This window comes from Quercus robur, chromosome 10, assembly GCF_932294415.1.
Source record: "Quercus robur chromosome 10, dhQueRobu3.1, whole genome shotgun sequence".
NCBI lineage: Eukaryota > Viridiplantae > Streptophyta > Magnoliopsida > Fagales > Fagaceae > Quercus > Quercus robur.
This window is the reverse complement of record NC_065543.1, coordinates 37,201,574-37,273,662: the sequence shown is the minus strand read 5'-3', so window position 1 is coordinate 37,273,662 and position 72,089 is coordinate 37,201,574. Positions and strand designations below refer to the sequence as shown.

At 37.9% G+C, this 72,089-nt stretch overlaps 3 protein-coding genes across 5 annotated transcripts; 2 read left to right on the top strand and 1 right to left on the bottom strand.

Moving 5' to 3' along the window:
• Positions 1-33: 33 nt before the first annotated feature.
• LOC126704438 (rhamnogalacturonan I rhamnosyltransferase 1-like) lies at positions 34-4,615 on the top strand. Of its 3 annotated transcripts, none has more exons than XM_050403458.1 (9): positions 34-329; positions 528-923; positions 1,630-1,697; positions 1,822-1,910; positions 2,044-2,209; positions 2,552-2,841; positions 2,947-3,151; positions 3,256-3,413; positions 3,896-4,615. In XM_050403458.1, the coding sequence occupies exons 2-9, from the start codon at positions 566-568 to the stop codon at positions 4,146-4,148; spliced, it is 1,587 nt and encodes a 528-aa protein (XP_050259415.1). In that variant the 5' UTR covers positions 34-329; positions 528-565; the 3' UTR covers positions 4,149-4,615. The 3 variants fall into 3 exon arrangements, with proteins under 3 accessions (XP_050259415.1, XP_050259413.1, XP_050259412.1); XM_050403456.1 differs by having other exon boundaries at positions 34-427; XM_050403455.1 differs by having other exon boundaries at positions 34-437.
• A 31,041-nt stretch (positions 4,616-35,656) lies between these two features.
• On the top strand, positions 35,657-36,247 carry LOC126704111 (uncharacterized). Its single transcript, XM_050403144.1, has one exon. It carries the CDS (start codon positions 35,657-35,659, stop codon positions 36,245-36,247), a length of 591 nt encoding a protein of 196 aa, XP_050259101.1.
• Positions 36,248-44,115: 7,868 nt separating this feature from the next.
• On the bottom strand, positions 44,116-47,001 carry LOC126703020 (receptor-like protein kinase FERONIA). Its single transcript, XM_050401911.1, has one exon. The coding sequence runs from the start codon at positions 46,945-46,947 to the stop codon at positions 44,317-44,319; it is 2,631 nt and encodes an 876-aa protein (XP_050257868.1). The 5' UTR covers positions 46,948-47,001; the 3' UTR covers positions 44,116-44,316.
• Positions 47,002-72,089: the final 25,088 nt, after the last annotated feature.

Genomic DNA, 72,089 nt, shown 5'->3' with positions numbered 1-72,089 from the left:
CCCCACAAATTATATAAATTTATAATTCATCGACTCCTTCATCCTTCTCTGTCTGTTTCTCTCTCTCCCTCTCTTTCTCTCTCTAACCTCCCCCTATATATTTATACTCGCGCTGGTGTACTCGCTCCGGCGAATCGGGCCAAAAATCTCGCCGGCGAATACACCGGATCTTTGAAGATCTTCAAATTCACAATCTCCCATTGCCGTTTCGGTACCATAATCTGCCTATAAATACGAAGATCTTATTCGCTACTTATTTTTCCTTTTCAATTGGCTGCTTCTTCTTCTCGAATTGGGAAAAAAATCGGTGATGAAGATCGATAAGCCTTGTGAGTATAATGCACGTGGAGAATTATAGCATTCCTTTTTAGGGTTCTAGAAATCGGTGAAAAGAATCTATAAAACAATGGTGGTGGTGATAATTCTGGTCAGTTTGGGTGAGCTGCTTTATAGTTAGATTTATATATTTTTATTTTATTTTATTTATATATTATACAAAATTCATTTTTGTTTTGTGAAAAATTTAGGGTTTGAATTTTGATTGCATGGGGGAAAGTGAAGCGAGATGTGTAGGATAGAGAGGAAAAGCTGTGAATTTGAGAACAACAATAAGAGAGAGATGGGGTTGAAGGCAATGGGAGGGGTTGAGAAGCTGAGGAGTTCAATGTCGGTGTCGATGTCGAGGTCGAGAATGAAGCTATGGATGATACGCGCCACGACGTCTGTTTTGCTCTGGACTTGTATTGTTCAGTTGACGGCGTTAGGGGATTTGTGGGGTCCTAGGGTTTTGAAGGGTTGGCCCTCTTGTTTTTTGCAGGACTCTTCTTCTTCTTCTTCTTCTTCTTCTTCTTCCTCCGTCTCCTCCGCCGTTAACAACGCCGTTACCGTTCCGTCTGTTCCGCCGCGAGTTCTTCCACCCAAAAGTGAGTTCTTTCTTTGCTTTTGTGTTTGATTGAATTTAGTGGGTATTTTAAATTAATTGAAGTAAAAGACTTAGTCTTATTTGGAATTAGTATACGGGTTTGAGTTTTACTTTATTTTTTTTCGATATTGAAAATGATTGGTGGAGGTTGTTTGATTACAATGGCTTTTGTTTGTTTAATCGACGGTTTTAATTTTTTGGATAAGACTAATGTAATAAAATGGTGGATTGTCTGGAAATTTTCGAAATTTAAGGTAGAGAAAGACATGGGGAGTTTTCAAAAGCTTTTGTCTCTATCGTTTTCTGGGTATTTTGAATATTGGGAAAAAAATTGAATTCATGAGTTAAAAAAAAGGACACTTCAGTTAAGGAAGTAACGAGACTATGACTTTGGATAGAATAGAATGGAGAAAAAGAATGCATGTGGCCGACTCTCACTAATCTGTCGAGGATTTATGATTGACCCCAAAAATTTTGGGACAAAGGTTTTTGTTGTTGTATCTCTGGTTGTGTTCCTAGTAAGTGTCATTGTGGTGACTTCTAAGTTAGCTAATATTCGGAATTACAGGAGTGTTTACAGATGTGTTCATTTCAGTCCTTGGCATGCGTCGATTTTCTTAGGTCCTCTTTAGTTCTTTATAATATATAGTTTTTTCTTTAATTGGTGAATATAACATTCGAGCTGAAATTTATCGTTTATCATATAGGGGTTTATAAGAACAATGGTTATCTGATGGTCTCATGCAACGGAGGACTCAATCAAATGAGAGCAGCGGTGAGTTGTTAGTGAAGCACACCTTCATTTGCATATAACCGTATTTTGGGTGATATGGGTACCTAATATGTGAAATGGAAAGGTGTACATATAGTGATCAGTCTTATATTTTCTATGTTTACAGATTTGTGACATGGTTGCTATTGCAAGATATTTAAACGTCACCCTTATAGTACCTGAGTTGGATAAAGCCTCCTTTTGGGCCGATCCCAGGTGTGTAAACTTTTCTCTCTTGTCGTATCTGAAGCTAATGAATGTTTCCAAGTTCTAAAAGGATCTATAACTTTTCTCCAGCTGGATTTTATTTCTTACATTGCAAGTGCATGTTTGTGGATTAATTTTGCAGTGAGTTCCAAGACATATTTGACGTGGATCATTTCATTACATCCTTGAGAGATGAGGTTCGAATATTGAAAGAATTGCCTCCTAGGCTCAAGAGGAAAATGGAACTAGGGAAAGTTTATTCCATGCCCCCAATCAGTTGGTCTGACATATCTTACTATCATAATCAGGTTAGTTTATATTTTTAGTCAAGAAAACAATAAAAACAAAAACCAGAACATTGCAAGTTGCAACACTCACCAGATCTTTGAAAAAGCCCCTTCAATAACAGGCTTGGATTTCCGATCATTTAACTTGATTTTCTTATTCTCATGAAGCTCTAGATATCCTCTTTTTCTTTTTCTTTTTTTAATTATTTTTTTGCTTGGTATGATTTGAATCTAGAATTTATTCCAATCCTTAGCAACAATTCTTTAATTTATATTATCATACTTGTCCAGTAATGATCGTTTTCATTTGTTGAGACTCCTATTTGCAAAGTAATTGTTATTGTTTTTGTATGTGTTGTATAGATTCTTCCTCTGATATGGAAGCACAAAGTTGTACATCTGAATAGAACTGATGCTCGACTTGCCAATAATGGTCAACCTTTGGAGCTTCAGAAGCTGCGCTGCAGAGTAAATTTTAGTGCTCTGAGATTTACTTCTCAGATAGAGGAGTTGGGTAGAAGGGTTATCAATCTTTTAAGGCAAAATGGCCCTTTCCTAGTACTTCATCTTAGATATGAAATGGACATGTTGGCATTTTCTGGCTGCACTCAAGGTTGCAACAATGAGGAGGTGGAGGAGTTGACTAAAATGAGGTGAGCCATTCATATTTCTTAAAACAAGCTATTGGCGTCACACATTCTGACTTGAAAATTAAGTTTTATCGTCAGTCCATCTCATATTTAATATACATTTTTCAGGTATGCTTATCCATGGTGGAAAGAAAAAATAATAAATTCTGACTTGAAAAGGAAAGATGGTTTGTGCCCTTTGACACCTGAGGAAACTGCTCTGACACTGAGGGCACTGGACATTGATCCTAGTATCCAGATTTATATAGCAGCTGGTGAGATATATGGTGGAGAAAGGAGAATGGCAAGTCTTGCAAAGGCTTACCCAAAATTGGTGAGTAGTTGCAATGAAAGCTGAGGTGGATCCCTGGAATTTTTGGTGCTCAGTCATTGTTTGTGTTCTTGTCTTTACTAATTAGCCTTGGGTTTTTAATACAGGTCAGGAAGGAGACCCTATTGGAATCATCTGACCTTAGGTTTTTCCAGAATCACTCATCCCAGATGGCTGCATTAGATTATCTGGTGTCACTGGAGAGTGATATTTTTGTTCCCACATATGATGGAAACATGGCCAAAGTTGTTGAAGGCCATCGGAGGTATTGTTCTGCTGAGAATTCAGTTCTCTTTTGTTTGTATGAAATGTTATACTGTAATTGCTTAACCAATTTAGGGTTATTTACAAACAGCGCCCCCCACCCCCCGTCTCTCTCTCTCTCCATAACTGAATATTGAATTCCAACCTCCACTGGTTTTGACATCACAATTTTTGTTTTCTCAGAGACTATATATTTTGTGTATGACCCTGAAAGTAGGATACTTGTTTGACTGTGAAAAGATTTCCAATCTTGCACTTATTTATTTGATCGGAGGTTGTTGATTGTTAGTTGATTGATAATTTAGTTGCATGATTGTTACATCAATAGAAAAATGCTTTTGATGTGGTGTCATTATGTCATGGCCTGTGCTTTTTGATATATACTTTTTGAGATATCACCGTCAGTATTCTATGCCCTAATTTGTTTTAATGTTGTCTATACATTTCCTCTCATCTGAAACATCTGTTTTTTCAATGCTTCAGATTTCTTGGGTTCAAGAAGACGATTCTGTTGGATAGAAGACTGCTGGTCAGTTTGATAGACCAGTACAATAGTGGATCACTGAGTTGGGATGAGTTCTCATCAGCAGTGAAGGATTCTCATGCAGAACGCATGGGAAACCCAGTGAAAAGGTTGGTGATCCCAGACAGGCCTAAAGAAGAGGATTATTTTTATGCCAACCCACAAGAGTGTTTGCAGCCATTAGACGAATCATTGTCATTGAGTAGTACGTGATCTATATGTTAGGAGATTGCGACATTCATCAGTGTTCTCCTACAGTGCTAGCCTTTCAGCCATGGATCTGTAGATAGGTTTCTACAGAAGTACAGTGATAATGAAGGATTTTGTTTTGAAGAGGAGATGGTGAAGATTATTGGGAGTGGTAAAACTACAAGAAGGCCTGAGAGGATCTATGGAAGCAGCCGGGGAAACAATATTGTCTTTTACATATGCCAATAATCATCCAATTCATGTATAGAAGCTACCTTGTCATTTACAGGGTGAGAGCAGATTGATCTGCATTGTACACCGGGGGGATGCAAATATAGATTTGGTTTACGCAAAGATGTAGATTCATGGAAGGTTAATCCCTTATCCTTCCATTTTGCATTTTTTGTTTCGTTCGGATCAGCCATGGTCTTCTGATTTCCTCTCAGCATATATAACATTATAATTTTATCAGTTTACACAGATTATTGCCACTCTCCTATTGCATGGTGGTCCTATTCCATGGAATCATAGGCTGCGGTGTTTATGTACTTCTTACAAGTTACTACATTAATTTTATATGCTCGGGAAATGTTCAACACCTCTAGTTAAATACATACATATACATACATATATATATATATATATATATATATATATATCCTATTGCATGGTGGTCCTATTCCGTGGAATCAAAGGCTGCGGTGTTTACGTACTTCTTACAAGTTACTACATTAATTTTATATGCTCGGGAAATGTTCAACACCTCAAGTTAAATATATATATATATATATATATATAGATGAATAGGCTCTTATCATTATATTTGAGTGGCTTTAATTAGTTGGGTTGTTGTATTCATCCACTTTCATTAAACTTTGTTGGGTTGTAGAGGAAGTGTGATTTTCTCTTTAGAGAAGCTAGGCATCATGAAAATTGCGTCTGATAATGACAAGGCAACCAAAACAGCCAGTCAAACATGATCATCAGGACCACTCTGAAAATTTTGGATTATTAATAATTCCTTTGCTGTCATTCATGGTAGGTATTGAATCATCTGGTGGCTACAGTTTTTAATCCTTTTTGAACCGGAAGAAGCAATCTATAAGTGCTAATATATAATGTGGAAATTTTGTGGATAGTACACCAAAAAAAGAAATTTTGTGGATATATATATATATATATATATTTGTTTGTATTATGCACGTTTGCAGACCATATGAACTAAATTATTTAATCAAACAACTATGTATGATTTTTATTACTAGTTTAATGAAAGAGAAGGGGAATGTAGAACTTTCTATATTTTAAAGAGGGACAAAATAGAATGGAAATACACAAGGAGATTCGTTGTGGATGTGAAATGATTGGGTGTGGTCCTTTACATGATTAGCTCAGCTGGCAACTTTGGCATTTGGTTTTCCTACTTAGCTTTCTATGTTTTTCCCTAAGGCTCAAGGCACAGTAAGTTCGTGTTGGGATATGCATTAGCTTCCATTTGTGTCAACGACAACACCTATTGAAAATGAAAATGTCCCACCTGGGTTAATTTGATAGCAAAGTTTTTATTCTAAGATACTTGGAGCTTTATTACGGTGATTGATGATGATGATAAAGATGCTTTAATGAAGGATTATAGGAAAAAAGACCGACAATGCTTTCTCCTCCGAGAGAGGCATTGAATGAAGTAAATTGATTCATTTGATGCTTTACTAATAACGTGTAATCATTGGAAAATACAGTGGAGTTTCCTTAATAAAAGTTTTTTGTCCCAAAAATTTAGTATATTTTAGGTGTCAAACACCCTTTAGAATCTGTCTGGTAGTGCGTGTGGAGTTAGTATGGGTGTATTCATTTCTTAAAGTAATTTACAAATTAGTTTCTGAAAATCTGACAAAGTAGGCTTAAAAAACAATATTGCAACATATCATCTCGAAAAATCATAGTGCATTTGTGCCTAGAAGATTGATTACAAATAATCCTAGTTGAATGCCTGTGCATTGTACAGTTTTTATCAAGAACTTATAAAATATATAATTTATTTGAGAAACGATAACTTAATAAAATATTATTCCATAAAAGAAAAAAGCAGAAGAAGAAGAAGAAAGGTGAATGTATAATTTCAGAATTATCTTCAAATGCAAGAATTAGCCGCTTCAAACGCCTTGTATGCCACAAATTTTTCTAATATATTTTTCTAAGCCATGCTAATATATAATAATATATTATCCCAACTATATACAGAATTCCATTTTTGGCTATTAAACAAAACAATTTTTTTAAGAAAAGGCAACTAAAAACTAAAAAACTGAAACAAAAGTAAAGAAGAGAAATACATACATGTAACAGTGATATATAAGGTAGGTAAAAATGACCAATTCTTTTGTTTTCAAAGAGAGAGAGAGAGAGAGAGAGAAAGGGCAAATAAGTTTGATATGATTGCAAATTCAACCTAATATTTTTTTAAAAAAATGTATACAATAAATTGGTCAAGAGAGAGAGGGAAAAATAAGTTTGATATGATTGCAAATTCAACCAAATATTTTAAAATGGACAAAATTTAAATACAATACTGTTGATGATCATTTTGGGAAGCCCAATAGAAAGAAAAAGCCCAGCAACTTGGGCAGAAAAGAGTTAGTAAGTGAATAGAAAAATCATTAAGCTCAAGCGGCAGAAATAATGGATCGTGGGCTCATGAAATAAACAAATGGGCCTTGAGGAAGCAGATGGGCCTAAAGGAGCCCAGAAAGAGAGAAGTAGCAAACCCATAGGCAGTATGTGATATAGAAAAGTGAGAATGGGCCACAGTAGGCCCGAAGTAATGAAAGTAAAGAAAGTAAGGGGTTGATGGAAAATCCATGAGCCTCAAGGATGAATGATAAAGTAATTGGGTTAAGGAATCCCAAAGGAGTTAGTAAAAGCCCATGAGAATACAAGACTAGAAAGGGCTGAGGATGCTCAAGGAAAGTAAATGGGCTAAGGATGCCCAAAAGGAAAATGGGACATAGGACCCCCAAGCAACGTAACCAAAAAGCTCAAATGACTATACTGAGTCATTGAGAGAAGAATAACCAACAAGCCCAAAGAGGCCCAGCAGGCTTGGGTTAAATAACCCACAACAGGAATGACAGAGCAATACGACAGGAAATGTAAAGACTGCAGAAAAGAGCAAGAGAATGGGCTGAAGAAGGAAAAGCCCACAATCAAGCAAAAGTCCAGCCCCCGAAGGGAGCGGGCCCTAAAGAATGAGAGGCCAGAAAATGGCTCAAGCCATAAGAAGCCAAGGATGGGCGGTAGAATGTGCATACAAGCCTCCAGACCACGACAGACGCATGAACAACAGGTAGATTTTGGATATATATGGAAGTGAAGCATGCGTAAGGCCCAAATATCACCAGCATGTACCCAACCAATACAGGAGGTGGTGAGGTCATGAGTCAGAGGTAAGAGAGCATGGTCTAGCGGTGGGGAGAGGGAAAAACCTATTTTGGGGTTCTTGCTCAAGCTCTTTTGGGGGAAATGTCCTGCTAGGATGACATACCACCCAAAAGAAGTAAGGATAAGATGAGACCACTAGGTGCATGCCATGAGGGATAGGAAGAGAGAGAGCATCCACATCATAGCAGATAAGAGTGTCATGGTAAGCAAACAAACAAAATAGTCTTCTTTATCTGGTGACACGGTCAACATAGGTAAGTGGTGGTGGCTGAGCGACTGGCAAATCAGTAAGTGGTCGACAAAGACACCCAGACTAGACAAAGGTTGTTAAAGGCTAAAATGGTAAAATTCGGTCACGGTAGACATTATATAAAGGACCCTTATCGTGCACAGTGAGAGAGAGGGGGGGGGGGGGAGGATCACAATCAAGGTAATAGTAATCTCTAGGAAAAAATTATAACATAGGAGTGAGCACTGAGAAAGGAAGAGAGGAAAACAAAGGAAAAATAGAGAGTAGGTTGTCTCTCTCCCTTTAAAGCCCTGCTCTCTATCAAAGACAACGAATCCTCATTGGACATAAACCATCCAGGCCCATTCCCTTAAAGTAATCAATTTCTTTCCCTGGGGAGATTATTCACATTGAGGAAGTGATTTCCCTTCTTGGTGTCAGCTCTGTAACATTACTCGGCATGATAGATTGATTTTTCCCTCTTTGATTCAAACAAGCATATTATTATTATTCCCCATTTATTTCTTTACTTTTGTGTACGGGGTGTTTTTGTCACTCCCTTCTATCCATTTTGTCTAGTATTTCTTATGTTATCTTTATTATATTTGCCTACTATAACTTCCTCGTAGCGGCTTTGCCTGCCATGGGCATGTGATCAAAGTCTGGCAAACGGGGTGTAGTTCATGCACAAGCTAGACCAAGGTGGGTTGCAATTGGATCGGTCCCAACTCCCTTATCTAGAAAACTTGGGCTTAGTGCGACAGGAGGCAGCCCAGTCCAATATTACAAAAAGGCCCACTACAAATACCTTAGATGTTCCTCTTAATATTCAGTCATGTGACTACTTAATTAAAAAATACACTTCCATCTTATGAGCTAAAATCCACATGGCAGAAGTATAATGTGAATTGGTCAATACCTAAGTACTGTACCTAAGTTTTCTCATTTAAAGAAAATGTATACAATAAATTGGTCAATAGTATAATGTGAATTGAGAGTGTTGGGATGTGACATTTTACCTTCCTTTTAGAATGATCCTATCTATTATTTTAAGTTATGCATCAACTTCATAATTATTTATTGTAGGGCCGGGGAGCTTATGATCCGGCCCACGCTCTATCCGGGCTCAGGGCCCGTGCCGAGGAGGTAGTGTGCCGAGGACGAGTGATCAAAGGCCGAGGGGTTAAGGGGAACAGCTGAGAACGACCCTATCCTCAGCACTCCAAGACTTCGATGAGAAGAGCAACGTCTTAGTGAAGGATATCCCCAAATAGTCCCCTGAAGGGGATGTGAGTGGAATAGGGCCCACGTGGAGGTACGGTGCAAAATAGGTTCCAGGAAAATAAGTCCCCTCCGCATTAAATGCGCTAGCTAGCGTCCTGATCATGTTAATGAGAAAAGACGCTTGGACGGTGTAATTTCAATCCTTGCAACTAACAGAAAGTAAGAGGGGACAGCTGATGGGACAGGTACAGAAGTAAGCACTTGCCTGACCAACAAGTGGAGGGCTAAGATCAACCAAGAAGGACTATATAATGTAAAGGTTAGTGCACCAAGAAGAGGCTGGGAAAAATGGCTAAAAACTAGAGCCTCCCAGCCTGCCTCCAGGAGAAAGACTCCTAAGGCGAAAACGACTTAATTAGGTATGAACACCATGAGAAACCCGCCGTCTGGTGACTGAGGCCTAGCCTTTCAAACCCACGCTCTACAAATGATATTGTTTGGGCCTTTTTACGTGCGAACCCAACACTGTTATGGTTCGTTACAAATCGTGTCCTTACATTTATAATTTAAAAAGATTTTTTTTTTGTTTTTTTTTTTTGCTAAAAGCCTTATATTTCAACTTGACAACGAAGACATCTAAGATTCAAATTCTCCACCCCAATTATCAATGTGTGTGTATATATATATATATGTGGGTTTGGCTTACCTACAGTACTTTTTTAAACTAGAATCTCTTTTTGTTTTAATTAGAGACTATCACATTACCCGCTAACTAAATAAAAGGTAGAGATTAAAACTCACTATTACTTGGCATTGTATATTTAAAACAAAAGGACATGTGAAGTTAAAATCTTTATCACTTAACAAACATGTCGGCTATTCCAATAAAAAAAAACATGTCGGCTATTTTTCATAACATTTTGAAAGAGATTTTTGTTTCTTCTGAATGTTGAATTGTACCCTTAACTTCCACCCACTTTAATTGTTGGAACCACAATGATAGTTCAAAAAATAAAGCCACTTTGATTTTAGACTACATCATATATTTTACACAATTGTTGTATAGATTTATTTTAGTATATGAAAAGATTAATAAAAAAATTTGCACAAACCAGAATAGCTAGTATTTTTCCGAGGCCAACTTCATCTGTACCTTCAATCCATGGCCATCATTGTGAGCACTGATAGATTCCTTGCATCACAACCTATGGTGTAGTAATAGAATTGAAATTTCTTTTAATGCGAAAAGTAATGAAAAGTTAGGTAGGACTGTAGGAGTGTGGTATTTGACATAAGGATAATAAAACTGGTGGTTCTATCGAAAAAGAAAAGAAAAGAGAAGAAGTACATTTAAAAAAAAAAATTTAATTAACCGTAATAGATTTGTAATATTAATTAGATATACTCACGGCATTTGTTCATTCATGCTTATCAACTTATCAACCCCTCGGAGAGTTTTGTTTTGTTTTTTATTTGGGGATTAGTTATATTTTTGCTTTTACGTTTTACAAGCTTTATCTTGGTTTATTTATTTATTTTACTGGCAGCAATATTTATCTTTCCCCCTTTCTTTTTAAATGAAGCTGAACAACCATTAAAATTTTTCCTATACGTAAAAAAAAATGATAAGGCCTAAAAACATTTAAGCTTTGTTTTCTTTATTTTTGAGAATCAATAAAAACATTTAGAAAGATTAGTGCTATCAATAATAATAATAATAATATTATTATTATTATTATTATTATTATTATTACTGAGAAAGCAAAAAGAATAACTATAATTAAAATTTTAGCATTACCCATATTTTCTTTGTTAATGACAATCTATTAATTCTGTCAAGCCACTAGAGTTGAATGCCAAAGTTTTTTGGAAAATTACTCTAAAAATATCAAGGCATATGGATATAAGATAAACAAAGAGAAGATAAATATATACTTCAATTATGAGTGATGGACAATCACTTTTACATTGACTTATTAATTATCGGCGATCACATTAGAATAGTAGCAAAATTGTGTTTTTAGACTTTCTCATAAAAGGAGTTGCAAAACAAGTTTTTTTTTTTTTTTCAAAATATAACCATAACCACTTGAAGGCAAAACTAAGTTTATATATATATATATATATATTAAGAAACTTGAAGGAATATAACTATTTTAAATCCTTAAATTTGTTAAGTTTATGTAAGTTTCATAGCAATTCTTTTTGGCCTTTCCGTCAATATATTTTAAATATCTCTAATGAAATAATGACATGACTAAGCAAAAAATTGACACATCATTGATGATTTGTTAGGAATTAAGACCGATCGATTTAATATTAAGAACAAATGATCTTTTAAACCCGAGAGACTAAAATTGATTATTAACTAAAGTTGAAAAAGGAACAGAATACTTTGACATAATCCAAATTTTTGGTGGTATAAGTAATGGATAGATGACAGGAAAAAACATGAAGGACCGTTTTCACTTTGAAAAGTATTACTTGGCTTTCATTTGGACAAGAAAGGATCCAAAGCATCGAGTCTCTAGATGTTGCCTGGTTCGATAATACCAATGTTTTAAAGTTGGTGAAACATTAATAAATGGTGAGTTCATACAGCCCTTTTAAAAACTCGTGGAGATCCCAATATTTTTTTTTTCTATTTTTAAATGATATTTTCTCGTTTACTATGTTAGATTGTTCATCTTGAATGATCCAAGAACCACGTAGGATTAAGTAGAGAGGACTGTGATACTCAGAATATTTACTACTTACTAACACTCAATTTAGTAGTAGAATAGGATTAATAATTATCAAACATTGCTTTCTCACTACATCACAATCGGTGAAAAGGTGTTTTTACTAGCCACGTTCAAAGATTAAAAAAGGGAAGCAAAGCTACTTTAAAAATTTAAGAAGAAGAAAAAGCCACTTTAAACAAGAATTAGGTGAAAAATGTCAAAACAGAGACATAAATGCTTGAGTTCTAAGCAAATAGTATTTGATAATAACCCATTTGACAAGTCTTTGTTCTCGACGGCCGGTAAGAACCATAAAGAAAGAAATGGATGTGAGTGTGACACTAAGCAAAATCAATTTTAGCAACAAAAAAAAGAAAGAAAGAAAAAAGTCAAAATTAAGACCTTAGTTTACTTTAAGATTATGATTTTTTTTCCTCTTGGGTTTAGTAACAAGACTGAGACTCCCAAGTTAATCAAATGAGGAACATACTGTAGTTGAGCAAATAATGGTTGAAGATGATATCAAAATTTTACACTTGATCCAATGTATTTCATTTTTTTTGATGGAACACATGATCCAATGTGATTCATGATTTAAATATTATGGGGTTATTGTTTAGTGTACCACCAAAAGAGTTCATTGGTTATGTGGGGTAACTTTGAAATCTTAAAATTAGAATATGTTATTCTCCTAAAGGCTAAAGATCAAGTAAAATCTAATGTGGCAATTTTTTTTTCGTCGTTTCTGATGCTCAAGGAACATCAGGGGCCTATCAAAAAAGGAACATCAGGGGGAACCAGCCGCCTGTTAAGGCTGGGTATCTAGTAAATATTTCTAAATTAGCCACACAAAAAAAAAAAAAATGAAAATCAGGGTGAGAGGATCCAAAGTATGTTTGTGAAAGAAATATAGTTCATATGGGCCCAAAAAAGAAAAGAAAAAAAGAGAGTGGGTGCCCACATGGAGATCTAGAACAAATATTCTGTAATTCCAACTCAGAGAGAGAGAGAACAAAGGCAGTAAATATTGAGAAAACCCCACATTCGAGAGTTTTTGCAAAGTTCTTTTTAATTTAAAAATTTCCCAAAAAATAAACAGCTTTTTGATATTTCTTTCCAAATTCCCGAAATCACATTTTGATCTGATAAATATGTGTTTTTATCCCAATCGGCAAGGCCAAAAGACTTTTAAAATGATAATAAATTCTTACAATCATCATTATCATGAAACCGACATAAAAAACTTAAATCCTATTGTATTTATAACTAAATAAATAAATAAGAAAAACCTTTTTTTTTTTCTAGGAAGTACTAAAATAAGAAAGTCACACATTTCACAAACTTCCTATTACAAACCATTTATAAACTTAAATTTTCATTAATTCTTCTATCAAATCATAGTACAAACTAACTGTTAATCTCCCTTTCCACTCTTCCAATAAACTCACAAGAATCAAATTTATGGATTGAAATTAGGTGCACTTGATGCAATACTTATTAATGGCTGAAATTGAAAGTTGAGAAAAACAACTTTCAATTTCAACCAATTAAATAAAAAAGTTAAAAAAAAAAAGAAGTAAGAGTAAAAAAGTGAAAAAGGTGAAAATATTTTGGAGCGTGGAGGTTAACTTTTTTAAGGGCGTGTTCTCTATGTTTATGTTTGTATAGTACCAAAAGCTAGATTAAATTTAAAAAAAAAAAAAATTGTAAGGAAAGTAATTTAGGATAGCATGAAAATCCAAAAGGCTCTAAATACTGACTTTATTATATGGATAAAATTGTTATTTTATATGTAAATGGTTGTTGGCATGTGAAGAGGAAGAAAATCGTAATTGTCCATCCTATAGTTGGTTACAATGGACATTAAATGAGTCTCTCATAATGACTTGGGAAACAACTAACATGCTAGACAAATTCAAACATAACCGACAGAACAACGAGCAAAAGATAATTGAAATCTCTAACATCCCACCATTTATGGTCAACAGATTCAAAATCATATAGAGAGGCATTCATTCCCATTAATGAAGACAAAGACCTATAAAAGAGAGAGGAGAAAGGAAAGGTACGTCACTCAAATACTAAATTACACTAGCCAATATTGATTCTCTGAAAAATTGAGCCTTTTCCTTTTGATTAGATCATTGGAGGCCTTTTGGCCTGCACCACACCGGTCTATTCCTTATTTCATTTTTTTTTTTTTTTTTTTCATTTCATATAATGAGGGGGTGAAGGTAATTAGCCTACTGGTAGTTTTAGTAAAAGTGATGTGAATAAATATTGTTTATTTTATAGGGTAAATTGTAAATTACATCTCTAAAATTTTAGGGTATTTGGATTTTACACGCGAAAGTTTCAGAATTTAAATTTATTTCTTGAAGTTTGGAGATGCTTTAATTTTATACCCTAATGTTTCAAAATTTAGATTTTATCCTCTAAAGTTTAGGAGTCTTTAGAAATGAAATATGTTATATGTTCACTGAACTTTAATAAGAATTTTAGTTGAAAAGAGACTTCGAGTACCAATTGTGGTGTTAAATATTAATATACTTATATACCTTTTACAACAGATGGTGGTCTAATCGCTCTACCGTTAGACTACTTTACATGCTCAATTTGTATTGAGATTAGTGGCTTGTGACAAATCCACTCCTGAACTCTGCAGTGCTTCTGTCAGATAATTTAACATCCTGTTCAGTACCAAATATCCCTTCATGTTAGAAAATTTTAATCAATATACTGCTTCAAAGTAGGGCTCTCAATATGATGTTCACAAATTACTACTGGGCAAAATTTCCTTCTACTGACTAATGGAGAATGAACTGAAAGCTATTTCTACAACGTAGATCACATAATTTAATCAAAATTTTTTAAAAATCAACAATGCTTTTACAAGGGGAGGAGTGTCATTTAAATAATGACATCTTCAATCAACAAGAGGTTGGATTTTGGTGCAATGACTAGTGCTTTTTGCCCAAGCAATGAGTCATAGTTCAAGTTTGGGAATTAACCTCTCCAGAAATTAGTCTTATGTACTGGGTACAACCTTTTCTTAGATTGTATATATGCTAAAAGGTTTATTCCTATGCTTCCATTCAACCATTCGTATCTATATGCATGAGGTTCCCAATTATCAAAAGAAGAATTAGGCCAAAAATAATGATACATTCTGGTAAAATAAGATTTCCATAAAAAAGAAGCAAATGAAAGACTTAAATAATAATTCCAACTCCTGACTTGACGTGGAAATGAGTTCAAAACTCATGCTTAAGTGGCCTAGGAGTAGTCAAAGCTGATGAGGGCTTGTACAAAATGGGGAATCAGCATCTCCAACCATCTTAACAAAGCTATTATAGCTATAACACATATATACAAATTTATAACAAGGCGCCAATTGTGAACAGTGTGAGTTGCTTCTTCCCGAATATGGCAGAACTGCTGAGTGAGCTGAAGGCAAGCAAGCCTAGGGACATTATTAAGAAGGATATGGTCCGGTGCAAATGTTATCTATGATATATTACATCAAATAATTGGAGTCCAGATGTAACCTAGCAGGGTAATGGTCATTTAAAGATCATGCCACAAAAAGTGTCAAAACTTTTGCATCACCAAAGTGCCTAATCTGGCAGTTCCAAGTGTCGCAATAGTGTGTACATTTGATGTTATCCTGTAAATTCACAGTTTGTCTAAGAACGTGTGGTTTTCCTTAAAGTCAAGAGACCCAAGTAATCGTGTAAATTACACAGTTGATATGCTAATGGTACCACCTTCAACAGTCATGTTCTATTCTTTCGGCTTGTCACTAGTTGTGTCGCCATCAGTAGGACATGATCTCAGCTGATATAACTGTGGTTGAGGATGAGATGAAATGTTTTCTGCATCAGATGCCAGTTTAGGTGGAAGTTGAGGTACTGACTTATTGGTGATTACAGGGTGGTTATCCATCTGTTTAAAGGTAGTAGCAGTACTTATGTCAGATTCTACTGGGTTCTGTGCACTCCCATCAATGGTTCCAGAGACATATTTTTCTCATCAAACTTCCCAGGAGCAGATATACTATTTACACCTTGAGATTGACCAACATAACTCTCTGCAGGTCTGTGATTGTTTCTTTGTTTCAAACTATTAGGTTGCAGCAATGGTATGGATCTGATGCAGCACAAGAAGATTGAAAGGAAAATTGAGAAAAATAAACAGAACCAAAAAAAGAAAAAAGAATAGACCTAGCTAGGAATAACTACCTAGCCAAAAAGCTAGGAATCGATACCTAGATAACTAGGAAATAGGAATCAACACCAAGACATTGGAAAATTCCAACGACAAATTTTATTCTTCAATCATATGTGTTCATAAAAAATCAATCAAATCCCTTAAAACCTCAAAATAAAATTCAAATCCCATAATTTAAATCAGTAACAATATGCCGTCTGCACCAACTTTCTCGAGGTGGGAGAGACTCGACCTCATCTAATATAGCTTTTGGTAGTACTCTAGCAAGTCAGAGTCCAGCTACTGATATTTGTTTTTTGGTATTCCATGTGCTGTAGAAAACTGGTTGAGTTAACACTTTGAACTGTCTAAAAGTAAAGCACTCGAGCCTAACATGTGTTGAATTTGTAATAAGATCTATAGGCTTCATAGATTTGTAAGCAATTTTCAGATAGATACATGCCTATGGATCCATTGACAAAACTGTTGGGTGTAAACTGTATTGAGGGGGAATGTATTCTTTGTTTGATACCTCTTCAAACTCTTCTAGGCTTATTGGGTTTGAGTTTCTTTGGCCGCCTCTCTAGGTCGTGATAACACACACTTAACTTCACTCATGTTATATGTCTCAACTTCTTTAGTTGTGTCAACATTGATGTTCATTGTTATTCATTCAACAGGATTTTCTAAATCTTACAGTTTACATGACTTGAATAGTCTAAACTATCCCCTAGATCAGCTGTATCTCAATTGAAATGGGCTTGATAGCTTTGCTTAGGAGGTAGTGTACCCTCAACGTCAACATTATCACCTCCCATGCATGTGGGAAGCTTGACGTGGTATGCCACAGATTATCCAACTGGGGGAAGCATCTACAAATCTACTTCTATCAATTGTGCACTATCCTAGTACTTTTGTTCAAACCTTTCGCACAGGTGTTGAAAGGCTTTCATCTGATTTTGTAGGGTTTGTTTAGTGGTAGACTAGGTCTATAAACTAGACACTGTGCAAATGCTTGCAAAGGGTATTCAAAATATGGATGCAATTGAGATAAGAAAATCAACTAGACTCTTCGCAAAATAAATTTTCAAGACACTATGATTTGGCTTAAATTCAAATATCAGTTACCCAAATATATGATCATCATATGCGTGTAAAATAGGCATGCTTGAAAATGCACAAATTTCCACGTCCACGGCTAATGCTTGAAAAATATATATTTTTGGTAATAGTTTTTTTTTTTTTTGATAATATATATTTTTAGTAATAGTGAATAATGCTTTAGATTAAAGCGTAATAAGTCTATTACAAACAAAGCCCTTCACGTCCATGGCTAGACCATCCTCCACCACAAGCCGTGGGTTAACAAAATACATAATATTATATGACAACGAAATTCTATAGTTAGCAAGAACATCAGCACCATATATATATATATATATATATATATGTGTGTGTGTTTCTATATGCATATTCATTTTGTTTAATTTATTTGTCTCTTTAGTTTACTAGAAGTTATTGGTAATCTAGAGACTAGAGTTAATTTCATATACGAGTGTACAGTTTTAGAATTATCATTATTTATGTATTTTTATACACACATATATGTTTGTGTTTATATATGTAAGTATTGATTTGTTCATTTTTATGTTTATGAACATAAAATTTAAAATAAACATATTTTAGGTTTCAAAAAAAAAAAAATCAACATATTCTATAAGCCTAAATATTAGCATAAGTAAATTAACTTAATATATTAGCTTAAATGACAAATTTTTAATTTTTTTAATTTTATTTTTATTGTACCTAGAAACATTTAAAATATTCTCATAATTACTAGTACAAGTAAGTATAACTCAATATTTTACAGGTACATTTTGGAGGAGTATCATTAACGTTTTAACATATTTTTCCATTACTATATTCCTTGAATTTGTAGTTAGGCATGACAGGACTCCGGCCGCGGATTTTAAGGTCAATGCGGCGTCTTCAGTTACTGGCACTGCTGGCCCTCACCATCCCAAATTTCATAAAAGGTAAGTTAAAATTATCTCTTGATTTTTTATTTAACCGTCTTGTCTTAAGTACAATGGTTATGAGGACAGTTAATAGTATTTGATTATTAGTCCAATAATTATTAATTTTCACTGGCTTTTCTTCTGTGTTGCGGTGGGAAATGGAGAAATTGTGACATGCAATCTTATGACTCGTGTGTTCGATTGTGCCTTGGCTCATGGTTTCAGGATAACGCCCATTCCAAGGAAAAAGCTATGTATTTTTTGAATGAAAGATGTGGCTTATTGCAAGACTCATTTGGGTGCGTTCTATGACCCTTTTAGGGCCTATTTGAATACATCTTATTTTATTGAAAATTGAAAACATTATAACAAATAATTTTAAACACCAGCTAATTAAGGGTCATTTTTTTTTTCACCCTAACGCTTGTCTTCGAGAAGAGAAGCCCACGCCCACCAGAGAAATCCACAGATGAAGACAACCCAGTTCGACGCCGGTGGTGGCTCCAGTTGGCGTGGTGGTCGGTGTCCATATGTCTATCACACACACAAAGAGGAGGAGATATCTAAAACAAAAATCAAACCCAGAAAACTCAAGGATTTAAACCACAAATCAAAACTTAGATCAATCTAAATATCAAAAGATTCAAAACCCATTATAGACCCATTGAAGATCTGACCTGGGTGGCAGCAAAAACAGAGGTGCTTGAAGATAAAAAGCTGAAATGGTGGTGGGTTTTGTGTTGTGGGTGAGGATGGAAATCTTAGATCTGACTTGAAGGGGGTAGAAATCTCAAGTTTTGTATATATATAAGCAAATCGGTGCGGTTCAGTGTTCATCGGAATCCAAAAACCTTTGCCGACAACCGTATCGGCCGACTTCGGTGCTTAAAAATTGCTGCCGACCACCGTGCCAAACACTTGCGGTGGAGGTTTGAGGTGGGCGGATCAGTTCGGCTTTGGCTGGTTTCGTCGGTGGTGGGCGGTGCCTGTACAACCTTAAAAAGAACCCAGTCTGACGCGGCGAAGAGCTCATATGTGATCCTCTGCTGTTTTGGTTCCGCATTGAAGAAAAAAGCTAGTGTTTTTTCTTCTTAAGTCTTGGCGTTTAACGCGTTGTACTGTAGCGTGGGTCCTAGCGTTAATAAAATGCAAATGCTGAACGTAGGAGAAAAACGTTAATCCAAACAGTCACATACACACACACTTTTTATTGGTTTTATTTACTTTCTTCATTAATCTATTGATTTTGCCTTTCAATTACAGTTTACGATATATATTATTACAACCCGAAAAAGAATGAATTGCAAAACTGTCTCAATCTCCAGAGCTAGTAGCTTAGAGAGCTGTTGCTCCAAAATTGTGCAAAATAAAAATGAAGGGTCAAGGTACATACATAGTGTCATATTAATATTAACTTTATCAAGGTATTTTATTTATTTTTTAAACTTTACTGAGACTTACTTAATTGATACTATAATATATATATATATATATATTCATGATTTGATCAGGGACGGACCTAGTAGGGGACCCAAGGGGGCCTGGGCCCCCCTTGGCCCAAGAAAAAGAAAAGAAAATTTAGTTATATATAATACTTTAAGCCTAGCCAACCCTTATCGGGCCTCCCCACCCCAACCCTGACCGGCCCCCCCAAGCCCAACCCAATTTTTTAAAAAAAAACCCATTAACACTTTTAACCCTAGAAACCGATTCAGATAAAATAATAATAAAAAAAAAGTGAGAGAAAGAGAGAGAAAGTCAAGAGAGACAGAAAGTTAGAGACCAAGAGAGAGTGATTGGAGTGGAGAGATTGAGAGAGAGTACTGAGTACTGACTGGAGTCAACCACGGCGCCACACAGACCGTCAACCTTGCACGACGTTGCCACAGGCCACCATCACGCCGCCTAGCCTTAGCCGCCACAGACCCACGTCGTTGCCATTACCCTTAGCGCCTCTAGCAGCTTGATCTACCCAACTGTCTCCGTCAGCTGCAGCCTCTAACCTCCATCCCAAAATTCCAATCTGCCCTTTCAAGTGGTTTTTCTCTCTTTAAACTTCAAAACCTAACATAACATTGATATAATGTTTGTGTTGTGAATCTATGATTGACTGATTGTGTTGTTGTTATTGGTTTTGTTTTTTTGTTTTTTTTGTTTTGTTTTTTTTTTGTTTTTTTTGCAATTGATTAGTGGGAGAGTCTGAGTTGAGAAAGTGAGATGTGAGTTGTGATTTATATATAGCTTTTGCTAAAGTATTTAACTGTGAGTTGTGATTTATAAAGTGATAATATATAAAGCATTTGATTGTTTGACACTTTGACTATTTGTTGGTAGTGGGGCAATATTGGGAATAGGCAATAGAGATAAAGAAAAAGGAGATAAAAGGACCATATAATGCATTATAAATTAGTAGTGGGGGTACAGGTGTGTTTGGGGCAATGGGTGACAAAGATAAAGCTTTTGCTAAAGTATTTAACTGTGAGTTGTGATTTATAAAGTGATAATATATAATGCATTTGATTGTTTGACACTTTGACTATTTGTTGGTAGTGGGGCAATATTGGGAATAGGCAATAGAGATAAAGAAAAAGGAGATAAAGGACCATATAATGCATTATAAATTAGTAGTGGGGTACAGATGTGTTTGGGGCAATGGGTGACAAAGATAAAGAGACAGAATGACAAAGATAAAAAAAAAAAACAAAGATAAAGAAACAAAATGAAATAAATAATATATATATATATATATGTGACACAAATTTATCAAAATAAAATTATCAATGTTTGATTAGTCCTTTGTGAGATAATAAATATAATTTTTATTTTATTTGTAGATCATGAGAAAATTAACTACAATATTTGATTTTTTTTTTTCAAAAGAAAAGATTTAAATTCAACATATATGGATGCAGTTGTGAATTTTTTTGATTTTTTTTTTTCGCTTATCTTCGGCCCCCCTAGCTTTAAATCCTGGGTTCTTCCCTGGATCTGATATATATGATGCATAGTGTGTAAAATGAAAATGGGTACTATGTAGAATTCACCAATCTAAACTTTATTAAATTTAGGAGAAGATAAAGAAAAATGATTATGGTCACATCCTTTCTTGTGCGAGCAATTTTCATTCAGCAATTGCATTATTTTCCATTTTGTTCTTTTCATGGTGTATTATGTAGGCCTTATTTCTTTAAAGTGTATTTTTGATAAGTAATTTGTTAATGTTTAGACCCCTGGAAAACACAGTTTGTTTAACCTAATTTAATAGTAAAGTTGTTACTTAAGTCAATTATGCAGATCTACGTTAAACAATCATCACAAGAAATAAATATAGTGAAAAAGTAAATAACACAAAATGTGATGACTAGAAAAACTAATGAAACAATTTGTTTCAAAGTGAAAATTTGGGGGAAACCTTCCCAAGATAACAATCCACTATATCAAGTTGAGATTTACAATTTAAGAATACCAATTCGTAGTAAATCTAACACAGTTATCAAATTGGGCTCTGACTCCACAGACTTCTTTGATCTAGATCTTATTCACATGAACCACCTGTTCATGCTTTGATCTTCAATATGCTTGATAGCTAAAGGCTTGATAGCAACTTTACTCCATTGGTACTAGCAATATGGATTTGATCTCCAGTAGGTGCTTGTAGAGTTAGAAGGTTATAGAACCTCACAAATCTTACAAAAGTAACTCTCAAGATTGAAAAACGTGTATTAGAGTTTCCCTTTTGGACTCAAACCCTAGATGTTTCACGAGCTGTTGGGCTTGATTTAAAATCTGCAAAATCGCAATTTGATCGATCGAGACTTCTCTTCAATCGGTTGAGCTCTTCAGTTTTTGAATTCTTTTTTCTGCAGTTTGTACGTTCTTGAATCTTGACTCATCTTGAGCAATGTCTAAAACACTTCTAAGACACTAAGATCTTAAATTAGACATGATTTTGTTCTCGGTTTGCCAACATACAATAAATTTAGAACCTAAACATTTAAGACTAAATATTTAAAACCTAACATAATTGATATATTAATAATCTTCTCATTAGTATTCCATATTGAATTTTATGAGTTTTATAAACCTTCCACGTATTTCTTCACCTGTTTATAGTGTTGATCTCCGCGAGAGATTGTGTGCCTTCTTTGTTGCATTTTCTCTCCCCAAGCCTTTCAGCTCATGTTGCAGTACTTGTTATTGCTACAACAAACTTCCAAAGGGATTTTGCTCTCTCGAACATCAAGTAATTTATTATTTTCTCTTATTTTTTCTCCATACTGACTGCCATGTTTGCTTCTCTTTGTGATCTCTAACCACTATCTTATTGTTCAGTCCTGAAAAAGGGGTTGATGAAAAAGAGATGTTCCAGTGCTAGATTCAAAATAAGTGTCTTGCATTTCTTGCAGACGTGCAAATTAGAAAAGGTATAATTTTTATGTAGCAAAGCCTAGTAACTTGATGAACTCAAGTTCATAGAATCTGTTGTCTATATTGGTAGCTTTGTAGAATAATATTAGATGTTTACTACAGTTTCCTTATTTTTTGTCATAATTCAAGGGAAGTATTGTGCATTAAGTACAACTTTTTTTTTTTTTTTTTGCTCAAAAACTACCATTTATGGAAAATATATTTCCTACACGACCGAGTTAGAAGAGCATGTAGATGCCACTAACACCAAACATGATTTTTGAAGGAAATTCTCTGATATTTACATGACAATTACCTAGAAATTGATTCCAGATAAGAAGGTTACGTGTCCGAACCCGACACTCAACAACTCCTTTTGATGAAGATAAGTATGATAAAAATTGGATGACTACGAAGTCATCATTTGTCGTTGGCCAGAATATAAATGTCCGTTGGAGAAGGTATGTCCAAATATGGTTCTTCATCACTAGGTCTTAAGTTTTAGAACTAGAGATCCATTTGCTTTTTCCCCTTAATTGTTGAACTCTAAACATGAGGTTGCATATATGTGTTTTGGAATTTGTATATTAGGCTATAGCAGATATTGAGAAGGCAATTCTTTAAGCTTTGGACAAGCAATATGATGATGTATTAACACCACTAAAGGACAATATGACTTTGAAAATGTATGGCCTCAAATATGTCCAGAAATTTGCCAAACGAAGTGACACCTATGTTGCCCCAGATGAGGTTACTTTGCATTTTTAGTTTGAATAGCTATAGTATGTTTCTTTTTGTATGGGAATTAATTATACCATATATTAATTTTAATTTCAATTAGGAAGTCTTTTGAATTCCATGATAAGAATGCTAAATGTGCTGTAGCAAAAAATAGAAACACACCTGAGATCATTGGGTGATGGAGACATTACTAGAGAAAATTGTTTTAGAGAAATCGAGTACAATGCTAAACAGTGTGAGTACCCATTGGAAGAACTCATAAAATCTCTTGTACAAAATGTTAAACAATGATTCTAACATATTAGTTTACTAAAAAGTGTATGGTTATCTAAGATATAAGTTCGATAAATCAATAACCTATGCAACGTGAAACTGAAGTGATTGATATTAACCACAAGCGGTAGCACAACGGATGGGGACCATATCATATGAAGCTTAGTTCACTATTTCAATACTTTAAGGCCAAAAACTCTTTCATCTAAAAATTAAAGTGATTTTTTTTTTTTGGGTGAAAAGCGGGAGGTTTTATTTAATAAACTGAGTTCATACAACACCTACAACTGTGCTGGGGTTACAAAGCCGAGATTCCCCCAGGCCAGTCAAGTCCCTCACATATGAAACATAAACAAAAGTGGGACATTCCCTATATACAGTCATCCTATTTCGGAGATGGGTCCCCCGCTTAGCTAGAGCATCTGCACAACCATTTGCCTCACAGTACACGTGTTGCATGTGCACTTCCCATTCCTGCTCCAAAAGGTTCCTGCAATCACAGATCAAGGGCAAAATATTAGTGGGATAATTTAAATTTGAAATTGTTAGCCAATTTAGGACCACTTTGGAGTCTAGTTCCAGATGAAGACTCTTTACTCCCATATTCCAAGCCATTGCCAGTCCTTGTCTAACTGCCTCCAACTCAACCATATTGTTCGTTGCGAGGCCCACATGCATTGAGAATCCTGCAATCCATTGGCCTTGGTGATCTCGAAGAACACCCCCAGCTCCGGCCAATCCTGGGTTATCTAGGGCACTACCATCAGTGTTGAGTTTAACAAAGGGGGAGGGGGGGGGGGGGGCTTGCCAACTGATAATCTTAGGAATCAGGTCCAAGGGTTGCTTGGTGGTACTGGCGAGGAAATGAAATTCGATCGCCGCTTGAACCGAGGAATAGACTAGGCTCTGTTGGGATCGGGATTTGTTTGTAAATATTCTTTCATTCCTTGCTAACCAGAGTTTCCAACAGGTGAAGGGAAAATAAACCTGCCAAGGGGGTTGGTGGGGTAGGGGGGTCCTAACCACCGTAGCATTATATCTCAGCCAGTCTTGAAGCCGCAACTGGAAGAAAGACAGGGGCAGGATACTTGGGGATTGGTGCCATACCTCTTTTGCCCAAGGGCAGTCCCGGAGAATGTGTATAGTCGTTTCAGGAGAGTGGCATCTGGGACAGCAGGTATTCATATTTGAACGACCAAAGGAGAGGTATGTTTTGGTGGGGAGACGGTCCCGCATAGCCTTCCACAGAAAGATTTGGATCTTTTTAGGACAAGGGGCTATCCAGATCCATTGCCAAAGGGCTTTGTTCCAAGGGACTTGGTGTCGCTGAAAAAGGAATTTAGACGCGGATTTGACGGAACACGTGCCCTTGTTGTGGGGCCATAGAAAAGAGTCAGTAAGGCTAGCAAAGCGGGCCATCAGAATGCCTTGAATAAAGTCATGGAGTTGGGTAGGGAGGGGGAGATTTAGAGAGTCGAAAGACCACTCTTGGTTTGACCAAAGAGAGTTGACACGGAGGTCGTCCTCCTGGGATAGGAGAGGTCCCTCAATATAGTTCCGCAGGGATCCGTTAGGAAGCCAATGGTCTTTCCAAACTCGTATAGACCTTCCATCTCCTATAATCCATCTCATGCCTTCAAGAAGAAGTTCGGCTCCAATGGAGATGGCAGTCCAAATGTGAGAGCCTCTTGAAGTTCGGGGACTGGTATACATAGTAGCATGAGGAAAATATTTTGCTTTTAGGACCCTGGCCCAGAGCACCGTGGTATTGGAATAGAGTCGCCAGGCCTGATTCATGAGGATAACTTTGTTTCTATGCCGGGTAGAGGACATACCCAATCCTCCAGCCTCTTTGGGGAGCGTGACAAAAAATTAAAGTGATTGGTAGCTCTTAGCTTAGAATATTTGAAAGACAACCAACTTTTTAGGAATAAATTATTCTAACAACTTGAAAATACGTAGGTTTCATAGATAATATTATGAACAAAATTTAGTTACAAAATTTGTTGTAGCATAAAACTACAATCTTACTCAAAAAATTTTCATTGGAGGTGAATTTCGACAAATCAACCATTGAATTACATCTTCTTTTTATATTCTTCATGCTTGCAAAATTTCTAGAAAATTAAAGATCAATAGTTATATCATCAATAAATTGTTTAAATTGTAAATTTTTGTAGTTTAAAATTATGCATAAAATATAAGCTTACAGATCATATTGTAAATAATATTCGATTGACACAAAATTTGATATGTGTATTAAGAACGTAAAAAACATGCAATTCAACGGTTAGATTTTCAAAATATAAAGTAATGTTTATTTTACTGAATAAGGTTATAACCTAAGACTACAACCAATTTTGTAACTAAATTTTATCCTAATATTATTGTTTTGGTCATGAGGCACCTTCATTTTTTGACAATTCATGACCTTTAGTTGTGTTTGCTTCTGGAATACATATTTACTGAACACTCATTTTGGTTTACTATCTACTTGTTTGATTTCTTGTTAATTAATGGTGATCTTATGATCATACAGGACTTAATACACTTAATCAACCTATATGGCTAACTAATGGACATCAGAACAAACTTGCCAAATTATTGGTTTGGCCATATCTTTTGATCAAAACAATTTGGGACCTATGACACTGACTTCACATCACCAATTGAAACTAAAACAAAAGCTTCATTAGGGAGAGAATTACCAAATATTCACTAGCAAGGTTTGGCTTGTAAAAATCATAGGCACGAGCCATATAAGTCCCTCTAACTCTGCTTTCGAAAGTAATAGGAGCATCAGGTCCTATTAGAATGGCAATAGCCGCTACTCAACCCAATTGACCCAGTTGAAGCTCACCCATAGCTAGCATACATTAGTTGAGTCATTGACTTCAATGTAAGTATTTCCATGTTTCTGTACATTCCAAGTAAGGAGCAGTCAATTAAAATCTTTAAGTGCATCAACACATATTTGGCAGCTAATATAAATGCAACAACAAAACTCAAAACAATAGAAGATACATCTTTATGGGCAGTGTCCTACACAGCCATATTAAGTGCATCCCTTTTCAGAAGATCCAAATGTCCCTTATAGAGAAATAGTTTGCAAATCGCCATTGAATGTCTTTGCATTTCTCTCATGAACTTCACACCAGATTTTTTCACTGCATATTTAATCAACCTCAAAGCTTGCATAAAATTAAAGAATAATTGGTTTATGATTTTTTATAAATTATATTTTCAAGTGACAATCTGCCAAACACATCCATCTAATTCCACTTATCCAACTAACATTCACAATCTAAGCCAAATAATTACGTCAAAAGCTAAGTGTCCTGTATTAGATTATTAGAGCTATTTATGTCAAATCAATTTCCATTCTCAAATAAAAGACAAAGCATTGTCTAATTCCTAGTCTTATAATATTGAAATCAAGTTAGAGCATATACATAGCATTCTGTATGCAAACTTCAACCAAATCACAAAGATAAATCAAGTTAGAGTATATACAAAACATTTTACTTATTAGTGAAGTATTTCATTTTTCCTATAAATAAAAATAAATCATTAAACAAACTTTTTTTTTTCCAAAACATAGATAACAAATACTCACAGCTCTGGTTATATTGTTTGAGAGCTTCTCAAAATTATCAAAGGAAATAGAAACTCAACCACAAAATCTGGATTGTTCTCATTTTGCAGCAATTTTTGAAGTTGTTCATCTCTAGCTACCATAGGTAGGTAGGCAGATTGTTGTAACACATAGGCTTTGTCCATTTCTGCTACCCTTTCTTCTACCAAAATTCCAGATTTGTCCAGTAAATTTGTTTACTCGGCTGCCTATTTTCAATTGATTTAATGGTGGTTAGGATGTTGATCAGTGTTCCACTTGGTTCCTAAAGTTCCATATAGGTTCTAAAGTAAAAGCTATGTAAGCGGAGAATTAATTTTTTAATATACTTTGGGATTGACCAATAGTGTGGTTGTGTGCTCATAGTGAAAGTCCTCATACGCAGAATCCCAGGCACTATTATAGAGATTCTTTTTATCATTTTGCCAAATAAAGAGTAATCTCCCAGTAATTGAATAACAAAAAATGATATTTCGAAAACCCAAATTTTGAACTCAATGAATTAAATTTGAAATTTTCACTTTAAATTGCCATAATTTAAAGCACAACTACCATTCAAATTCAATAGCCAAATGAGTCATTTGAAACAAAGCCCAATAGTTGTAAACTGTAGAAATCAAAAGGACTACAATATGATTAGAGCACCTCACCTGTGTGAACTGGGGGGCTGGAGCTCGATGCATTGGTGACTTAGGCTGAGTTCTTGTGATGGCTATGGCGGGTGAAGGTAAGGTAGCTACACATCCAAAAAACTAACCCAAACCCATCAAGAAGCAGCAGAGGCGTGGAGGTTCCAGTACCGATCCGACAGAGGCATGGAGGTTCAGTTCTAAGAAGTGGCGGACAACGTTTATCATGCAATGGTGCTTTTTTTTTTTTTTTTTTTTTTTTAATTTGGGGATTTATCTGAGTAGTTCTTGTATGTGCTGTTGTGTATTTAGTATTTGTAAAGAGGATGACGTGGCACTTGATGATTGGATGGCGTAAAACCTCACTTTTACGCCAAGACCGGATAAAAGAGTAATGAATTGCAAAGAGTAGAACACACACACACTCTCTCTCTCTAGTCTCTCCCTCATGGCACCATATTGTCTTTTAAAAACAGTGTTCCCCAAAATCAAATCCCATTTACAAACACCATAGACAAATACCCAATGTTGATACACAATGTTGAATATGCTAGTATGGATGCGGAAGCGAAAGCATAAAGTATAGAATACAATAACACATGAGGGTTACATGGTTTAGCCTAACGGCCTACATCTACGGAGGAAATCCTAAAGGGTTACATCAATAATATATTATAGTGTAATACAAATTATGTGTTACAATGAATCATAACATGTGTATACATAGTAAACTAAACTCTAGACTAATAGACTTGTAGTACAAGTAGGAGATTTAGCTTGCACATAAAGTAGAATTAGGCTTGGGCCTATGCTAATGGGCTAATATATCTCTAACACCCTCTCTCAAACTCAAGATGGAAGCTTGATGAAATCTTGAGATTTGATAAGGTTGAGAAAATCCTTTGAATGAAGTTTGGCTCTATGACGGTAGTTTGAGGAAGGCAATGGTCTTACAGTGTTAATGCGACTTCTAACGGTGGCATGACTATATCGGAGAGTTTTGACGGCAGCAGTAGGAAGCCAAAGAAGATGAACGCAACGAAAAAACACCGAAGAAGATAAAGATTACTCTTAAATATACCGTAAAGACAGAAAACTATAGCCACAAGAAGGTGGCTTTGATACCATGTTAAAAGAAGGTAGCTTTGATACCATGTTAAATATTAGTATTGATATACAATGTTGAATATGCTAGTATGGATGTGGAAGCGAAAGCATAAAGTATAGAATATAATAACATACGAGCGCCTACATCCACAGAGGAAACCCTAAAGGGCTACATCATAATATATTATAGTGTAGTACAAATTTTGTGTTACAATGAATCATAACATGTGTATATATAGTAGACTAAACCCTAGACTAATAGACTTCTAGTACAAGTAGGAGACTTGGCTTGCACACAAATTAGAATTAAATTTGGGTCTATGCTAATGGGCTAATATATTTCTAACAATCACAAAACCTAAATCAAAACCAATCCAACCCAAATACCTTAATTAAAACCAATCCCACCAAAATAACCAATTTTTTTTTTTTGGTTAAGAAATAACCAAAATTAAACCATACTTAACTTAACACCCAAATTTAAAAAATAAAAACACAAAAACTCTACCTATAACGATTTCTGCAATTTGACTGTGCCAGGACGCCAAAAGTGGGTAGCAGGTATATGCCTGACTATGGGTAGCGGCCTAGTAGGCAATCTAACAACTTTTTTGTTCTTGTTTTTGTTGACCACTAGGATTTGTAGTCTCAGAGAACACTGTAGAAAGGGAAAATTCCCGACCTATCACAAGCTGACACGTCACATTATCAAGTCCACAAAATACAGTCAATTACAGAGCACCATGTATTGCTGCTAGGTTTTGCTATCACTATTCAGAAGCCAATAGAAATTTGCCAAGTATCATGCAAGAACCAAGCACGCATCAGCGCACGTGTAAGCGATGACTCAAGCAACCTCGCACGTGTAAGCGATGACTTAAGCGGACCAATCAAGCTGTGACATGTGTCACCAATCAAGCTCCGCCACGTATCGCTCACCCACCCCAAAACTCCTATAAATAGAAGCCTTCCTGAAACATTTAGGAGGACCAGAATTCAGAAGGAAAAAAGCTCTGTGAAGATCAAGCCCCAAAGCCTTCAAGAACTTCAAGAACTTCAACCCCAAAATCGAAGAACATTCGAAGCAGAATCATCCAGATCATCTGCCTAGATCCTAAAGTTCACGGGAATCAAGCCAAAAGTGTCCGAAAACATCAACAACTCACAAATCATCGAAGCTCAACGGATTCAAGCCTCTAAAGCTCCGAAGAACTTCCACCACAAACCTTCGAAGACGAAGAACGCACGAAGAACACGAAGAACAAAGAATTTCTAAACAAGCTCATAGCCAGATATTCATTGTAATTCTGTTTCAGTAATCTTCGATCCATCCCTCAACCAAATTGAAGGATATTTTGTGTTCAAGTCAAAGCCACATTATCATAAATCCAATCAATAAGTTTTGCAAGGAGATCGAATCAGAGGATCACTCTTTTGTAATTCCAGATAATTGTACCACGCAATCATCAATACAAATTTGCATTTGTGAAACTATTTTACTTGTTTGATTTATTTCAAACTAGAAATTTAGTCGCTTACAAATTCTGGCACGCCCGGTGGGACGTCTCTGCCTCTCATCTCTTCCTCCTTCAAAAGAAAAGAAATTCGACATCATTTTGCTACTAGCTTCAATGGCCTCTAGCAAGAATGTCCGAAAGTCAGTAGTTGATGATTCCAGCGTTGATGAGTATGTCGGCCCAATCACTCGCAGTCGGTCCAAAGCTCTTGATCGACTCCAACCTCAACCAACCCAAGAAAGCCAACCTCCTGCTGTCACCTCTCTGGACTTTCTTGCAAATAGGAAAGCTACCACTAAAGATTCATCTGCCTCGAAAGATTTGGAGACCAGTAATGAATCATCCCCAACAAAGACCTTTTCTATCAACTCTTCACCCGTGATGAGAAACTTAAGGAGTGAAGTACCATTGACTCATCCTGTTTCATCATTTTCCCCGTCATCTATAGAGGTCATGCCAGTAATGATGACTAACACCTCTACCATGGAAGAAAAGATGGCTGAAATGGAACAAAGGTCATCCTTCTCATAAAGGCACTTGAAGAAAAGGATGTCAAAATTGCAACCCTAATGAATAAGCTGGAGGTACAAGATTCGGGTGAATCAAGTCTTGGTCCTGAGCAGCCACCTGGCTTTACCTTCAAAGGAGAAAACGCCAAGGGTGATAAAGGAAAAGGAGGTGAAGGCACTTCTCAACATGGACATTCCACCTCAATGGCCTCAATATCTGTCCAACAACTGCAGGATATAATTACAAATACCATTCGAGCACAATATGGAGGTTCTTCCACAAGTTCTCTCATATATTCCAAACCCTATACAAAGTGCATTGATAACATGAGAATGCCAAATGGGTATCAACCTCCCAAGTTCTTGCAATTCGATGGCAAAGGAAACCCTAAGCAACACATTGCTCACTTTGTAGAAACCTGCGAGAATGCAGGGACTCAAGAAGGCCTCTTTGTAAAGCAGTTTGTCCGTTCACTAAAGGGGAATGCCTTTGATTGGTATACAGACTTAGAGCCTGAATCAATCGATAGCTGGGAACAACTTGAAAAGGAGTTTCTCAACCGATTCTACAGCACACGACGCACAGTAAGCATGATGGAGCTTACCAATACTAAACAGTGGAAGGATGAGCCCGTCGTTGATTATATCAATCGGTGGCGTTCTTTGAGTCTAGACTGCAAGGATAGACTTACTGAAATATCTGCTATAGAGATGTGCATCCAAGGCATGCATTGGGGACTTCTTTATATCCTTCAAGGAGTAAAACCTCGAACATTTGAAGAGTTGGCAACTCGTGTGCATGACATGGAATTAAGTATTTCCAGCCATGGAAATACGAAACCTCCAGTACCTGAAGAAAGGAAAGAAAGACGGGAAACAAGGAAAAATGACAGGAATGCAAAAAGTAATATCAAAGACTCAATGAATGTCAATCCTGCCCCAATCAAAATTTCAACAAAAAATGTGAAGGCCAATGAAAAGAGGCCTGAAGGAGGTCAACAACGTGAGACGCATCGGTCATCACTTAAGGAATGGGAACAAAAGGTCTATCCTTTCCTAGACGCCGATATGCCTGAAATGCTAGAACAACTGCTCAAGTTGAAATTAATTGAATTGCCAGAATGCAAACGACCGGAAGAGATGAGAAAAGTTGATGACCCGAACTATTGTAGGTATCATCGCATCATAAGTCATCCAATCCAAAAATGCTTTGTTCTTAAAGAACTCATCATGAAGCTAGCCAAGGAAAGGAAAATCGACTTGGATTTTAATGATGTTGCTCAGTCAAACCTGGTCACATTTTCTTGTGGGTTACCTAGTTCCCTGTCTCCAAATACTAAGCAAGGGGCAAATACCATGCTCATCCATTTTGGTTCTCTAGAACCGATCCAAGTTCAGCTCTCACAAAAAGCACCTCATTATAATTCAAACGATGATAAAAGGTCAACGACGGATGAGGAAGAAGGTTGGACAATGGTTGTTCGCAAGAGATGGAAGAAGAAACGAGCATTCCCTCTTCATTTGATCACCCAAGAGTCCAAAAGAGCACAAAACCAGATTCAGCCTTGGTAAAAAAGAATGAGTGATAAGAGGCAAAGGAGACTGGGAACAAAAGTATATGAAGATTCAGCACAAACCCGAAAATCTTGAAAGCTCATCACATTGGAAGAATTCTTCCCCAGAAAATTCTTTCAAAATGACTCAGCCGAGGCCGTCCACACAGTTTCTCGTTGCGAAATCCAGAACGAAAAGGAGAACGTTGACCATGATGATCCAAAAGAGACCTTGTCATCTTTGGAGGAACTCCAATCTCAGGTCGATGAAGTTGAACCCTTGCAATCCTCCACATCACCAAAAGAAGTGCTCACCCGAGCTCTTGAGGAGCCAGAGATATACGCCCCTCATACCAATACGCTTCAACAAACACAGGGATGTTATGCATGCTCTCCAGATTTGACTTTCACTGATGAGGATCTATTGTTAGGCTCTAAGCCCCACAATCGCCCACTCTATGTCTCTGGTTATGCTCGTAAACAAAGGATCGAGCGTATCCTTGTTGATGGAGGTTCAGCCGTTAACATACTTCCAAAAATGACCATGAAACGACTGGGTTTTACTATGGAAGAATTATCACACAGTCGTTTGGTCATCCAAGGTTTTAATCAAGGAGGACAACGTGCAATCGGCCTAATCCACCTAGAATTATCCATTGGAGAATTGAAAAGCAACGTCTTGTTCCACGTCATTGACGCTAAGACGACCTACAACATGTTGTTAGGACGTCCTTGGATCCATGAAAATGGAATAGTGGCATCGACCTTGCATCAATGCTTCAAGTTCTTTCAAAATGGAATAAAAAAGGTCGAGGCCGATTTAAGGCCGATTTAAAGCCTTTTGCAGAAACCGAAGCTCATTTTGCTGATGCAAAATTTTATGCAAAAGAAGACATTTCTAGCGAGGTTCTTCCAGTTGAGATCCCGTCTATGAAAGGTAAACAAGATGAAAAGGAGCATGTTAAATTCATCGCCAAAAAGGACATCTCTTCCCCAAAGAAAGGTCCAGAACCATTCCTCTGGTATATACCATTATCACATCGCAAGAATGGACAATCACCATTCGCGGAATGCCTTCAACCTACAAAAGACAGGGGGAGACCTGCAAAGCTCACGATGGAGGATGTAGCCATATTGAAAGAAAATCATGTCATGCCTTTAACTTCATCCACAAATCCTTTGCCCTCGAAGCCGTTAAATGGATTCGTGAGGTCTTCGCAAAGTCCGATAGAGCATGGTATTCTACCAAGTGAGCGGACGAAAGAATGGTTCGACCCAAAGGCATATAGGCTGTTAGCCAAAGCAGGCTACGATTTCTCAAAACAAGAAGACTTAGGGAAGCTAATTCCAGAAGCCACCGGAGAAAAGATGCATGGCCTTAGCAAAACACAAAGGAAAATGCGGCTTGAAGGGCATAAAATTCCTATCCCAAAGACCGGATTAGGTTATACTCCCGAACAACCAGCTCAGATATGGATCAAGAAAAGAAGCGATCCTTCGAGTTCTCAATACATAACGGTGGAGGTCGGCGAAAGTTCAAATCAAAGAAAAGACCATTCTTCACCCCATGTCTCAGTGTTTGATCACATCGAGGCCTCGTCATCACGAATCACAGTGTTCGACAGGTTAAATACAACTTGTTTAACACCAAATCGGGACACTCTTGCTTGTAAATCAGTCTTTGATCGACTGGGGGCAACGAAAAGGCCTATTGATAGTCATTCTCAAAGTTCAATAAACTTTGACGTTCAAGGGGAGAAGAAAGCCAATGATGAGATCCGCAGTAGCATTCCTTCACGCATGAAACATAACTTTACCTTGGAGATCAACACTGAAGGATCGCTCAAAGTCAAAAGACGAACGATTGTACATACAAGTCAGTCACCCGTCCATGATGAGGAAATTGAAGAGGTATCATCCTCATTTCATATTACAATAGAAGAGGGTACACTGTCAGATGCTGAAGCAACCAATGAAGAGGTCAATGAAGCTCCTCCAGCCTTGGAAGATGGAGGACAAGCTACAGTTGATGAACTTAAAGAGATCAATTTAGGAACTGTTGAAGAACCTCGGCCAACTTTCATCAGTGCGCTTCTTACCCCTGAAGAAGAAGAAGGATACCTCAAGCTCCTAGTAGAGTACAAAGATGTGTTCGCTTGGACTTACAAGGAAATGCCTGGGCTCAATCCGAGTATTGCTCTACACCATTTGGCAGTAAAGAAGGGAGTGCGCCCAGTCAAACAAGCTCAAAGACGCTTTCGGCCAGAGCTTATCCCTTAAATAGAAACCGAGGTCAATAAGCTCATTGAAGCAGGCTTCATTCGTGAAGTACAGTACCCGGAATGGATCGCTAACATCGTCCCTGTCAAAAAGAAGAATGGACAAATCCGAGTGTGCGTTGACTTTCGTGATTTGAACAATGCATGTCCCAAGGATGATTTTCCATTACCCATCACTGAGGTCATGGTTGATGCCACTACTGGTCATGAAGCTTTATCTTTCATTGATGGATCTTCAGGTTACAACCAAATTCGAATGAATCCTAAGGATGAGCAGCTTACAGCTTTCCGTACCCCTAAGGGAATTTACTGTTACAAAGTGATACCCTTTGGACTAAAGAATGCTAGTGCTACTTATCAACGGGCCATGCAGAAGATCTTTGATAATGTACTTCATAAATACGTGGAGTGTTATGTCGATGATTTGGTGGTTAAAACAAAAAGGAGGGAAGACCATCTGACAGATCTACAATTAGTGTTTACCCGACTGAGAAAGTATCAGCTTAAAATGAACCCCCGCAAATGCGCTTTTGGCGTAACATCTGGAAAATTTCTTGGTTTCATTGTGAGGCATCGCAGTATTGAAATTGACCAGTCCAAAATTGAAGCTATCTAGAAAATGCCAGAGCCCAAGAATCTACGAGAACTTAGAGGCTTGCAGGGAAAATTGGCCTACATACGACGATTTATCTCGAATTTGGCCGGTCGATGTCAACCTTTCAATAGATTGATGAAAAAGGATGTGCACTTTGAATGGGATGAGGCTTGCAGCAATGCTTTTGCACGCATCAAAACATACTTACTTAATCCTCCAGTTTTAGGTGCTCCTATCCCAGGAAAGCCTTTGGTGCTGTATATTGCGGCCCAAGAAAGGTCTCTAGGTGCTCTTATGGTGCAAGAAAATAAAGAGGGGAAAGAAAGAGCCCTTTATTATCTAAGTCGAACTCTCAATGGGGCTGAATTAAATTATTCTCCTATTGAAAAGATGTGCCTCGCTCTTTTCTTTTCCATAGACAAACTAGAGCACTACATGCAAGCATATATGGTCCATTTGATAGCAAAGGCAGACCCAATCAAATATGTCCTCTCCAGGCCAGTGATTTCGGGTCGTATAGCTCGATGGGCAGTCTTGCTTCAGCAATATGACCTTGCATATGTTCCACAAAAAGCTGTCAAAGGACAAGTATTGGCAGATTTCTTAGCTGATCACCCAGTTCCGTCTGATTGGGAGTTCTCTGATGATTTCCCGGATGAAGATGTGTTTTACATTGAAGTAATGCCACCATGGGTGATATTTTTTGATGGGGCTGCACGTCAAGAAGGAGCGGGGGCAGGTGTAGTGTTTGTTTCTCCACAACGGCAAATACTTCTTTACTCGTTCTCATTAAGCGAACTCTGCTCTAACAACGTGGCCGAATATCAAGCATTGATCATTGGTCTACAGATGGCTATTGAGATGGGCATATCGCAACTTGAGATCTTGGGAGACTCCAAATTAGTTATCAACCAAATCTTGGAGCAATATGACGTCAAGAAAGAAGACCTCATCCCCTATTGCAAATATGCGAAGAAGTTGCTAGCAAATTTTGAAGCCATCACATTGGAGCATATACCAAGGAAGGAGAATAGATAGGCCGATGCTTTAGCTAATTTGGCTACTGCCTTAGCATTATCCCAACAAGAAACAACCAAAGTCGCTATTTCCCAAAGGTGGGTGGTACCTCTTGTGGTTGAAGAAGAAGAGGAAGAGCAAGCCAACATTATTTCTGTATGCCTTGTCAAAAAAGAAGATTGGCGACAAGTGATCATTGAATACCTTCAACATGGAAGACTCCCAGATGATAAACGCCACAAGACCGAAATTCGGCGAAGGGCTGCTCGATTCATTTACTATAAAGACACTCTCTTCCGCCGTTCATTTGATGGATTGTTTCTCCGTTGCTTAGGAGAGGAGGAGGCTAAACAAGCCTTAGAGGAGGCTCATTCTGGAATATGCGGCGCACATCAGTCAGGTCCTAAGTTACATTATAGGATCAAACGAATGGGTTACTATTGGCCTACAATGGTGCAAGATTCTATGGAATGCGCTAAGAAGTGCGAAGCTTGTCAGTATCACGCAAACTTCATCCATCAACCGCCAGAACCTCTACACCCAACTGTAGCTTCTTGGCCTTTTGATGCATGGGGGCTTGATGCAATAGGGCCATTACCAAAGTCATCCAGTGGCCACTTGTACATCTTGGCCGCAACTGACTACTTCTCGAAATGGGCGGAAGCTGTACCCCTTAGGGAAGTGAAGAAAGAAACGGTGGTCAATTTCATTCGAACTCACTTGATCTATCGGTATGGTGTCCCTCGGTATATCATAACTGATAATGGCAAACCATTCTACAATAGGCTTATGACAGAGCTATGTGAGAAGTTTGAATTTAAACAATACAACTCCTCCATGTACAATGCCCCGACAAATGGACTAGCTGAAGCGTTTAACAAAACACTTGGCAGTTTGTTGAAAAAAGTGGTATCCAAGACAAAGCGAGACTGGCATGAAAGAATCGAAGAAGCATTATGGGCATATCGAACAACATTTCGAACGCCCACTCAAGCAACACCATATTCTCTTGTCTATGGAGTGGAAGCCGTCCTTCCTTTAGAACGCCAAATCCCATCATTACGGATTGCCATTCAAGAAGGATTGACTGGAGAAGAAAATGCCAAGCTCAGGTTGCAAGAATTAGAGGCACTTGATGAAAAAAGGCTCGAGGCCCAACAATGCCTTGAATGCTATCAAGCTCGCCTTTCAAGCGCATTCAATAAAAGAGTCAAACCACGATCATTCCAAGTTGGTGACTTAGTCCTCGCCGTTCGAAGACCTATTATCACAACTCATCGTACAGGCAATAAGTTCACTTCAAAATGGGATGGACCTTATGTTGTGCAAGAAGTCTACACCAATGGAGCTTACAAGTTGATTGATAATGATGGTGTAAGGATCGGCCCCATCAATGGGAAGTTCCTCAAACGCTTCTATGCTTGAAAATCGAGGATTGCTCCTCGGTAAGAGCTTAAACTACCCACCATAACGCTGCAAGGGTACATGATGTCTTCCCATTACCTTTGAAAGCGTACAAATAAAGAAAAATTAATCCCTCTTTATGGCACCATTTGCGAGTGTGGCGTAGTGGTTGGATGCCTATGTCGCCCTTGAGGCCAAGGTCTCAGGTTCGATTAGTGGTGATACCCACTATGCGCAATTGGTACCCATGAAATACTGTGGGGCGTAGGGCGAGGATTACAGACGTGAGCCCTCCCTTTTTGCCAAAGAAAACAAGATTGATCTAGACTTCAATGAAGTTGTCGGGTCAAACTATGTGACCGTTGCTTATGATGTGCTTCCAACTCTCAAGCAGGGGGCAAACACTAACCAAGCTCACAAGTTGATCAACAATGACGATGCAAGGATCGGCCCCATCAATGGGAAGTTCCTCAAATACTTCTATGCTTGAAAGTGTACCAATAAGGAGAAATTAATCCCACTCCATGTCAACAATTGCGAGTGTGGTGTAGCGGTTGGACACCCATTTCTCCCTTGAGGCCGAGGTCTCGGGTTCGATCAGTGGTGATACCCACTATTACACACTACGCCCCCTTTTTGCCCCCTTTTTGCACAAAAAAAAAAAAAAAAAAAAATCTGTTGAACTACGTGATGACTTGATCCCTCTCCGGGATACGTAGGCAGCTTAGTACTTGTTGCTAAGTTCAGTCACATGAAAAGAAGAAGGATGGCCAATCTAACTTGAAGAGTTTTCCAACAGTCATCAATGTGCTTTTAAGGTCCTTTCGGTTGGCAAGGCATTGCTTAATAGGATGATCAAAGATCGACGCAGTAGAAAACGAAGACTGAAATGAAGTCTTCATGGCATTGCTCATTTTCTGTGGCCATCCTCCTACATCTCTGAGGTATACTTTGCATCATTTATCTCCTGGGGGCATCTCCTTGTACCTTCCATCTCTAGGCTGCATCGTCTCTTTTCTAGGATGTGCCACTTCATAGCTCTGAAATTAGAACCACATCATCTCCCTTCTGAGTGGTGTTGTTTCACATCATGTCTCTGAAATCTGAATGACGTCAATTTCTTCCGGAATGATGGTAGATTATATATCTAAAGTCGGTGTGGCATCATCTCCCTTCTGAGTGGTGCAGCTTCATATCATGTCTCCAAAAGTTGGACAATGTCACCTTCCTCCGGCATCTGAAGTTGGTGTTGCATCTTCTCTCCTCCAAGGGCATGTCCATGCAATGTCAAAGTCTTGGCGGCATTCTTCTTGAAACTTCAAAGTCTTGGCATCTCCTTGCATTTTCAACATCTTGTTGGCATCTCTGAAATCTTGATGTCTGGCTACAGTGCTATACGCCTTTGATGTCTGAGTGATGTTGCCTCTGAAAATTGCTTTATATGAATGTTGGCATAGTTTCGGCGAATGAAGTGTTGACATAATTTCAATGGCAAAGATGAACGTTGGCATGGCTTCGGCGAAAATGGAGTGTTGACGTAGCTTCAATGGCAAAGATGCAATGTTGGCATGGCCTTGGTATAAGTGAAGTGTTGTCGTGGCTTCATGGCAAATATGAATGTTATCACAGTTTCGACATATTTGAAGTGTAGATGTGGCCTCAATGCAAATAAAATGTCGAGGTAGCTTTATGACAAAAATGAATGCTGACACGAATGAAGTGTTGACATTGCTTCATGACAAAGTTAAATGTGGGCACAGCTTCAATACAAGGACAGATGCTGGCACGGCTTCGTGGTAAAAACTCTTGATACGGCTACGTTATAAAGACTCTTGAAATGGCTGCGTTGAAAAGACAAGTGTTGGTGCAGTTTAATTGCCAAGGAAAGCATGCTACATAACAAAAACAAGCAACAACAAAGAGCTTATTAGAAGAAAATCTCATGGTACGTCTAAAAAAAAAAAAAAAAAAATCAAAGAGAGAGCTTCATTTCCAATATCTAGCCTGTAAAAAAAAAAAAAAAAAAAAAAAGTACGAATAAAGCAAGTCATAGAGAAAAAAAAAAAAAATATATATATATATATATATATGTGTGTGTGTGTAAATATAAATAAAAAAAAATAAAAATAAAAAAAGAAGAAGAGAAAGGCATAATTTCTCTAAGCTTAGAGAATTATGCTACCCATCAGAGATGCTGCTTGTACAAGTTAGTGCATGTCCTGAGTGGCTTTATATAGAGATCCATAGAAGCTAGCAGACAAAACGAAAAACACCTGTAAAAAGTTAAAAGTGCCATATTTTCAAAAGGGTGACATACCCATTTGAAAAATCAGAAATGTAAAAGCCCATAAATGTATCATGCTGTCAGAAAGAAAAAAATTACACTAGACCTCGGAAACTATGACACTAGACTGTGAATAAAATCCTAGACCGACGAAGGGAAGCTTCTTGTTCTACTGTGTGAATAAAATCCTAGACCGACGAAGGGAAGCTAAAATCCTAGACCGACGAAGGAAAGCTAAAATCCTAGACTGACGAAGGGAAGCTTCTTGTTCTACTGTGTGAATAAAATCCTAGACCGACGAAGGGAAGCTTCTTGTTCTACTGTGTCACCAACTCCTTTGTGAACAGCAGAGACACTCAATGGTTACTCTGGAACCACTCCCTGCTTGGATTGTTAAACGTTGTCAGAATGGCCCCCGCCAAAGTAGACCAAGGTGGCAACAAATCCAACAATGTGTGCGGACTCCATTCTGGATTTCTAAAGTTTCTGACAAGATTTCACAAAGAAGTCAACCCACAGAAATCTTCTAAGGACTTTGGTGTACAAAACCCAGAAAAAATCTTCAGCAGCGGAGCCACCACGAGCCGCCACAAACTCCCAAACGTTTCGCGAAGGTTTTCGTTCAAATCTGAACAAATCTTCACAAAACAGGAGTCACCACTAGATTCATCGACCCACGATCTACAAAACCCAAAAATTTCAAGCCCAGAAACAGCCGCATCCGCCTCCATACGCCGCCCCGGATTCGCGAAGACCCACGGCCTAGTCTTTCAAATCTGTTAAAATTTGCCAGTGATTTTAGAAAACTGATTACACCACTAGATTCTACGGCCTTCGAAGTACAAACCCCAAAAATTTCGGGATCAAAAGCACTGCGACGCGCCTACACGCGTCGCCGGAATGTTCGCCTCAATGAACACCCGCCTCCATCAGATCCCACGTGCCGGAGTTCCCTCAAGCGTGCCACACACGTCCAAGATAAGTGACGTCATCCATGACGTCATCGCCAACACGGTCTGACCCGGACCGACCCGGTTTGAGCCGGATCCGAACCCCCTGAAACAAAAAAAAAAAAATGCTTGGACCAAGCAGACCTTTGACTATGACCAAAAAGTCAAAAATTTCAAAACGGACCTGTCCCACTCAATTTTTCGAGTACATTCCGATTTTGGGACCCATTCCTTCATTCGAGGCTCGAAAATTGTGCAAACGTCTAATTTCCAAAAAGTTGACTTTTGTGCAAATGTTGACCAAACGTCAAATTTTTAAGATGGACCTGTCTTGCACAATTTTTCGTGTACATTCCGATTTTGGAGTCCGTTTCATCATTTGAGACTCGAAAATTGCACAAATGGCTCAAATTCCAAGACAGTTGACTTTGATGTTGAAATCAACCTAAAGTCGAAATTTTCAAGTCACACTTGCCTTTCTCAATTTTTCGTGTACATTCCAAATTTGGGGTCTATTTCTTCATTTGAGAATCCAAAAATTTCTCAAATAATGTGATTCTACAACTGTTGGCTTTGAAGTGAACTTTGACCAAGAATCAAGACATTCGAGCAAAGTTTGTTCTATTCGTACTTTCAAGAAGATTCTGATTTTGAAATCCACTTATTGGTTTTGGACTTGGTGATCACCAATCAAACCCACATCTTTGAAGTACTGACGATGTCCAAAACTTAAACTCCTGAGATCAAAATTTGAGATTCATCCACTTAATTGGGATCTCCTCAGGGTTATTCTCCAGACTTCATCAAGACTTCTCTCTACAAGTACAAATGAACTCTCACAAGTGTGTCGGAACTTGAAGTTACACTGGGTCATTAATTCAACCACCATTCCCGTTCGGTGCCTACCATTCCCACCTACCGTTCCCACCTATCATTTCCACCTACCGTTCCCACCTACCATTCTCACCAAAAATTCTCAACTACCATTCTTAACTACCTACCTACCATTCTTCATCTCTCTACTATAAATAGGAGGGCCGAGTTCATCAAAAACTCATCCAAAAAAAAAAACATTGAATCATGAAATGAAGATTTGCCTCTTTCAGATTTTCAAATCCTCCTTTTCACAACCATTTCCCACTATGACCTCATCATTCTCAACACCTAGCAACCGATTTTGCTTCATAATCGGTTTGAGATCAACCCTCCCATGGGTCGGTCGAAACCCTATTTACAACATCATTGCAGTTTTGAGATCCAAACAAACTTTGTTTCTCCACTTAACAACCACCTTTGTCCATAAAATTACTCGTAACAAGGCCTGCATCGCCCTCCCATGCTTCCGTGGACTTGGTTGGCCAGGAAATCCAAGTCCAGCGGACACACCTGTTCCTAACCTCAGGGCTCCTGTAGTCTCTTTCCAATTGCTTGGTCTTCCAGCAGAAGCAGTGGTTCGGAACAAACAGCAACTTGTCTGGTTTCCAAACCAGGTTCACAAGTTAGCTCCATCTTTCATTTTTTCTGTGCTTTTCCAACAAGTGGCAGTAGATGAAGATGGTAAAAAGTGTTGGGGTATCCTACAAATTGTTTTCCATCCAACACTTAAAACAACCTCCAAGGTGCCAGCTCATCAAAATTCAGCTTTTGGTGCCGGTAAATGGTCATCAAAGCTTTATTCCATGTCCCCACTACTACGGGACCCAAAGGTCATCGTTGCTGGTACCTCAAAACTCATTTTCTGAAATTACTCCAACTTAAAATCAGCTTGAAGAATTTCAAAAGATACTCTTCTGAAATTACTTCAACTTAACGTCCGTCAGCATGGTCCCATTACACAGGCGCATTCAATTACTTGCTGTCGGACCTCATTCAGCACACAATCAGTCCCATATTCTAAGGTGTACTTCCCATAAACATCTACACCAAAAGGGTCCCAGCATACAGGGCCAGCACCATGGTGGTGTATGCTTTGCTCATTTGCTTTGCTTCATCTCCATCTTCTTCGTTGCCACTACCAGCACACCCAGAATACATAAGCTTCTGAAATTACTTCAACTTAACTTGAGTGATACAATTGCGCAGGCGCATTCAACCACTTTCTCACCTGTCCTCGTTGTAATCCAAAGCGTGATCTTCTGAAATAACTTCACCAGAAGTTCTTAAGAACACGAGGCTAGCTCCATGACCCTGCATGCTGCATCCAGCCACCATTCCCTCATCTTCCCCATCTTCAACATCTTGTGATCGCCGCCAACGATCCAAAATACTCTTTTGAAAGTACTTCAACTTAATCTCTGCTAAGAAGGCTCCATCACGCAAGTACGTTCAAATACTTGCAGACCCCTTTTCCGGTCTCATCAAAGCCTTTCAGATGGGTGGGTCTACTCTTCAGAAATTATCTCATCCTTCTGAAAGCTCCACCACCTTCAATAGCTCCACTACCTTCAACTACTTCACTTAAAGAGTCAAGTACCAAAAATCCATTTTTTTTTCGAAACTCATTCCCACACCACACTCCGAGACTGTGTGCGTGAACGAGTCTCGAGGGGGCATTTGTAGAAAGGGAAAATTCCCGACCTATCACAAGCTGACACCTCACATTATCAAGTCCACAAAATACAGTCAATTACAAAGCACCATGTATTGCTGCTAGGTTTTGCTATCACTATTCAGAAGCCAATAGAAATTTGCCAAGTGTCATGCAAGAACCAATCACGCATCAGCGCACGTGTAAGCGATGACTCAAGCAACCTCGCACGTGTAAGCGATGACTCAAGCGACCTCGTACGTGTAAGCGATGACTTAAGCGGACCAATCAAGCTGTGACATGTGTCACCAATCAAGCTCCGCCACGTATCGCTCACCCACCCCAAAACTCCTATAAATAGAAGCCTTCCTGAAACATTTAGGAGGACCAGAATTCAGAAGGAAAAAAGCTCTGTGAAGATCAAGCCCCAAAGCCTTCAAGAACTTTAAGAACTTCAACCCCAAAATCGAAGAACATTCGAAGCAGAATCATCCAGATCATCTGCCTAGATCCTAAAGTTCACGGGAATCAAGCCAAAAGTGTCCGAAAACATCAACAACTCACAAATCATCGAAGCTCAACGGATTCAAGCCTCTAAAGCTCCGAAGAACTTCCACCACAAACCTTCGAAGACGAAGAACGCACGAAGAACACGAAGAACAAAGAATTTCTAAACAAGCTCATAGCCAGATATTCATTGTAATTCTGTTTCAGTAATCTTCGATCCATCCCTCAACCAAATTGAAGGATATTTTGTGTTTAAGTCAAAGCCACATTATCATAAATCCAATCAATAAGTTTTGCAAGGAGATCGAATCAGAGGATCACTCTTTTGTAATTCCAGAGAATTGTACCACACAATCATCAATACAAATTCGCATTTGTGAAACTATTTTACTTGTTTGATTTATTTCAAACTAGAAATTTAGTCGCTTACAAACACTATCATAGAGGACATCGATCCATCTGAATCCTTACTAGCAAAACTTCCCTGGCTTACAACAGTTACTTGGCTGTTGCTATTTGTTCTTGATAGTTTTCCACTGCAATTAAAAACCCTATCATCACTTTCATTAACATCGGATGTAGGGAAGAGAGGAAGCTCATCATCATCATCCTTCATGTCAGTTTCTGCCACATCAAGCATGTCATCGTTTTCTTCACTCTCTTGCAACTCTAATGCAAACACAAGACCCCCTACCACGTCATTCATTGATGGTCGTTTGGTTCCATTGTCAAGCAAACAATTCACAGCAATCTCACCAAATTTCTTCAAACATCTTGGCGTAATTTCCCCCTTCAAAAATGGATCAACAACTTTATCAAGCTTTCCGTTGTGATAGTACTGCAGGACCCACGCTGCAAGGCTTATTGGCTCCTCCTCAATCGCACGGAAGATTGCTGGCTTTCCACACAACACTTCACACAACACCACACCAAAGGCGTATACATCAGACTTCACAGTTAGTTGTTGATATCGATAATATTCAGGGTCCAAATATCCGAATGTACCCTTAACCACTGTGCTGACATGAGACTTAGACATATTGGGTCCAAATTTTGACAACCCGAAATCAGACACCTTGGCCAACCATTGCTCGTCTAATAAGATATTTGTGGTCTTCATATCACGATGAATAACAGTGCGCGTTGCACCTGTATGAAGATAGTTTAGCCCATGTGCTGCACCAATACAGATCTTGAGTCGTTGCTTCCAAGAAAGTAGCGGATTATTGGTGTTGTAGATATGATCACGGAGGGTCCCATGAGCCATATAATCATACACGAGTATCATCTCATTATTCTCTTTACAAAATCCGATTAGGGAAACAAGATGGAGGTGGCGTAGCTGAGACAGCATCTCGATCTCTGTCTTGAACTCTTGCGCTCCTTGTTGAGAACCAGGCTTTAACCGTTTGATCGCAACAGGGGTGGCCCCACCGTTAATGTATCCTTTATACACGTTACCGAAACCACCAGCACCAATAATGAAAACGTCGTCAAAATTGTTGGTAGCTTCTTTAATCTCAAAGAGTGAGAAGAAACGACACAAACTAGATGGTAGGGTAGTTGACTCGTAGCCCTTTGCTATGTCAGAGTCTTTGGCTCTCTTGGCCAGTTGAAAAGTCAAGAATCCGAGAACTGACAATACGGTGAAGCCGGAAACTCCGCCACTAGCGACAACAATTATTGTTGTTTTGTTATTCTTTGACTCTGTTGAATTTCTCGGCAGCACAGCCGTTGGAGGGGTCAACGGAAGAGGGTCGGGGTTAGGTCCGGCAAGATTTCTGGAGGTGTCGCTTACTTTGAAGATTTCGATACCGTTCAAGATTGCATCTGCGATATTAGTGACAGATATATTGGCGCTTGCTTGTAGGGCGATAGAAAGGTTCATTTTCTTCTCGCTTCCTAGGCCAAACATCGACACTGCGTAATCCTTATATACTGGAACACCTTTTCTTCGACCACTCCATGCCGTAACGTCGGCTAATTTCTCAGCCGTTTGATTTGCTATGAAAATACGAAACGCACGATCGAAAATCTCCGGTTGAAACTCGCAGAAGTGTAGCCTAACAAGGTAATCAAACTGAGAATCTACGGTAAATTCCCAAGTGAGATTGTATATCTCATTGACAGCTTTGTTAGCCCCCATAGTCCGGGCAGTTCGATATACATCTTCGGGTGCAGTGTACGGTTGAATTATGGTGAACTGAAGTTTAATGGTTGTGTTAACAGGTAGAACGGATGATAAATCTTCGGTCAAGTACTCGTCGTCCGGACTCCAGCTCCGGAACATTCCGGTGTCTTCAGTGGGTGAGATGTATCCCCCTCCAACATTTATTCTGTAGAACATCTCGAGAGCAGTTTCGTTACCGATGTTGTACAGCGTCTGCTGGCCGATTAAAGGTATCAATTGATCATCAGACTGAGTATAATAGAGATTAGAAGGCATGGACACGATTTGAATTCCGTTGATAAAAGCAAATGAATTGGAATCACTTGGAGTGAAGGTTATGTTCAGCCTCTCATCTTCATTGATGTTGACACAGAACTCTTTATATATGGTATCACCAGGATCACCATCGGCGTCTGCCGTAAGTGAAGCGTTAAATTTGTTAAGAAGAGTAAAAGGTCCAGCTTTGACAGAGAAGAGGGCTTTAGAGCGATCGATACTGCCGTAAGAAGCTGGGTAGAAGTATAGTCGAACGAATTTTTGACCGGTAGTGAGTGGGAATATGTAGGTGAAAGGGTAGAAAGACAAGCGGGCAGTGGTATAGGGTAGTTGGGAAGCAGAGGGGGATTGTTTAACTGAGGTTGTGGGCCTTGTGTCTAGAGATGCCTGGTTTTGTGATTGTTCTTGAAGGAAGAATTTAGAATTCGCGTCACCAATCCAGGTCCGACGATCTAATGCAGTTGCGTTGCCGGAGGAGCCACATCTAATCATAATATTATCGACTGGTGTGTAAAGAGATGGCGAGTTACCAGCTACGGTGTAGGTGAAGTGGTTCAGAAACAAGGCGAGGAAAAGAAAGAACGTGTTGCTACGTTTGCCCATTGTGGCAGAGAGAACGAGAGATACTGGATGACTCACGAATGGTCAAGTTTGTAGAACACGAATGTTTTACTCTTATCTTAATTTATTTTATGCGAAAATGCACTTTTGGTTCTTACATTTTGAGTATATTCTCAATTTGGTCTCTAAATTAATTTAACTCCTAAGTTAGTTATTGATTTTTAAAAATCGTTTTTAAAATAGTCCCTGCCGTCAATCCGATTACGGAAGAAGTTGATGTGGCAAACGAAAGTGCCAGGTGTCAAAGTCAACTAATAAAATAATAATAAAATATTTTATTTAATATTTTTTAAATGCCACATCAGCATTTTTTAAATTAAAAAAAGCCACGTTAGTTTAATTAACAAAATAAAAATAATTTATATATTTTTTTTGGTTAAAATAATTTATATTTTTCATTTCAATTTAATTCAAACTAAATTAAAAAATACAAACTTTTAAATCTGATTTTATTATTATTATTATTGCTTTCATTATTTTTCAGCTAAGAACACAAGAATGTTCTTCCCGAATCCAAGAACAATCAAACCTAAAGCAAGAGCACAATCAAACCTAGAACAATGCAAAATTTCATACAAAATCCCTATCCTCCACCGAAACCTCCAGAACACGAAAAATTCATCAAACCCAAACCAACATGAGAAAACCAACCTAGAAAAATCATCAAACCTCCAACCTAGAACTTCATCAAACAACACCCCGATCCAAAAAACCAACAAATAATCCGCCATCAACAACACCAAATCCACCATCAACTCGCCATCAACAGCACCAAATCCACTTCGTCGAAGCCCAGTCCGAGTCACGGTCAACTAAACAATACAAAAACGACCATCGATCTCCACCCCGATAAAACCCAGAAAAACCCAGCCTTCTCCAACAAAAACGACCACCCCGACCAAACCCAGAAAAACCCAGCCCTCTGCAACCAAACCCAGCCATCTCCATCTCCATCCCCAACCAAACCCATAATCCAAGACCCATGGATTACCGATCTCCACCCCGACCACCCCAACCACACCGATCTCCACCCTGATCACTGATCTCCACCTCCATTACCAACCACCCCACGAAAAACTAGAAAAACCCAAAGATTAGAGAGTCAGGTTTAGAGAGAGTGAGGGATTGAAAGCTTGAACAAAGAAAGATACAAACACATATACACACCAATAGACAGAGAGAGAGGATCTGAAAAATAAGGAAAAAGGAAAAAGGATCTGAACAAAAAAAGATACAAACACATATTTATTAAGTTATTTTTATTTTGACTTTTCTTTTTTTGGTTTATCTTAAAATGAAAGAAGAAAATGAAATAGATACAAACACAGACACGTCAGCCTAGAATGAGAAGGGGTGTTAACTTAATGTTTGTTTCTTAAGAAAGTTCAAGAAAAATTGAAACTATAAACTGTTATTTAAAATTGAAAAAAGGTTTTTTTTTTTTTTTTTTTGTTTTGTTTTTGATTTTGCATTTTTTTCAGTTTAATTTTTTTAATTATTTTTATTTTTTATTAATTAAAATGCTGACTTGTCATTTTTAAAAGCAAAATAAATTTTTTAATATTATTTTATTTGCCACGTCAGCAATTAACATGCCATGTATGCATTCCGTTTGCCACATCAGCTTCTTCCGTAATTGGATTAATGGCAGGGACGATTTTAAAAACGATTTTTAAAAATCAAGGACTAACCTAGGAGCTAAATCAATTTAGGGTCCAAATTGAGAATAGACCCAAAATGTAGTGACCAAATGTGCATTTTCGCCTTTATTTTATTTCTTTCTTTACTGTGTGAGAAGAGTTGAAGTGGTCAATACTAAAGAAATTATTGGTAGGAGTAGGACTGGTGAGAAGGACTTTTAGTTGCTGTCGACCCAATTGAATTGGCACGGGGAAGACTTGAGAAAAAGACTTTGACAAGTCTTCGGAAGACTTCAAAAATGACTTTTAGAACGTGTTTGGATATCGTTTATTACTGAAAATTAAAAATTAAAAACATTATAACAAAATAATTTTTAAATGTGTGAATAGTATCGTGAAACCCATTTTTGAAGTTGTTTTTGGTGAAAAAAGTATTTATGGATCTCATAAACAGTGCACGGGACCCACCATATTTTAGCCAAACGCAGACGCATAGGATAAAAAATGCAGTCCAAACAGATACTTAATGTGATAATTCATAATACAGACGAAATTTATATGTTGTTAATAAATAATTTTTAAATTTTATAAGGAATATAAAAAATTAGTTTTTTTCTTTTTCATTAAAAGTTTTCTAAAATAGTTTTAACAAATCCAGTCAACTTTTTTTTTTTTTTTAATTTTTATTTAATCAAAACAGCACAAGTCTTTAGACTTTAAGTGTAACTAACATTTTTATAATTTTTTTCATAATTATTGAGATCCTATATTATAATTGGCTTAAAATAAAAATAGTATTAGCAGTGAACATAGAAAATGTCATATTACTTTAATTCCTTTGTGGACATCCGAGTGGTGTACTCAATAGACTTAAAAGACGTGTCATAAATCTAAAGGTTTCGAGTCCCATTCACCATATTATCGGTATATGAGGATTTTATGACAACTCATGGATAAGAAGTGGAATAGTTTGGCAAAAAACTAAAATGTCACTTCTTTATATTAAAAAAAAAAAAAAAAACAAAAAAAAAAAAAAACAAAAATACAATTTTGGTCTCTACATTTTGGAATCGCAGTCAATTTGGTATCTGTTATTTTCAACTGGCAATCGATTTAGTCACTACCATTAACTAACTAATGAAAATGTTTACTTAGCTAATGGATTACATAGTTGGCACACTTGACACTTACGTTAAAAATAAAATAATATTTAATAGATATTTAAAAAGCCATATTAGCCCTTAAATGGAAAAATAAAATTATTTTCTCAATTTTAAAGATAGACAAAAAAATGTAATAGCATTCCCAGTTTTTCTTAATTGAGTTTGTAGTTAGAGAGGCTTGGTTTTGTGATAGTTCTTAAGGGAGGAATTTTGAATTCACATCTCCTGTCCAGGATCCGACCATCTAATGCAGTCAAATTTTCAGAGGTAGAGACAGACCTACAGTAGGGTAGAGGGGGGCCATGGCACCCCCCACCCCCCCCCCCCCCCCCCCTCCCCCTCAAAAAAAAATTAGTATATACGTATAAGCTAAAATTTTAAATTTCCGCCCTAATGCCCCCCCCCCCCCCAAATTAAAAGAAAAAAAATGGTATACAAAAAATTAAGATTTGCCCTTATATATATATATATATATATATATATGGCTCTTCTCCTCTAAAATATTTAGATATTGACCTACAAAAATAAATAAATAAAATTCATGCCCCAACTACAAAATAAAAAAATAAATATGGACTAAACAAAAATCACACACAAAACAATAAATTCCAGCAAACCTAAATTACAAGTCCCAAATTTCTACCTCATTCTTCCTCCACTCAACCTCAACGCCTCCAATTCTAAAAAAAAGAAAAAAAAGAAGAAAAAACCTCAACGCCTCTATCACTACCATCTGCTGTTGCTGATGTGTTGTTCCTCATATTAGATCCAATCTATAGTTGCTGGCTTGCTGCTGCTACTGTTCCTCAAATCCTTGATCTACATCTGCTGGTGTTCACACTCACACATGAGTTGAATCAGCTATGGTATGGTGAATTTGAAAAATTTCTCTCCTCTCTCAAGTTCATATTTGTGTTTTTTTTTTTCTCTACTTTATTGCTTTGCCTCTGCCCTTTGCGTTTTTTAGGGATTGTGTGAGTTGTGACTGTAGTTTGTGTTGTGTTTGACTGTTTGTGACTTTTTTTTTTTGTTTTGGTTTTTTACTTTTATTACTTTATCTATAAAGGCATAACTTTGTCTGAGCTTGTGAGTACTGAAAAACTTTGTCTGAGCTAGGTAGTAATAAAGGCATAACTTTATTACTTTATATGAGTACCGTGTCTTAGCTTGAGAGCAAAGTCTTTGGTACTGAGTCATTAAAATTTTTCTTTGACTCTTTGTCACTTTTGTAGTGTGGGCCATGTGGCCAATATATATATATATATATATATATATGAACTTGTGTTTGTCTCTTGTGATTTAATTTAATTCTTTGTGTGGTTGTGATTTAAGTCTTTGTGTGGCCAATGCCCAATAGTCAATAATTAGATAGCATTAAATAACTATAGGCGCATTTTTTGCTGTCCCACATCGAAGAAAACTCCCTCCCCCCTCTGACTTATAAGCATGAGCTGAAGAGAAAGGAGTACCATCAGTTATTAATAACTGATGGTACTCCTTTCTCTTCAGCTCATGCTTATAAGGCAGAGACGCATTTTTTGCTGTCCCACATCGAAGAAAACTCCCTCCTTCCTCTGCCTTATAAGCATGAGCTGAAGAGAAAGGAGTACCATCAGTTATTAATAACTGATGGTTCCTTTTATTGTAATAACTATTTAAATCATGGCTTTAGCAAATATTTTAGAGAGTAGAAACATTCACATCGAAGAAAACTCCCTCCCCCTTCTGCCTTATAAGCATGAGCTGAAGAGAAAGGAGTACCATCAGTTATTAATAACTGATGGTCCCTTTTATTGTAATAACTATTTAAATCATGGCTTTAGCAAATATTTTAGAGAGTAGAAACATTGATGTCATGTTGTGGGTGTGGCTGTGTAATTGTATTCCATTCTTTTAGATTTTTTTTTTTTTTTTGGAGAAGTTCATTTTTTTAGTTGGTGAATCTAACACGTTAACAATTTAACATTAATATTGTTGTGGCTTGTGAGGGCATATTTGTTTGTTTGTTCTTTTTTTATTTGACTAGGTACAATAGAACTATGAAATATGGAAATAATGAATCATTTTATTTATTTATTTTGCTGAATATGAAATAGATGTTAGTTTTTATTTTCATAATTTTTTTTTTGGTTTTAAGCTTTGGCCCTCAGGTTCAAATCCTGGTTCTGTCCCTAGTCAAAGACTCAGAGGAGCCATAGTTTTGTATTATATTATCGGCTGCCGACTGGTTTGTAAGGAGATGGAGAGTCACTGGCTAATGTGTTGGACAAGTGGTGCAGCAAGAAGGCGAGGTAAAGAGGTGTGAAAGTTAAACAAGGTCGGACTATGGTGCAAAGATTAGTAGTTGCCCATTGTAGCAAAGAAAGGGAGAAAGAATGTGAGTGATTTTCAAAAGAAAATAAAAAGAAAGGTAGTGATACTTCCTTCAAGTGGACAAGCAGCTTTATAATATGATGTCTAGACTATTCTTTCTTACTTACGTAAAGGTTGAGTTTATCCGCGAGTAATGATAGCCTGCAGGTGGAAAATTAGTGATATAGTCTTAGCAGTGCTCTAGGCTCTCCCAGTCGGGATGGGCCATGGTAGATAACGTTGTTTTTATTAGCATATATATATATATATATATATTTTTTTTTTTCAAGTACTAAAATTATTAGTTTATAGGATGAGAAATGCTATATTTATAATATTTTTGCAATATTTTTACAATAAATTTAAAGTGACAGGTTGTTATTGGTTGTTATTATTGAAATAAAAAAGTATCTCAGTGGTAGGTTCAAATTTGAACCAATAACAACTAACTACTTATGATTTGTTGTGAAAATGTTATGAATGTAACACTTTTCTTATATGATTATTAACATGTAAAATGATTAGGAATGAGTTTGGGTGAGTACGAGTTAGGTTTCTAGTCACCTGCAACCTGACCCGAATTTTCCAAGGAGGAACCCGTCCTAACCCAAAAATGTTGGTTTGTGTTCGGGTCGGATTTCAAGTTGGTCTCGAGTCAAGGGGTTTTTTTTTTTTAAAAAAAAAAAAATCTTAATTCCCCCTTCATTGTTATTGAAAAACAAAAGGCGAAAACTACATTTTCGTCTTTACATTTTTACGCGATTGCCACTTTGGTCTCTAACTTTTTTTTCCACCGCTTTAGTCCTTATCCTAAAAAACGTATCTCGTTTTTGTCTTTACTGTTATATCAGAGACGGAAAATGCACATGTGGCAAACGGAGTACACTGTTGGCACACTAAAAACTAACGTGGCCATTAATATAATAATAAAAAATATATTATTTGGCATTAAAAAATGCCACGTCATTAAAAAATTAATTTATTAATTTTAATTAAATAAAAAAATAAATAAAAACCAAAAATTACATGAATTGAAATCTAAGTGTGTCTTGAATAAGAACAACAAAAACACAAACCCAGATCTAAGAACACAAAATTAAAATCCAAAAATCACGAAACCATAAAATAAGAACAAAAAATTAAACTCAGAGCCAAAACCCAGAATTAGAATTCATGCCAACATTCTTGACAAACCTAGATAAAATTGATAACTAAACATGAACACATTAAATATTTGAACAAGAACACAAACCCAGCAAATTTAAAACCCAAAAAATTAAATTCAAACCCAGATTCAAACCTATATTCAAAAATTTAAATTCAAACCCAGATTCAAACCCATATTTCAAACCCCCACACCACCAAAACATCAAACACAAAAATCAAATCCAGATTTTCAGCCTCCAAACTCAAATCTCAAAACCCAAATTTTCTTATGCGGTGCATCGTATAACCTCAGGTAGATTTGCTCCTCTACTCCACTCTCCACCAACGGAATCGTACACCAACACAAGCCCTTCTCTCAAACCTCGCAAACTCCTCCCACTCCGTCATAACAAGTCGTCTATCCTTCACCGCCTTTCGCGTCCACTCTTCTTCTTCAAAACCCCTTTTCCGTTTTTACCCTTTTCATTCCCTAAAATCTCAACCTTGCCATCTTCCTCTTTCGCCTTTTCCTTTGCATGCCACGTCAGCGCTAGGGGTGTTCCGATGAACTCGCCGCTGTCACCGGACCTCGCCAAGTCTGTGGCTCGTGATTTGAAGAATTAGAGCCTTGATGATGATAAGAAGGAAGAAGAGGGACCCACTTTGGTGAACAACAACGATAAGAAGAAGAAGAAGAAGAAGAAGAGTCTGGAAGATCTGCGTTGGGACCATTCCTTCGTCATTGCATTGCCTGGTGATCGCAGAACCGATACTATTCCCCGAGAGGTTAGCTCTAGCTCTATTTTCTTTAGCCTTTGTTTGGTTGCTGAGAAAAGAAAAGAAAAGGAGAAGAAAATCATGAAACTTTTTTTGTATTATGCTTGAACTGGATTTTTTTTAATGCTTTATGCAGCTAGCTCATATAGAATAATAATTTAGGATATATGTAATTTGAAATGAAATGATTGCTAGTAAATTATGATAAAAAAAAAAAAAAAAAAAAAAAAAAAGAAGGAATGATTGAGTAAATGAAAATCAAGGAATTTTTATATTATGCTTGTAAGACAAAATTTTTGTTTTTTTATTTTTTTTTATTTAGTTAAAATTAATAAATTAATTTTTTTTTAATGACATGGCATTTTTAAATGCCAAATAAATTTTATTATTATTATTTTAATGGCCATGTCAACTTTTAGCGTGCCAATAGTGCACTCTGTTTGCCACGTGTGCATTTTCCATCATAATGTAACGACTGGGACAAAAATGAGACACGTTTTCCAGGATAAGGACTAAAAGTGATGGAAAAAAAAAAGTTAGGCACCAAAGTGGAATCGAGTGAAAATGTAAGAACGAAAATGTGGTTTTTGCCAAAAAAAAATAATTCAACAAAGAACAAAACTATTAAATGAAAATTTTAAAGAATACTTCCGATAATTGATTTTTAAGTATAGTTAAAATAAGTTAGACGTTTACGGTAATAGTTAAATTTTTATTAAATAAAATGAAGGGTCATATAATTTATAATTTAGATAGCATCCTTTGAATGTGTCTAGGCCCATAGATTGAGCAATTTGTAGACTTAAAAGGCTATTGAGAATGAAATCCAGGAATTTAGATAAAAACTTTTATCATAGATACTGTGGGGCCCAATAATTTATGGGCCCGGCCCGCTTGCCCATGGGGAGTCCACAGGCCCAAGCCGAAGAAGGCCATGGCCCAAGCTCAAAATAAGAAGCACAAAATGGCCCGGAGATACCGCCGAGGACAGCTTAGTCCTCGGTAGACCCAAAGTCTCATTGATGAAAGTGGTATACGAGCAAATTTTAAAGATCAGAAAATATCTCAGGGAAGTTGTCCTTAATACCCTTCATTGATAAGACTCTACACCTAACAGAACCTGATTCTTAGGCTTTATTAACCATCCCCAACAATTCCGGGATTAGACTGATGGGACAAATAGCAGTCCTAAAAAAGTTGACCCTACACGTGGACGAGGGACAGCGAACGTAGGCTAGTATAAAAGAGAAGATAAACTAATCAGAAAGAGATCCCCATCTCACTTCCTGGGAAAAACTCCAGGGATGAGAATGCCCGGACAATATATGTACATCACCACGAAAAACCTCCCGCCGGGTAACCGGAGAAAGGCATTAGTGCTCCTCGGACATGATCCGAGGAGTCCAATCCCTCAAGTTACAAAGCTGTAGGGCTTGGATATCCAGGCTGAAACCTTTTTCTTATCTGAGTTTCCCCAAAGTCCGGTCTGGATCAACGCCCCGTGACCAAACGCTAGTCTTTCAAGCCCACTCTCTACAAATCTTATTGTGAGGGATCCTTCGCGTGCGAGCCCAACGTCATTATTGGGCCGTTTGAGAATCGTGTCCCTACAATTGGCGCCGTCTGTGGGAAGGCTTGCGTGTTGGCGCAGGTGGCGGTGGAGTCAAGTCTCTAGCAAGCAGAGGTTCGCGTGGTTTCCTCCATCTCCGGCGACGTGCAGTTGTTGCTCTGACATAAGCTTCTGCTAGGGGCTACGCCTTGCACTGCTAACGGCGCGGGCAGCTCTAGGGGCTTCCGGCCTCAAGCCAACTCTCCCCTCCCTGGCCTAGGGGTTAACTTTCGAAAAATAAATAAGTATAGAGAAAAAATTACTTAAAAAGATATCTTACAAGTTTTGGACAGAACTAAGGCCTTGTATGGTCCTCGGACTCAAGCCTATGGGGAAACCAAGTACAAAAAAGATATCTTACAAGTTTTGGACAGAACCAAGGTCTTGTATGGTCCTCGGACCCAAGCCTATGGGGAAACCAAGTACAAAAAAGAAATCTTACAAGTTTTGGACAGAACCAAGGCCTTGTACGGTCCTCGGACCCAAGCCTATGGGGAAACCAAGTACAAAAAAGAAATCTTACAAGTTTTGGACAGAACCAAGGCCTTGTATAGTCCTCGGACTCAAGCCTATGGGGAAACCAAGTACAAAAAAGATATCTTACAAGTTTTGGACAGAACCAAGGCCTTGTATGGTCCTCGAATCCAAGCCTATGGGGAAACCAAGTACAAAAAAGATATCTTACAAGTTTTGGACAGAACCAAGGCCTTGTACGGTCCTCGGACTCAAGCCTATGGGGAAACCAAGTACAAAAAAGAAATCTTACAAGTTTTGGACAGAACCAAGGCCTTGTACGGTCCTCGGACTCAAGCCTATGGGGAAACCAAGTACAAAAAAGATATCTTACAAGTTTTGGACAGAACCAAGGCCTTGTATGGTCCTCGGACTCAAGCCTATGGGGAAACCAAGTACAAAAAAGATATCTTACAAGTTTTGGACAGAACCAAGGCCTTGTATGGTCCTCGGACCCAAGCCTATGGGGAAACCAAGTACAAAAAAGATATCTTACAAGTTTTGGACAGAACCAAGGCCTTGTACGGTCCTCGGACTCAAGCCTATGGGGAAACCAAGTACAAAAAAGAAATCTTACAAGTTTTGGACAGAACCAAGGTCTTGTACGGTCCTCGGACTCAAGCCTATGGAGAAACCAAGTACAAAAAAGAAATCTTACAAGTTTTGGACAGAACCAAGGCCTTGTATGGTCCTCGGACCCAAGCCTATGGGGAAACCAAGTACAAAAAAGATATCTTACAAGTTTTGGATAGAACCAAGGCCTTGTACGGTCCTCGGACTCAAGCCTATGGGGAAACTAAGTACAAAAAAGAAATCTTACAAGTTTCGGACTCAAGCCTATGGGGAAACCAAGTACAAAAAAGATATCTTACAAGTTTTGGACAGAACCAAAGCCTTGCATGGTCCTCGGACTCAAGCCTATGGGGAAACCAAGTACACAAAAGAAAAACCATAAGTTTTGGACGGAACCAAGGCCTTGCATGGTCCTCGGACTCAAGCCTATGGGGAAACCAAGTACACAGAAACACAATCGGAGTTCCCTGCTTCCCAGTCGACTGCTCGGATAGATTATTTAGAGATTATCAATCTTGGACGGTATTTACGCGCTTATCACAGAATATTCAACTGTTACCCTGGTTAGTTTCCTAAGTTTGATTTACTATGAATTATCGATATAATGCCTGGTAGTATTGGTAAATTAGAGTTAGTTAGATTATGTTTCAAGGTATCTTGCTCTAAATATTCTTGAAGAAACACACACATAGAGCACACCCATTCACAAAGTAGTGTTGCCAAAAGATCAGTACTCAAAACATGTAAATAAATTTCTATTTTTACTAAAACAAAGAAATAGTACAGCGTACAATGAAAAGCTGGAATCAGCTTATGTCAGAGCTCAATACATAATTGAGTAGGAAGATACAAGAAAAAATATATAAAATAAAGCCGAGGAGCAGTACAGACGAGAGGTTGGCTACTAAAGCTAACCACATAATCAAAAGGAAAGATACAAGAAAATAAAACAAAGCCGAGGAAGTGGATCAGAGGAGAGGTTGGCTACTGCTCCAAGACCTAGTTCTTCCTCAATGCTTTTACATGCCCATGACTCAGGCAGCAAAAGAAACCCAACTTGAGCCTTACACCGCTGAAGGAAAGGTGCAGAGAGCCGGAAGTTGAGGGGCTTTCTCTAAATATTTGCCTGCCACAAGGCAGAGGCGCTGATGGCGGAGAATCTTTCTTCTGACACACCAAAATTCTGGTATGAACAGAACCTGTTTCGGATTTTGACTAAAAGGGGGAGAAACACCCTTTCCCCTCTGTCGAAGCGGAGTATTCTCTTGAATTTATGCTTCTTGTGCCTGTACCTCACTACTTTGAGTCTCAGGAGGACACGGCGCCTCCGTGGCGAAAAGAGTTCTTTTTCCTCAACCCTCGCCTCAGACATGATATACTAAGGGAGGAAACTAAAGGACTTGTGCGAAGGTAAAACACCTTTCTCTCCTATTTATTTAAAAGGTAAGGTGGTGGCATTTAATTCTCGCAGCGTCCCAAGGAACGCTACAGACAAAATGACTCTGGCTCAACTTCCAACGTCAACTGCAACCACAAGATTAAAGAAGCCTCGTAAAGGCGCACCTCGAACATTGGGACGTCAGAGAGTACCGCGTGGCCAAAGGCTGTAGAGATACCTCTTAATTCGTGGACTTAGTGACTTCGCGGCCCAGGCCCGCTCTGCATGAGGGCCCAGGGGCTGTGGCCCACGCCGAGAAATAGCCGTTGCCGAGGACAACCCCTGCTCGGCGCCTCGTAAAATATCTGAAGAAAGGGAGAACCTGAACTCAAAAAGTTTTGGACAGAACCTAGGACTTGCATGGTCCTCGGACTCAAGCCTATGGGGAAACCAAGTACTGAGAAAAACATAAGTTTTGGACAGAACCTAGGACTTGCATGGTCCTCGGACTCAAGCCTATGGGGAAACCAAGTACTGAGAAAAACATAAGTTTTGGACAGAACCTAGGACTTGCATGGTCCTCGGACTCAAGCCTATGGGGAAACCAACTACTCGGATGGGGAAGGTTCTCGGCTCAAATACTGTAAAAGGTTAAGGCCAGTGTGTTAAGAAGATGGCGAAATGACCCAATGTTCATTAGCTTAAGGAAACTGTTCATTTGGCGGGTGACATGTCCTCGAATAGTTACTTCCTATACCGTATCGAGCACTTAGTCCTCACCTCGGCTAATTTTAAGGTGAGCTTCGTCCCTCACTGGTCGGCATTGTTATGTCGAATAATTTTATTAAAGTTATGATGACATCTTTTTATTAGCAAATATTTTAGCCTTAGTTGTCATTGATTCAAATGCTATATTATTGTGCCGAGCAGCGCTTGTAAACTTGTAAAAACATAAAAACAGAACATGCGAAGTAAAGTAACAGCAACTTTTATTAATATGAAAAATTATTACAACGTACAAAAAGGGGCTTAAACAAGCCTATACAAAAAGTGAATTGCCGAAGCAACAATAACCTCCGCAATACAGATAAGTAAACAGTCAGATGTCTTTCAAACTTGTCTTCAAAGTCTCTCCAATCTCTGCCTCAGTACTGCTCATATCGGGAGAAGAGCCTTCTTTAGAAAAAGATGAAGGAGAAGGAAGAAGAATTTGAAGGACAAGGAAGAAGAATTTGAAGGAGAATGAAGAAGAGGATGGAGGAGATGAATGAGGAAGATGGAGGAGATGAATGAAGAAGATGGAGGACATGAGTAAGAAGGAGGAGAAGAAGAGGGAAAAGGTGAGAAGGAAGAAAGAGAGGCAAAGGGCGGCGCCAGTGAACGAAGAGAGGAAGAAGCAGGGGCATTTAGTCCCTGCCCCAGTCCTGACTCCTAACACACTGGGGCCATGTTAGATATGCTCATTAGAGAGCGGATGGTGGTGATAATGGATGGCTTCGACTCGGTCACGCCGAAAGTGGGACGTGACAAATCCCTGCTTCGGATTTTGGCTAAAAGGAAGGGGAGACAACTCTTGAGTCTCTGCCATCCTTGCCCTGACCGAGCCATCTCGAGCTTTATTGGGACATGGTGTTTTTGGGAATGAAATAGTTTACTCATGGCTGACTACTGTGGTGAACGTATTATCGGATAAGGTATAACCAGAGAGAAGAAGTGGACTCTGGGAGGAATCTGAGGGACTCAGGTATGAGAAAATCAGCCTTTGTCTTCTCTCTTTATATAGGGGACGAGGAAAAGGGTACATAATGCGTTCAGATCTCTAGGGAAATCTACAAATAAGAGTACACCCGTTTCGTTCCCCCACGCCATCAATAACCGTTAGATCTGGGAAATCTCGTAAAGGGAAAATATTAAAGACGCGCTTCGGATAACCAAACGGCATAAGGGCATCGTGCGCAAATTAAGGGGAACATCTCGTGGACCGGTACACTTCCTGGGCAGGTGAAGAGTCGCCAGCGTCAGTCAAGGGCTGAAATAAATGAGCCACAATAAGGGCTCGGTATTATCAAAACCCACCTTTCCAACCAAGATGTTGGACAGCAGGGTTTTGAGGGGCTATTGTGGGGCCCAATAATTTATGGGCCCGGCCCGCTTGCCCATGGGGAGTCCACAGGCCCAAGCCGAAGAAGGCCATGGCCCAAGCTCAAAATAAGAAGCACAAAATGGTCCGGAGATACCGCCGAGGACAGCTTAGTCCTCGGCAGACCCAAAGTCTCATTGATGAAAGTGGTATACGAGCAAACTTTAAAGATCAGAAAATATCTCAGGGAAGTTGTCCTTAATACCCTTCATTGATAAGACTCTACACCTAACAGAACCTGATTCTTAGGCTTTATTAACCATCCCCAACAATTCCAGGATTAGACTAACGGGACAAATAGCAGTCCTAAAAAAGTTGACCCTACACGTGGACGAGGGACAGCGAACGTAGGCTAGTATAAAAGAGAAGATAAACTAATCAGAAAGAGATCCCCATCTCACTTCCTGGGAAAAACTCCAGGGATGAGAATGCCCGGACAATATATGTACATCACCACGAAAAACCTCCCGCCGGGTAACCGGAGAAAGGCATTAGTGCTCCTCAGACATGATCCGAAGAGTCCAATCCCTCAAGTTACAAAGCTGTAGGGCTTGGATATCCAGGCTGAAGCCTTTTTCTTATCTGAGTTCCCCAAAGTCCGGTCTGGATCAACGCCCCGTGACCAAACGCTAGCCTTTCAAGCCCACTCTCTACAAATCTTATTGTGAGGGATCCTTCGCGTGCGAGCCCAACGTCATTATTGGGCCGTTTGAGAATCGTGTCCCTACAGATACATTAATATTTTTTTTTTGCCACAAATTTAAATCATGCAAACTTAATAATTTTATATTATGTGTTAGCATTGTCTCTGCTTCTTCTTTTTCTTCTCAAAAATATTATGTATTCTTTAAAGGATGCCAACAATATTGATCTTATGGGAAAAGTTACATAAAATATTGAGAAAAAAATGTTTTATATTACAATCTACTGAAAATGTTTTTTTTTTTTTAGTTATTTAAACATTTCTATTTTTCATATCACTGACAAGTTTTACAACTACCACATGTGTTAACTTAAGTCTTAATATTCTTAAGTTTTTTCGGCAAAAAAAAAAGAAAAAAAAAAAAAAAAAAGGTTGCAACAAAAGAGGAGTTCATGAAAAGTTTTTTGCAAAATGAAATATTTGTTTTGTAAGGCCACTAAACTTGATAATTTGCAAATGATGGAACCACTTACAACAATATTTGCATATTATATAGTTCTAGTTAAAGCAATTGTGTATACTTTTAGTCTTCAAAAAACACACATCTACAAGTGGTTAAACGTTCATCTTTAGTATTTTTAACTTTTCATATAATTTTACATTTACATATTGTTGGGGTCCAAAAAATCACAATGTTGTACCAAGGACCAAAACAACGCAAAGGATTGAAATCCAGGAAAGTAAAAAATTTGGGCTTCCAATAAAGAAAAAGGAGAAGAGGTCTAAACCGATCAAGGGTCTATAAGGAGGGACCCAAATTCATGAATGGGCAAGTTTCGAACCTCATGAAACAAAGGAAAGAAAAAAGCTTAGCCCAGCCCTCAAAAGGTCAGAAAAATTGCTGGGAGCCCAGGAATGGAACTAGGCCAAGATATTTGGGGATTCCCAAGAGCCTGGGATCCTCGGGACATGCACCAAAGCCAGGTTGGGATTAAGACAGTTCGAGAGGGCATGGCAAGAAACACAAGGAACCAGAACAGATATGTCCCTATCAGCCACCCAATGATGCAAAAAAGGAGTCAGAAGGCTTGGGAACTAACAACTCATGAGTAAGGGTCTGGTGCCTCAGGGAACCCAGGAAGAAGAACTACCAAGGAAGGTGGCTAGGGATCTTTCAGCTTGGTAGATAGGCATCAGCTCACTTGGGAAAAATTACAAAAGGGAAAGCAGCCAAAAGGTGGGTCTGAATAAAGAGGAATCTAGAAGCCTTGGAGAAGGAAAGAACAAAGGTCAGCCTTTTAGGACCCCCCAAAACGGGAAAGTTAGCTAGAGGCTTTTGAAGAAGGAACCTCAAAAGAAGAAAATAATGAAGAATGAGGAAGAGACCAGCCACCAATGTTGTTGACATAACATTGGTTCTGGTACCCAGGGGAGCAAATGGAGAGAATCAATGGTACCTCAAAAACCCTAAGATAGCACTATAAAAGGATAAGCCACCAACAGTGAAAGGCATTCAGCAACAGTGAATGGGAGTAAAAACACGTTATTTTAAGGACCCTTGACGCCTTTTACATTATTTTTCCTTTCTTTTTTCTTCTTTATTTCGTTCTTTACTGTTCCTTGCTGTTCAATACGTATACGCTTGTTGTATGTTAGTAAGTATGTGTTGTAGGATCCGCATTTTGTGCACCACTTGGTTTGAAATCAGCCTAATTTAGCTGCGGTGAACCAAACCCAGTCTCTTAAAGCATAAATCATTAGGCCCAGGATCCTTGCTCTTTAACTTAAGCCTGTGTGCTATTTTTTTTTTTTTTTAAAAAGAACTCACACACATATTCATCTATTTTAATTTAGATTTTTTTTTTCAAAAAAAAAAACTTTAATTTAGATATTTATAAGTAAACAATGAAATAATTATTCAAGAATAATAAAAAAAGAAAATTATCTATACATATTTATCTTGTGCGGTTGTAACTTTACATATAATTTTGCATTTATATATTCATCTACTTTAATTTAGATGTTTATAACTTAATAATGAAATCTATAAGCAAGGTAATTAAAACTATCATATTTCTACAATTCAAAAAGTCACAATTTCTTTTTTCAAAAAAAAGGCCTTTTACATTTCCTTGGAATTATTTTTAAAATTTTTTTATAAAACCTTTGACATATCACTAACCTAACTACTTCATACATTAAAAATATTTAAGGCTCATCATTACTTCTGTTAATATATTATGGATATCTTAATTGATTGAGACCAAACTAGAGAAATGCCTTTCATATTTCCTTGAAAATTAAAAAAAAAAATAAAAAAAAAAACCCTTTTGACATACCACTAACGTAACTACATCTATAACTATTTTTTTGGAATTACATCTGTGGGGCCAGAGAATTCATGGCCCAGGCCCACTCTACATTATGGCCCAAGGCCTAAGCCGAGGAGAGCCATTTGCCGAGGACGCATAATGAAATCCCCAAAAGGAGCATAAGGATATTGCCGAGGACGACCTCATGCTCAGCACCACACAAAATGCTTGAAGAAAGGGGGAAACTCAGTGTAGGGGCAGGACAAGGGAAAAAGCTGCCAACATCATAATACAAAACCCTGTATCTGACAAGCCCATACTCTAAACCATGCCCTTTAACTTTCCCAACGACCCCTAACCACTCCAAGTATGGGTTGACAGGACAGGTCTGCACCCCAAAAGTGAAACTTACACGTGGACCCTAAAAGGGGAAACGAACACTAGTATAAAAGGGAAGGAAAGCGAAGGAGAAGGTGGGAGGCCCCCGGAAGGAGGAAAAATCCTGCAAAGGGGAGAAAAAGGGAAGGGTACAATGCTCCTCGGACACTGTCCGAGGACTCAAACCCTGCAACTTGCACTAATGGAAGGCTTAGCTAGTCAAGCCAAGTCCCCCCATAGAGAAGTTTCCACAGAAATCCCATTCAAACCGCTAACCTGTGACTAAGGCCCTGCCTTTCAAGCCCACTCTCTACAAATCATATTGTTAGGGCCCTTTACTTACGAGCCCAACGTCATTCTTGGGCCGTTAAATAATCGTGTCCCTACAACATCTATAACTATTTAAGCCATCCATGATATCTATTTCTTATTAATAACCATAAAATTTACAACTAGTAAGGAAACATACAAAGTAATAAAGAATAAATTTAGAAAGAAAAAAAGAAATGAAATCAAACATCAATTAATAACTGTTATTTGGAAAATAAAAAGGTGGTCAAGAGGAGTAAGAAATAAAATAGAGATGGCTAAACAGAGGACATTGAAAACTTTATAGTGCAATAAAATCAACCATTACATTCACTTAATTAAATAAATAATCAACAATTAAATATAATAATACAAAATTTAAACTTAAAACTAATCAAACTCTAACTAGGGAAATTATATATATATATATATATAATCATAATCTTCATACACCATGACTTAAAAAAATTTAATGAATAGTTCTACCTCTAATTTAATATCTATTTTATGCAAATTATCAACCAATAAATATATGTTAATGGTAAAAAACATTATAGACAAGATTATAAAAAATATGATAAAACTATTTAAAAAAAAAAAAAACTCTTTATAAAGTCTAGGGACTAAAATAGTATTTTATCTAAAAAATTATCACACGCAACGCGCATGTTTGTGACTAGTTATACTTAATAATTAATGCATCACTAAAAATAATTAGTATAACAAAATTAATGTATTTATCCTATTAGTAATCTTTTTAATTACATAGAATAAAGACTACAATGTTGATTATACATATTACATGTCAATGGAAGGAGTTAGGAAATCTAAATGGTTAAGATTAATTTTAGTGAATTCACAAATATTTAATTTTAGATAACTTGTATGTTGTTGTCAAAGCAACTCAATACGAGGAAGAATGTTATATTCTAAATTATTATTATTATTATTATAAAAAAATATATATATAATTTATAAAATAAATAATCATATAAATTCCTTTACTATAAATAATTAAGACACAATTATATATAATTAATATATTCATTTACTCTTTGGCTAATTCAATAAACTAATACTTTGATATAAATGCAAATTTTGTTGAGGTGAAAGTCTAAATATATAAAGAAAATCTCAAGGAATGCATCACATGACAAAACCTCATATTCTCCCATAAGAGGCCTCTGCTTATATATATATATATATATATATATGATTGATTGATTGAATATTTATAAAGTCTTTAAAGGATACAAGGTTATGACCTTAAAACAAAGAAAATTTTTGTTTCAAAGAGATGTTATTTTTCATGAGTCCATGTTCTTTTTCAAGAGTTTCGCTTCATAGCTCTAACATGATCTTTCTTATCCTTTTATTTTTGGGGAAAAACTTCTTCTTCTTTTTTTGGGTAGAAAGGGGAACGTATTAAACTAAATAGTAGATACAAAACATTCATAAACCATCCCAATGGAGTCCAAGCTAAGTAACAAGGTGACATCCGCCAGGGGTTCTAAGAATACAACAAAATCTTGTGGGAGTAAGGCTCCTCTCCTAGCAAGCGCATCGGTACATTTATTTGCCTCGCGATAACAATGTTGAATTTGAACCATAGGAATTTCTCTCAGTCCTGACTTATAGTCACTTACTAAGGCATTGTGTGGGTTCTTTTTTTTTAGCACATAGGTCCAAGTAGAAACAAAGATCCTGGGCACAATACTTATTGTTTTAAGGGACTGGGATTAGTTCATCGCAGCTAAATTGGGCTGATTTCGAACTAGGTAGTGCACAGAGCACAAATCCTACAACACAAACATGCTAACATACAAAAAAATATATGCATTGAACAACAAGAAACAACAAAGGAATGCAATGATAAAGAAAGAATGTAAAATAAAGCGTTAGAGATCCTTAAAACAATGTAAAATACTTCATTACTTTCTTAATTATGTAATACATTATGCTCACTAGGACATGTTACAAGGTCCAAATAAGTTCAAAAATCACAGATTTTGATGGCTCTTCAGGCCTCTAAGACTTACAAAGTTTGAATCCCTTTGAATTCAAGTGTATTCTCTAGTGTTTGTTTAAGGATACTGGGTGGTATTTCCCTCTCTTTTTTTGAATTCTAACAGAGTTTTTTCAAGGATTTTTTCTAATTCACTGTTGCTGAATGCCTTTTCACTATTGGCTGCTTCCCTTTTTATAGTGCAATCCTAGGGTTTCCGAGGTACCACTGATTCCCTCCATTTGCTCCTCTAGGTACCAGAACCAATGTTGTGCCAACATCATTGATGGCTGGTCCTTTCCTCATTCCTCATTATTTTCTTCTTTTGAGGTTTTTTTTTTTTTTTTTTTTTTTCTTTAAAAGCCTTTAACTGACTTTCCTGTTCTGGGAGGTCCTAGAAGGCTAGCTTTGTGTTCTTTCCTTCTCCAAGGTTTCTAGATTCCACTTTTTTAGACCCACCTTTTGACTGCTTTCTCTTTTGTCATTTTTCCTAGGTGAGCTAATTCTTTTCTGCCTGGCCGAAAGATCCTAAGCCTCCTTCCTTCCTAGTTCTTCTTCCTGGGTTCCTCGAGGTACAAGGCTCTTGCTCATGAGTTGTTGGTTCCCAGGCCCTCTGACCCTTTACTACATTGGGTGGTTGATAGGGACATATTTGTTCTTGTTCCTTGCGTTTCTTGACACCCCCTGAATTGTCTTAATCTAAACCTAACTTTGTTGCATGTTTCGAGGATCCCAGGCTCCTGGGAATCCCCAGGTATCCCGGCCCAGTTCTTTCCCTAGGCTCCCTAGCGATTTTCTGACCTTGGCGAGCTGGTCTTCTTTCTTCCCTTTGCTTCATGAGACCTTTACCCATTCATGGATTTGGGTTCCTCCTTATGACCCTTGATAGGCTTGGGCTTCTCCTCCCTTTCCTTTATTTGAAGGCCCAAATATATATATATATATATATATATATATTTATATATTTTTTTTTTTTCTATAGTTCAATCCTTTGTGTTGTTTTAGGCCTTGGTGCAATACTGTGATTTTTAGACCTCAACAGGCATCTATGCTATTTTGATTACAATCTTCCTTTTGCATCAAATCCACAATAAGATTTGCATTAAGCTCGAGAATCTCAATAGGGAGTTTAAGGGAAATGCATAACCTGATACCATCTCTAAGTGTCCAAAACTCCGCTACAACACTGGTTGTGTGCCCAACATCCCTCATGAAACCTCTAATCCATTCCCCTTTGTCATTTCGGATAAGCCCTCCACCACCAGAACGTCCGGGATTTCCAAGCGACGAACCATCATAATTAAGCTTGAGCCATGTCACTCTAATGATCCGATGGTTGGCAGTTGGCTTGCCATTGATTCTGATGTAAGCAAATTCATTTGCTTTAGCTAAGATTTCATGCTTTGGGTCCTGCTGGCTTCTATCATTTTGAAACAAAAATCCATTCTGATGGGTCGATAAGGTCCATATTCCAAATGCAAAACATATACCCTAGGTTACATCCGAAGAGGCCATAATTTTGGTGCTACCACAATTAAGCCGAAGCCAGTCAGGGAGCTGCAAACCGAAGAAAGAACCAGTAGGGAGAGGCAGAGATAAGGCAGTCCAAAGGTTCCGAGCAACTTGGCAATCCCTTAGAACATGTAGGATTGTTTCAGTACCTGAGTTACAAAGCCGACAAACGGTTGAAATTTCCATTCCCTTGGTAGCAAGCAAGGAGCTAACAGGGATGCTTTTACAGTAGCATTGCCATAAGAAGCATTTTATTTTGGGGATAGAAGGCACCCTCCAAATCCACGCACCATCAAAACTATCATTACATATATAGCTTCCGCCTCCAATCTAGCCAACCTATATGCTTCCTTCATTTCAAAATTCCCACTTGGAGAAGAAGACCACATAATGCAATCAGATATATGGGCAGAAAAGGAGACAGGGGTGGCTTTCATTTCCAACATCAACCTTTCGGGAAACACAAAGGAGCAAGCCTGCCAATTCCAAACCGAGAAGTTAATCACTTCCTTCAACATCATATCCTCCTCCCCCCTATTGAGAGGCCCTGTAATCAAGCTTCGAAAAGGCCCTCTGTCCAACCACTTATCAAGCCAAAGAGATAATTGGCTATTCTTGCCAACAATCCATTTTGTACCTTTTTGGAAAACTAATTCACCTTTGCGGATGGCAGCTCAGGTAGAGGAGCATGATCCTTTCACACTTCTCAGATTAGATACCCTCCTTGGAGATCAATACTTTTGAGTAAGGACTCTAGCCCATAAGGATGAAGATTCAGTTTGAAGGTGCTAGTTTAATTTGGCTAGGCTTGCAATATTTTTTTTCCTTTGCTACTTGAAGACCTAGCCCCCCTTCTTTCTTTGGCTCAGTAATCTTCTTCCAACTAACCAAATGAATTTTTTTTTCTTGCTTTCTGATGAACCCCACAAATAGTTGGGACTCATCTATCAATGCTACTTAAAATCTTGACCGGAAGTGCTACACATTGCATAGCATAATTCAAAATGGTGGTGGTCACCGCTTGAGTGAGAACAAGTCTTCCAACAAATGAAAGTAAATTAGATTTCCATCTTGCTAGCTTGCTTTGAGCCCGCTTAATCACATAGCCAAAGTCTTGGGTCCCTGCCGAGTGTTTAATCAGAATTCCCAAGTATTTTCCAAGAGAAGGATTGAGTGAAATCCCAAAATATCACATATCTCAGCCCTCGCATCAGCTGATACATTTGGGGAGAAGTAAACCCGAGACTTTCCTTGACTTACCTTTTGATCGGAGATACTACAAAAAGAATCAAGTACCTCCTTGACAGCCACACAATTTTTCCGATCTGCTTTTGCAAATAAAACAAGGTCGTCCGCGAAGAACAGATGGAAAAAGGCAAGCCCACCACGGGAAGCCTTAATAGGATCCCAACAATTTGAATTGCATTTCTCTGAAATAAAGGCTCCCAAAACTTCCATACACAAGTTGAAGAGATACAGGGAGAGGGGGTCCCCTTGCCTAATTCCTTTGATGGAAAGAAAGGGTCTAACGCGCCCCCATTAAAGAGAATGGAGATGGATGAGGAGGAAACACAGCTCATAATCAACTTAATCAGGTGACTCGGAAATCGAAAGAGAGAGAGAGGGTATCTCTGATAAAACTCCACTCAAGCCGATCATAAGCTTTCTCCAAATCTATCTTAATTGCCATATGCCCACTCAACCCCTTTTTCTTAGACAATTAGTGGATAATCTCCTACACTATTATGGCATTATCAGTACCTTTTCGGCCTGGGACAAAAGCAGTTTGATATGGAGATGCCAAACCACGCAGCAGGGGTCTAAGTCTACCAACAATGATCTTTGAAATGACCTTATACATCGTAGTACACAGGCTGATCGGCCAATAGTGATTGAAGGAATTTGGATTTTTACATTTCGGAACCAGAGTGATGATAGTGTGGTTAAGGTACTCTGGAATCCTACCTAATGAAAATATGCTCTGAAAGTTCAAATATGTGTATAAACACCCTTGAACGTTTAGACCCCCAAATTACAACTTAACCAATTCAAGCATTATGTCAAACAACTAGTGTGCGGAAAATTAACGTAAGCTATAATATGGAATTGGAAAAACTATCTAAGCCAAATTAAAATCACAACCCACAGCAGATAAAAAGGCAAAGATAAAAGGGAAGGAAGATGCAAACATAAAGACAACACGCGATGTGTTATCGAAGAGGAAATCGAAACCCTCAGCGTAAAACCTTTCCGCCGCCCTCCAAGCGGTAAACAATCCACTAGAAAATATAGTTGGGATACATGGACAGCAATAGACCCTCCAAGCCTAATCTATCCAGTGCATCTAAGCCCTCCAAGCTTCTTGCTCCAACGAGGTTGCGCTGAACCTTTTTCTTTTCTAACTTCCCGGATTCCGTTACTAGACCGTAGCATCAACCAATGTAGATTGGTTCCTTCCTAACTGCTTCCCAAAAATCCAAACAGCCCTCTCACAGTGATGAATATGGTGAGAACAAGGTTTGGTAAAATGCCTCTCAAGGATTGATAATGGAAAGGAAGAGAGTTGAGGAATTTGAAGAGACTCTAATGTATAGATTGTGGGTGAATCAATCTTGTTTTTCTTTAAGGTTTCTCTCTTAAAATTCTCTCTGGAAGCTCTATTTCATTTGTGGGTAAAAGGGGTATTTATACTGGAGTAAGAGAGGAATGTGAAACGTCAGGATTTACAAAACAGGGGTGGCTCGCGGCTTGACCTCGCGACTTGACTGAGTCGCGAGATCCAGTCGCGAGATAACCGTATGGCCAGTTGTCCTGTTTTATCCTGTAGTGCTCCAGCTAGCATGACTGTTCACCTTCTGGCACGCTTGGCACGTGTGCTGCGTCTGGCGGCTTGAAGTCGCGAGCCACCCGCGAGAACAAGCCGCGAGTCTCTGTTTTCTTGCACACTCTTGAGCAATCAACACTCTATCTCACTCACTACCCTTACAACAAACCTACCTAAATACAGGGTTACTAAATGCTGAAATACAAGCAAATTTGGCACGGAATAAAGCCAATAAAATGGTTGATTAAATTCAACCTTACAATCTCCCCCTTTGGCTATTCCGTGACAAAACCCTAAAACAGACTCTAGACTTAACATGTGAGTTGGGAACAGTTGAACAAAACTCACTCACACCTAACTCTAGAAGCTGTGAAGCACTTGAATCATAAGAACATGAAACTCCCAAAACACAACAATACACCATGATCATTGTATGCAGAAAAACATAAAATGCATATGAAACAAGCTTAAGGTGATCAAGCAAAGATGAAGTGAAGATTCAAATCAAGGCTTGATCAACCAAGTAATCACCACAAGGTAGTGATCACAGTGCTCATTCACACTTGAAATGAACACTTGAACATACAACTTAACAAGAACAATGCAAGATACTTGTATGCTCAATACTCAACCAATGCATAATACACAAAGTATATGCATCTAGGAACAATCCTACAAGGGCATAAGAGTGACAGTACATAAATCAAAATGCAAGACATTTAGATAGAAGTACTGATTTCAACATAGCATAAAAGGCTGCATTAAGCAAGGTACAAACCATAAAACCTACAGAATATGCATAAAAACATTAACCCTAAAAGCTTACATAAGCACATGGGTACAAAACACAATATTAAACCAATATCAACACAACACAATACAAAACACAATAGGTTGAATAACATCAACAATGTATATAAAAGATTAAACCAAGATTATAAGTTATGAGTTAGAAACAAGAACACACCAAAAATCACAGTGTATCACACCCATATAAACATTTGTGAGAGTGCCTTTTTCGTGACACTCAGGCCCAAGGATCCCGGGCCTAAATAAAAAAAATAAAAATAAAAGAGGATTTGGTGAACCGGGCCTTGACTCACCGCAGCTAACGAGCTGTTTAAGAATTAAGTGGGATGTAGAGGATGCTCCTGACAATATACAAAATGACAAGCAAGGATATCGAAGAGTGCCAAAAATTAACAAGGTAAATTCAGAAGGAAAGAAACAGGATTAGCAAAGCGATAAAAATTAGTGCTGTGGGGATCCTGGGAAATATGAAGCAATATTTCATTAATACATTATCTGTTTGATTACAGAAAGCTCACTAGGACGTGATACAAGGTTCAGTCAAGCTCAAAAATTACAGTCTTGAATGGCTATTTCAGCCTTCAAAACTTGCAAAGTTTGATTCTCGTTGAATCCGAGTATGTGCAATAGTGGCTTTTATAGGATACCGGGAAGCAATGTTTGTTTTTCCCTTAGTATTTCTCTCTTCACCACCGATTTTACTAATAGTTTTCTAGAAAATCTCTTCTTTCTTGTGTTTCTCCCTTTTTTCGCCCCTTTTTCTTCACAACCCATCCCCTCCTTTTATAATGGGGTTCTTGGTCTTCCCGGGGAACCGTTGGTTCCCCTGTTTTGCCCATTTGCAAACAGAGCATGTCCTGTTCCCATCATCTCGGTAAGTCCCTTTTCCGTTTTTTCTCATTCTTTCCTTCTTTCAGCTCTGATTCTTTTGAAAGTTCTTGGTTGGCCATCTTCTTTGGGATGTGCTGAGGTATGCCCTTCTCGGCATCCCCATTTCTGGCGTCTTCCACTTTTCCCTTTTCTTTCCCATCTGGGCGGAA

What these genes read in the sequence shown, in the direction of transcription:
- LOC126704438 (XM_050403458.1), top strand. Translation starts at nt 566, where the DNA reads ATGTGTAGGATAGAGAGGAAAAGCTGTGAATTTGAGAACAACAATAAG. An exon ending in GCGAGTTCTTCCACCCAAAA is followed by an intron (nt 924 to 1,629) that starts GTGAGTTCTTTC and finishes TTTATCATATAG; the next exon opens with GGGTTTATAAGAACAATGGT. An exon ending in TCCTTTTGGGCCGATCCCAG is followed by an intron (nt 1,911 to 2,043) that starts GTGTGTAAACTT and finishes TTAATTTTGCAG; the next exon opens with TGAGTTCCAAGACATATTTG.
- LOC126704111 (XM_050403144.1), top strand. Translation starts at nt 35,657, where the DNA reads ATGGTCCATTTGATAGCAAAGGCAGACCCAATCAAATATGTCCTCTCC.
- LOC126703020 (XM_050401911.1), bottom strand. Translation starts at nt 46,947, where the DNA reads ATGGGCAAACGTAGCAACACGTTCTTTCTTTTCCTCGCCTTGTTTCTG.